Source organism: Lutjanus erythropterus, chromosome 11 (assembly GCF_056507025.1).
Source record: "Lutjanus erythropterus isolate fLutEry1 chromosome 11, fLutEry1.hap2, whole genome shotgun sequence".
Taxonomy (NCBI): Eukaryota; Metazoa; Chordata; class Actinopteri; order Lutjaniformes; family Lutjanidae; genus Lutjanus; species Lutjanus erythropterus.
Window position 1 is genome coordinate 23,705,316 of NC_139327.1, and position 72,089 is coordinate 23,777,404.

Here is a 72,089-nt window from a genome sequence, read left to right on the forward strand (position 1 = left end):
GGTGTCCGTGTGCATGTTGGTCACCGTAGCTGGAAATATCTGCCTCAAAGTGTGCCGAGTGGGTGTGGTTGTGTGTGTATGTGTGTGAAGAGCCCCCGTGTGTGCCATGTCAGTGTCAGTGATCATAAAGTGGGGAGGTCAGGAGTACTCCATCAGTTCTCTGTCTGAGGAGGACACAGTGATGGACCTGAAACAGTCCATTAAGACCTTGACTGGGGTGCTGCCAGAGAGACAGAAACTACTGGGACTCAAGGTCAAAGGTGAGAGGGCGTCAGCGATCACAACTGTGTTATACCTGGAAGACATAGTGTTAATAATGCCATGTTATATCCAGACTGTGATACTTACTGTGATATGAGACTAGATATTATCTTAGATTTTGGATATCCTTTTATCATTAAGTGTTGTCTTTCTGGTTTTAAAGGCTGCTTTACAGTAAAAGGCTGTGAATTTCTCAACTTACCAGACTGTTCTAACAGTTCAGTTATTTGCCATTACCTACTTAGTGATTATATCCACTAGGGCTGCAACTAATGATTAGTTTCATTCAGTCATTTTCTCAATTGATCAGTTAGTTGTTTAATCCATAAAATGTGTGAAAACGGTGAAAAATGTTGATCACTGTTTCCCAAAGCCCAAGATTATGTCCTCAAATGTCTTGTTTTGTCCACAACCTCACTTTTATAGAGGAGTAAAGAAACCATAAAATATTCACATTTGAGAAACTGAAATCAGATTTTTTTTTTCTTAAAAATGATTAATTGATTGAAGAGATTGAATTTGTTATTGTCCGCATTATCCCTATTTATGACTTACCATTACTGTTAATAATATGTATGAAACCTCTCTTGAAAATGAAATCAAAAATTCCACATCTTTGTTTTCCGAGGCTTTAGCTGTGTTAATCCACATTCATAATTAGTTGATGTTTTGTCTTTTCTCAGCCTGTTACCTGCTACCTGTTTCTCCACCTGTCTGGATTTCTGTTTCATGTCATTTTTAATTTGTTTGTTTTTAAACTGTAAATTAATCTCCCTCTTCTCCTTCTGTCCCTTCTGTCTTTCTTTCCCTCGTCCAGGTAAACCTGCTGAGGATGAGGTGAAGCTGGGCTCGTTGAAGCTGAAGCCAAACACTAAGATCATGATGATGGGCACCAGAGAGGAGAGCCTGGTAGGTGACAGGGTGATAGAGAAATTAACTGACTCCTGACTCCTCTGCTGTTGTGATGCATGTTGATGGTGCAAGACACCTGTTAAGTGATTAGCCGTTTCTTCACTCTTTGTATCCTCCATTATCAAAGGATATGAGAGGCTCTTTATGAGCCAGGGCATATTTGTTATTTGCTTTCACTCTATTGAAGAATTTTCTTCTTGCTCTTGATGGAGTGTCTATTATCAATACATATCACTAATGTGTTATTGTCTAGGCCTATGCTCCTTCAAGCTGTTGACTACAGTGTTGTCATTTTTGTGGGATCACATGTTGCCTAATTAGCTTTATTTACTGTGTTGTGTTAAAGGTTCCAGTTGGCTGACTGATACGCTTTAAACTGCGCGTGTGTTTTGTTTTTTGAAGGAAGAGGTTTTAGCCCCTCCCCCAGAAAATGATGACGTTGTCAACGATTTTGACATCGAGGAGGAGGTCATTGAAGTGGAGAACAGGTTAGATGTTTTTTTAATGGGATTTTTGTGTGTCTGTGCTTCTATAAAAGTAAAATGTATCTGTGCGTCTGAGAAATAAATGTTGTTCTTCTGTATGTCTCTAGAGAGGAGAACCTGGCTAAAATAGCCCGCAGAGTAAAAGACTACAAGGTGGAGGAGTTGAACCCTCCCAGAGAAGGAAAGAGGCTTCTGGTACTGGATGTGGATTATACACTGTTTGGTGAGTTACAGTGACAACAACATTTGTCTCTTTAAGAACATGACTGTGAAACTGCTGGAAAATGATAAGATTTTATTGATGCCAATGCCATTATTGATTCTGCTTTTCTGTCAGATTCTTTATCAATTTTCTTATTGATACCTGTTTAATTTTGTGTTGGGGAAAAAAGTAGGCATGCACAGTAGAAACCAGTAGAAAAAGGCATGCAAAAGCTTTGATGTCTGTCTAGAAGAATATTTTTAAAGCATTAGTTTTCATTTAGGTTTGTCTTAGTCAAAGAATACATTTGTAAAGCTTGCCTGTATTGCTTTATAACAGGACAGTTACCCTTGGTAACAGATGTGCTGCTCAGTTGAGAAGTAGTGGCAGTCATGTATAGAGTGTCAAATACAGGGCTTTCATGGAATAAAAGTCCATGTTGTGTAGAAACATGCATCATCAATATTGCTGCTGTTTCCATCCTTACTTTAAATGGTCATTTACAGATATTACAACAAGGCCGTTGTTATCGTCTTCATTAAATGAAGTCATTCTTGAGAGCAGTTCTCCCTCTCAGCCACCTCTTGTTGCAAATATTTCAGCAGTGTAGATGCAGTGTTGCAGTGCGCAACTGCCAGACAGCTCTGAGGCATATGATTCTGACGGACAATTTGGAACTGGTTCTCAACTGGAACGGTTCTTGATTCCCATCCCTAGTCTTGTAATGGTATTCAGTAGTACAGGACGATTTGTTAAACACTATGAATTGATGTCTGAATCCTATGTGTGTTTAGATCACAAGTCGTGTGCAGAAACGGGTCAGGAGCTGATGAGACCATATCTTCACGAGTTTCTGACATCAGCATATGAGGACTATGACATTGTCATCTGGTGTATGTATCTTCTCTTCTCTTCTCTTCTCTTCTCTTCTCTTCTCTTCTCTTCTCTTCTCTTCTCTTCTCTTCTCTTCTCTTCTCCTTCAGGTCTAAATTGGACTAACTTGCATGCATTACTGTAGATAACAAGGGGAATGCAGCTGTTAAAATATTTATGGCTGCAGTTCTTTGAAAATGCAACACTTACTGTACAGTGTTTGTAAATGGTCAGTTTATAGTGCACAGTGTTTCTGCACTGCTGGGCTACTGGACAGCCTCACTACAACCTTATTTTAATATCCAGTAATATACTGACGTATTTTACGGCCATTTGTTGTTCTTGATTTCCTCTCCATTCTGGTACCGAGTAATCTCATGGAGTATACATCTTACACATGTGCTTTCTCTCCTCAGCTGCTACAAGTATGAAGTGGATTGATGCCAAAATGAAAGTAAGTATTCCACTTTTTGTATTATCTTCAAAAATCTGATTGTCACCTGGCCATCTGACTGTTACTATGACTGTACTGTACCCTTTTCTCACCAGAAGGTGGCAGTGTTATTAAATTTAACCCACAGTGCTTGGGTATAGAAGGGACCAGAAGATAACACTGCTGTCCATGTGTGTTTGTGTGTGTAGGAGCTGGGAGTGACGGACAACCCAAACTACAAGGTTACGTTCATGCTGGACAGTGCAGCAATGATCACAGTACATACCCCTAAGAGAGGGGTTGTGGAGGTTGGTATAATCTGCACCATTTCTTATAATATAGATAGTTCTATTTGAATTAAGAAAAAAATAAAATGTTGCTCCCAAACAATAATATGTAATATATAAACATATACATATATATAATGCAATATATAAAATAAAAAAACACCACCAATTATAGACAAATGTAGTTGTGATAGGCCATTATTGGCCAATCGATATATCAGTCTGATCGGTCTGGCACTAATATTATTACACTATATTTTGGAGAGCCCTCCACAGCTGAAGGTCTGAACTTGTGTGTGGAGTGACACTGGAGTGCTTGGGATGAGGGATCGGTTTGAGAAAGGGCCATGCACAGAAATAACTTGTCTCTACATGGAGTTTTTGGCTGAGGTTTGTTGCTTTGTCAGAGGATGATAGGAGTGATGTAGTGTGTTTGATGACACATATCCAGGTGAAGCCGCTGGGTGTGATATGGGGGAAGTACGGAGAATTTTACAACAGGAAGAACACCATCATGTTTGACGACATCGGAAGAAACTTCCTCATGAACCCACAGAACGGATTAAAGGTAGGAAGCCAACATCATCATCATTCTTTTTATCCTGTTCCTCATCATTGTCATAGTGTTTTTCTAAAGCATATTGTGTGTGTATGTGTGTGTGTTCGTGTGTTAGATCCGACCCTTCATGAAGGCCCATCTGAACAGGGAGAAGGACAGGGAGCTGTATAAACTGGCTCAGTACCTTAAAGAAATCGCCAAGCTCGATGACTTCAGTGGACTCAACCACAAACACTGGGAAAGGTAGACACACACACACACACACACACACACACACACACACACACACACACACACACACACACACACACACACACACACACACAAAACAGCAATAAGTGCAATTGCATAGCAGTAGCACCTGTTAGACCTTTTTTATACAAGAAATGTTAAAAAAAAAAACATGATAAATGCCACCTGCACTTATTTAAGGACATCCTCATGAGACTTGTAAATTAACATAATTACCACCTCAGTAATACCTTATTAGGTTACGTTTCCTGCCCCATATGTCAAGAAGTGCTTATTCATGAAAGGGGTATCTAAGAATACAAAGAAGAACTTCACAAGTTGGGAGATTAAAACCCTGTTTTTAGAGATTCATTCAAAGGACAGTGTAATTTTTATAGTGTCAGCAGTGGAAATAAGTGATCTGCTCAAGCAGAGGAACTGGAAAGACAAGTGCTGTTAAATGCTGTTAAGTGCTGTTATATTTGTCTGTGTGTGTGTGTGTGTGTGTGTGTGTGTGTGTGTGTAGGTACTTATCTAAGAGGCAGCAGCACCACTGAGGAGGGACCACATCCATGGCCAAGACTTGTGCTGGACGCTGCCACCCCAACATCCAGTTCTCACACACACACGCACAAAAACTTGGCCGTTACTTTATTTCAAACCTTAAGACAGATCCTACACTAACCCTGCAGCTGCCAACACTCAAAGCTCAGGACTGAGATGGGCTTCCCAATTTCTATATTTGCATGTTCTCTGTCTCTCCGGAATCTCGCACATTGTTTTTCTTATTTTTTTTTAAATATTGTTTGCATTTATTACAGTAATAATGACGGTTACAACCAGTCGGTACTGTAATCTTAAAATCTATCTGGGTTGAAAAAAACTACTCATAGGTTTGAAGCTGTGAGCCACCATGACCCACAAAGTCCACAGTTAAATATCACCTGAAAACATCTGTGAACTTTTAAACCTGCTGGGTCTTTCAGGTGGATGGAGTTTACACTAGTTTCACATTAGTAAATGTGAAAACACTACTAAAAAATACTTTGTTTTGATTATCATGCATCTCTGCCATACCACGTGAGTAAAAACAGATGTTATATAATTTCACTGTGGATAAAAGGATAGTTCGGATTATCTGAAGTGGAGTTGTGTGAGGAACTTATTGATTGTCAGTGTACCTACAGTGGATGGTGATGGACATGCCCCCAGTTTGGAGACACAGAGAGATGTATCAGTGAAGAAGCTAAGCACTCTGCTGTGGACAGGGACAGCAGCAAAACATGTTTTGGTAATAAAATAATAATTAGCAATTATCGCCAACTATTTTGATAATCAATTTGAATATTTTTTAAAGAAAAAAGTCAGAATGTGAAGCTTTTCTGGTTCTTAAATCCTACATTACAGTAAACCGAGTATTTTTGGGTTGTGGACAAAACAAGACATTTGAAAACGTCATCTCGGGCTTTGGGAAACACTGATCAACATTTTTCACAATTTTCTGACAATTTATAGGCAAACAACTATTGATCAAATAATCAAGAAAATAATCAACCAGTTAATCGACTATGAAAATAATTATTAGTTGCAGCCCTCATGTTATATTTTGAATATTTTTGCCTCTTTACTTTGCAGTTAGGCAGCTTTTTCAAACAGGAAAATGCAGTCATTTTATCTCATAGAACATAGGAGTTGCTGGTCTACTGCTGCCTCGATCAGTTAGTCAGTTATTGTGTCATTTTGGTGTTATAAAGGGTTATCTTGGAATAAACAGAGTCACACAATAACACAAACAAACCAAATGATAGAGGCTGCAGTAGATCAACTCGTGTTCTGTGAGGAAAGATAAATTGTTTTTGTCAAAGGAATCTGGTTGCTTTGGGGCTGTTTTTTTAGGTGATTAAAATATATTTGTCCACAGCAGTACATCGTTTAGCTTCTTACACCAAGTGTCCTGCTGCTTCTTCAAATCGGGGACATGTCGACCACCATCTACTGTAGGTAACACACTGACTATTGATAAGTACCTCATACAAATAATCTGAACAGTTCCTTTTAGGTCAGTAATCACATCCTGAACCGCTGTATGAGGCTTAATGTTACATCTTTGAGAAAGGAGGATTGAAATGTGTAATTCAACAGGAAATATTTAGTGAGAACGAGTTATATAACCTGTATCTTAAAATGTGTTAAAGAACCGAGGACACCCGGCAAGTCTATTCTGTGCAAATTGTTATGAAGAATTAAAGTGAAAAATTGGAACAGCAAAATGCGTTGAGAGCAGTAGTCCAAAACAAACATAAATCAAAGTCCTTGAGCATCAAACAGACACCTGTAACCCCAGTAATTTGCTAACAATATGCAATAATCCTCAAAGCTACTGTGATATTAAATGCTGTTGAGGTCAAGGCTGGTTGTAGCGAAAACATTTTCATCAAAACAGTTGACTCTCCTGTGTATGTTTTGATGGAAATCGTGCTGTTGCTTGTATGCAGGGGTCACTGCTCACAGGCCTGTGGGTTCTGAGGATGTAGTACATGTATTCTATATACATGCATAGTACTGTAGGTACATAGAAGACCAGGTTTTCATGGGTGTGTGTATTGTTACGTGCCAGCTCTCTTGCATTGCTGAACGCACACACTCAGAGGCACACAGAGGATCAGCTCTAGTTTTTGTTTTCATTAGTCTGTGTTTTGTTTAGAGCTTTTATTGAACTATCGAATTGTTAATGAACAAAGTGAGGATGAGGGATGTTGATGGGGATGCAAGAAACTGACAGCACAAAATGTGCACTTCACAGTTTGTCTTTTTGTAGCTTCACATGTGTCAGCACTTATTGTTAGCGTTTATTTTAAGTTATGGATGAGGAAGGGGAAGTGTCGGGAGAAGGTGTTTCCCCACCTTATGAACAAGTAGCACCCAGAGCTCTTGGAAACATCAGGGATGCGATTGTTGCTTTTTTTCAGATGTTGTCAGGTTTACAGCTCTCTTGGATATTTAACTCCTTTACATTTCTCGAGATGATTTCTTGAAATCTGCCTTTTTGTGTCTTCCTCATCACATCCCTGACATCCTGGCTGTAAATATGACAATAAACGTTTTTTTTGTACCTTAGTTGCCTGCACTCTTCATTGTCCTTTAAGTCATTTAATATGAGTGGTCTCAGAATATTGACATCTTTTACAGCCTAAATTCTGTAACTACGGCACAAGCACCACTGGAGGTACACGAGGTCCCTGTTCCTGTATTATTTGTAGTCATGATCATGCATGTTGCGTGTGCATATGTCATCGATGACTACAATATTTTCAGAGGTGGTACACGGTGTAAAAAGTTTATGAAACACTTTTACGGTATTCAAATGCTTCGTTGTATTTAAAGGACCAGTGTGTAGGATTTAGTGGGATCTAGCGGTGAGAGAAACCAACTGACTGTAGCTCACCTCAACTTCCCCTTCCAAGTGTGTCGGAGAAATCAAAGTGGACATGACATTTGCAAAAAGCATAAAAGGCCAATGTTTGGTTTGTCCATTCTTGGCTGCTGTAGAAAAGGGTTGTCATGATTCTCAAAATTCATGATTAGATGTAACGTTCAGTTATAAGGTCATGATTTGATTCATGATTTTGATGTAAATATAAGTTTTATATGTTTATTAGCACATTAAAATCAACATATTTGTTTTATGCCCTGAGAACTGTCATCTAAATTCTTAAATTCTTAAAAATGTGGCTATATATAAGCTACACTGAGTTATTTTTGAAGTGTTGTTTTGTTTTCTCTGCACACAAGCCAGATATGCACAAGAAGGTAGGATAGAGAAAATGGAAAGAAACATATTACCTGTTTTTCATTTTGAACCATTTTTGATTGATGACTGATAGAAATTAAACTGTAACACCTTACTACAGAAACATGGCCGCCTCCATTGAAGAGGACCAAGCACCCTCTGTAGCTATAAATGGCCCGTACTTTTTTCTTTTTTATATATATTCTGCCGATATATCCCCCTACAGATTACATACAAGAGCTTTAATTACCCAAATGAAAAAAAGCACAGCAAATGAATATGTTCGTCAATTTATTTTGAAAAGATAAACATTTTGACAACATTTTTGCAAGAATAAGGGCATAAAAGTTATGGAAAGAGTAACTTATTTAAATTATATTAAAAATAATAGTTTTAACAATATACTTTATACTACTTATAGTTCCAGAGAAACAACAAAGTGATCAATAAATACTGTACAGGTATACATTCACATCACTTTTGGTGCATTGTTGAAAAAAATGTTTGAGATATTAAAAAAAATAGTGGAAAATGTTTCCTTCCATCTGTGAGTTCTTTGTGGATTTATGGCAGAAAGTCCAGTGAGAGAAGTCAGCAGCTCACGTGATTTTTGTTCACTCTGGAGACAGAACAGGTTGGATCAGATCAATGCTGGTGGCATGACTTGATATTATATTACTCACACGTAAATTATATCTTTGATCGCAAACCCAGTCAAAACAGTTCTTACACTGAATAGTCTGAGTAATACACTTACGTGCAGTGGCTCCAGTGGCTGAATGGCCCGCTGGTGTGTTTGTCCTGAGCTCGCACACAGAAAACATACTTCTTGGCTCTGACATTGACCTCAAACTTAGTTTCCTCAGTAGTGTCAGACTGCACAAGAGAAGAGACGGCATATTGAAAACAAATAAAAGTGGTTAAAGGAACAGTTCACCTCTGGAATCAAAAAGACATATTAGATTTTTTTGTGTAAATAGTTCTGGTGTCAGTTGCCGTAAAGATGTCTGCCTTCTCGAACTAGATCACACTAACCACCAAAAAGGACATTTCAAAAATTCAACAGGAATGTCTCTTTTCAGAAATCACAGTGTTCATTTTTCAAGATAATCCACAGACCTTGTTGTGAGCAGTTATGTGTAAGAATTTTTTTTCTTTCTACCAAACTAAATGGTAAGAGATTGCAGCTCAGCAAAGGAGGACGCCATTACTGCAATGTTTACATCCAGCGCTGTCACAAGCACAAGCCTCTCGTCAATGAGTAGATGCACAATTCCTTCTATTTGGTGATATATCTGATGTGTGTGGCTTGGTATAGAAAATCAATAATTCCTTCATGAAGCTGCTCACAACAGGTTCTGTGGATTCTCTTCAGTAAGCAGGTCAGGATTTTTCTTATTTTTTGGTGCCGAGTGCCATCTAGTTCCATTATATTGGAGAGAAGACAGACACCTCTATGGCCACTGCCTCCAAAACTCTGCAACCCACACCAAAACTATTTAGATGGGTGAATAGCACCACAGGTTAGAGGGAAAACACATATTTTGGATTTTGGGGATGAACTGTCCCTTTAAACTGCTGGTCAGCAAATGCATTTTTACAGTAGCTAAGTGTAACTGGAGTCTGATCTCCATCATGCCTGTATTGATTTACCAGTATGGGCTCGGTGCCGTGACACGATTGTTCGTGGGGGAACACCTTGACCTGGAACCTCAGGCCAAAGAAGGAGCAGGGCTCCTCCCAGGAGTTGGGGTAGCTCCAGCTGAACACCCTCCCGTCACTGACATGCAGGTTAGGGAGTTTCGCCGGCCTCACTAAATAGGGTGAAGGAGGGGAGAAATGATGTGGAGAGGGGTGAACAGGGGAGGGAAACAGTACAGTGAGGAGGATGTGGCAGGACTGCAACTATACATGAGACAAGACAGAAAGGAATGAATAGAAACACTTTGAAAATATTAAAATATTTGGTTTAGGGTTATGGCTATAATGCATTAAAAGCACAGTCCTGCATTCATAAAGATTTATAACACTTTTTATTGATGTTTATTGTATGACTTTGTTAAATACTCAATTCTAATCAATTACAGCATTTTGTTTCAGAATAGCAGGCCGTTGCTATGAATAACCGACTGTTGCTATGGATGCAGTTCTGATCGTAGACTCCTGAGGAGAAATGAAATCATTTTTCCTCCACACCATAATGACAGCAGTGTGTGAAAGAAGAATCTGAGTCCTGGGTTACACAGCACATTAAAACTACCATAACTTTAACCAATTATAAAGACACATAAAAAACTGTTCTAACGAATCATAACAGATTATAAATTCTAAGATTCTGAAATGGAATAACGTCTTATAAACATCACACAACTGCTAATAACCTTATACAGTGCTTCCACTTTACTTAAAGCTCACAAAGTCATGCTATAGTATATTATTACAGATACAGATGCAGATGCAGTTCTCTGTGTTTGTAACCCTTTCAAACGCTGCTCTCACTTTGGCATGGAGGCATAAAGCATTATGAATGCTGCCCTTAAAATACATTATGCCCACCATTTATAATACTTTATGAACTTTGCTGTAACTTGACATGCATGATTATAAACTTTTATAAAGAGTTATGAAGCTTTATAAATGCATTCTAATGTTTTATGAATGTACTTGTAATTCATCATAGGCATGACCTTCAGGGAAAGTGTTAGTCAATATTTTTTTTGTTTTTTTTGCTGTTTATTGTTCTATAAATAAAACAGTTTGACACAGATGTTAAAATTCAGTCACTTACCAATCTCTCTCAGGTAGAACTCCTTTGTGTAGGCCTCGAGGCGAGAGAAGCTGTGTATGTAAACGGTGAGGGAGATGCGGTGCTGCTCCTCGTTGTACGGACAGCTGGCGTCCTGGCAGTGAATCCCTGAGCTGTCCGCGTCCAGCACACAGGGAATCTCCTCCATATTACTAGATTGAAGACAAACTGGTTGGTACAGATACTGTCTACAACGGATTGACTCTATAGGAGCAGGATGAGTGGTTTTAGTGTTCAGAAGTTCTGTCCTCACCGTTCGGCCTTCACCAGGAGCACAGCAGCGTTGGATCTGGACTCTGTTCTCGTCCAGGTGCAGTGGAAGGAGCCTGAGTAGTTTGGTGCTGAACAGTAGATGTGACCTGGAGGAACAGAAGCACTGTCAGCGCTCTGCCTCTCTTTGTGTTTCATCAGGTTCTTGTGAACAATTTATCTACTCTCTACACATTATTTATCTTTAATTATCCATATAGATTGGAGAGATCAGTGGTAGAAACATCTGCCTTCTCTCAAATATGTTCTTTCTATAGTAGACAGAAAGTAGTCCCTATGTCAAACTGCTCACAACAGGATCTGTGGATTATCTGGAGTTTTTCAGATTTATTTTTTTGGCATTTTTTACTGTTATAGTCAAGAGCAGGCAGGCATGTCTACAGCTGATACAGTAAAGATGGATAAACCGTGCTACAGACCAGAGGAAAATATATCTTCGATTTTGGTGTGAAATGTCCATCGAAACATTGATAAATCATCGTAAGATTAATTTCAGGACTCTGATATAATTACTGTGAACAAGCCAGACAACTGAAAAGATCGCCAGCCTGTTCAACAAATTAAACATTTTGTTCCATCAAACGAGGCACAAAAAACACTGCCTTATGGCACAAAACAGGATAAAAGATGAAGTCTTTTCAGTACAAATGGTGCCGAAGCTTTCAGAGCTTTCACAGGTTCTTGCAAGGTGGCAAAAGGAGGAGAAAAGAAGAGAAAAAAAACTTTTCAAAAAATGTTTAATGTCTTCAGCAAAAGACTAGAAACAACAAGTTTGGTGTCTGTTTTTGAGAACCACTTGCACTAACAAACTGATGATGAACATAAAGCCTGCACATTGTGTCAACCACAAACCACACCAGGTTTATTTATGCTACAGCAAATACACCAAGCATCACTATGACTTTAACAAAGACACTGTGCTGAAATTGTGTTTTAACTTTAAATTATGTTGCACTAAACTTTACAACTAGCTGAAAATAAGGAGCTTTTTTTACTCTAAACTTAGAATAAATTGTTTCACTAAAACACAGATTTAAATTGTGATCCAACATTAACTTTAAATTTACTCCTGAGGAGGTTTAACTTTTTAAATGGCTGCCTTTTTGAGATGGACTGAGCAAAACTATTAAGTTTAAGGGACAGGCAGGATGCCTTTTTTGCTGTTTCTCCTCTTCCTTTAACTTCAGCTGATGTGTTTAAACAGTCTGCCAGCTGCTGCCTGCGGCTGTCTCTTTTTTTCCCTTACTGTTTTTTAGTCTTTTATTATTTGGTCATATTGCTCCAGTGATTCGGCCTCTGAGTTTTTCTTAGAGGAGGAGAAATTAGAGCCATTGTGAGAAGGCTAACAAGGCTAATTAACGTTTTGGCTAGTTAGCAAACATAAAATTTTGTGGACTTTTTAGCTGGCTAGCAAACAATCTAACATGTTAACTTTTTATTTAGCTAGCAAACAATGTAATGTATTGTAACAGAATACAGAGCAGCTGAAAGTTAACAGTTATACTTACTAGGTCCCATCAGCATGAAATAACTTCAATATTTATGGAGATGCTTGCTTGCTAAACCAAAATTAATTTTTTTTTTATTTTAACTAAAACAATAAACTTGGATTTTAATTTTACAACAGAGCTCTGCTTGATTTTAAACCTTGATTTACTTAACTGTGATTACAACTAAACAAGGATCAAATTAATATTTGTTGGTGCAACTAACTCTTCTTGCTTTCTTTCCACTTTTAATGTTCTATTTTTCCTTTTTCCTGTTCAATTCCATCTTCCTTTCCCATCATTACTCTACCTCTGATCCTCCTTTTATTGAATTACTTTTTACATGTGCCCCACCATCCATCTTAGCTTTTGAATCTGTCTGCTCTTGGGCCACAGCCCTCTACATCTGTCTATTTTTTTCCCATCTTATCTCCCTCTCCCACCATCTTTCTTATCTCAGCTATTCGGTGACATCTCTCCTCCACTCAGTGAAATACCTCCTGCAAGGTCCAATAACACAACAAATCTTTATCTCCCCCTGTTTGTCTTTCCTCTTGCTGTGTACTGTCTTTGTTCTTTCTCTCCCTCCCTCCTCACTTCGTCCTTTGTCTTATCTTACCTTCTTCGGGGGATTTTTCCTCCAGTATGACAGTCCTGTTGTCTGAGGCTAGTTGGATCAGGATCACAGTGTGGTTGAGGTATTCTCCGCCTGGGCTGAGGTGACAAGTGTAGTTTCCTCCGTTCATCTCCTCCACCAGGACCCTGACCTGGTTCCCCTGCAGAGCTGGATTAAGCTCCTTGCCTGAAACAAGGACATGGGCCAATATAACAATGATGTCAATGATCCAAAATGTCAAAAAAAAAGAAGAAAAATTACATACACAAACTTTTAGAAGTACTAGTGGCAATAGAAATAGTATCAATAGTTGTAGCATTAGAAACAATAGTAGTATTACCATTTTTCTTCCAAACTATAGGCTGGTCTTGATAAGCATTTCCACAGGTCAGAGGGACATAAACACTGGTGCCCACACCGTAAGGAACCCTCAGGACCAGAACTAGTGTAATCAAAGACAAGAAACACACACACAAACTGACTTGAATCAAGAGGCAAATGAAAACACAGAGGAATATTCAGTGGAGAAAGAAGGAGTTACCAACCATTATCCATCAGAGTCTCTATTTTGTCTTGGTTGCTGTCAGAGCTGGCACCGCACAGCGCAGCGTACAGGACCAAGAGGAACAACGTGCGCATCTGAAACACAGGACAATAAGTTAGTACAGTTCAGGGACTGGAGCCTTTTTTATTGGTTTTAATAACATAAAAGGCTGAGATTATTCAACATGCATAAATGCGGTTGCTAAATAACTGAAATCCAGTGAGCTTGACTTCATATCAATGAATGTATGAAGTAACTGTGAATTAACATTCCTTAACTGATGATCTATTAATTGGACTAACCGCCTAAAGCCATAGTGACTTGATCATTTCTGCATTGATTTATGAATTAAATCATTATAAGCCCAGAAATAGTTTAGATTTACTTTAGTATATGATTTGTACCCTTATAATAAAGTGTTACCCAATTAATATCTACTGAACTGAAAGTGCTGGATAAAATAAATAATAAAATTAAACATTTTTTCAACATGGTTGATTGGAATTAGACTTGTTGGGCTCATTCAAAGACAGAAAAAGACAAAAAATAAATAGTAAAACCACTTGCCCATAGAGCACAGATACATTAAATAAAGTATCAAAGAAGATACTATTCAATCCATTCAGTGATCATAAACCCATACAATCTCACAAAAAATAATAATAAAAACATAAAAAATAAAATCCAACACATAGAAATGCACCTGTAGTGAATGAGTGATCATATCTTACCTTGACAAGCAGATTAGATCTTTCACAGCTGAGAACTTCCTAATGAGTTTACCAGAGAGGTGAGGTGGCTGTGCTGATTGTTTTCACTTTGCACGCTGTCGCTGTATTTATATACATGCCAGAAGCAGAAGATTGAAAAAGCCAAAACCCCCTTCACACGAAGAGGAACTTACCTCGTGTTTGTGTTTGCCTGTGTGTCTGTGTGTGTGTGTGTGTGTGTGTGTTTGTGTATTACCTGAGAATGTGATGACATAAAACAATAATCAGCCGGAAAAACCAAAGGCATCTGAATTGAAGAAGAAGAACAGATTATTTCTTCATTCATCACAGAGTCTTCCACCTGACTCTTTTGTCACAGTTTAATTCACATCGTCACGAGGAATTTAACCACAGCAGAAGACAAACGACTCAATTCATATTGTACCTTATTCCATTGTGAAATTGTGTGTATGTGCAGGCGCGCTGGGGAAGGAAGTTGGGACAACAATAGTGACAGAAACCTGGGAAAGGGAACTGGAAGAGTTCAGACATTCACTCATGACAGCGTGTGATGCTGTGTGGTAATCCTGGTGGTGTATCACTAAAAACTGAACAGGTACTCTGGAAAATGGTCATATATTCTCAGGAACAAGAAAGTGTCAGTGATAATGACACCTCCATTGAAGTGAAAAAGAGAATAGAGTAACTGCGATGAAATAAAACTGAAATAAAAAATGTGTCTGAGGTATCTACAGAAGCCTCTTCCCACCAGTATGAGAAAAAAAATGTTCCCATGGTAAGTCATAAGTTTGAAATAAAATCTAATTATGAAATTTAAAAAAGCTTAAATTTTGAAATAAACTGTCATTATTATGAGATAGAAGTCAAAATTATGAGATAATAGTCATAATTATAGGAAATAGGATTTTTTTTTTTTAATCAGGAAAAAAGTATCATAATTTTGATTTTTTTTAAAGCTGCTACAACAAACTTTCATATTTTGTTGATTTTGGAGGCCCCTGTGGCCATAAGTTGTAGTGTTTCTACTGTAATTACTACAAAATTTAACGTAAGAAAATAAAATTATCTAAATGAAAATCTACCCACCGTAACTGGCTGAGAAAATGTAAACACAGGCTCGTTTCATCTGATTTTTACCTGGGGGCGAGTGTTAAGAGTAACTACAGCCGATCTTCCCTCCGAGGGCCTTGTTTGTGTTTATTCTTGTTTATGCTCATGTAAGCGCAACACGTTCTCATACCAAGTGTCTAATACTGAAGCACAAACCCTTCAGCCGCTGTGGCTGACATGTCCAGAACGCCGTTTTTAACACGATTAACGCTGTGAAAGGGTTTAAGATTTAAGCACAAAAACTACTTAGTTAGGTTTACAATTTACACTTTACAAGTTTACAATTTACAGTTTGACAGTAGCTTTTATTCTTAGCGACGTACATCTGAGAGCTAATAAGACACAAAAATTACTTATTTAGGTTTAGGCACAAAAAACTACTTGGTCAAGTTTAGGCACAAAGTAACAGCTAGATTTAGGCATGAAAACTTTTTGATTATGTTTAGGCACAATAAATTGCTTGGCCAACTTTAGGCACAAAACAACTCGGTTAGTTTAGGGACAAAAAAAGACATAGTTAGGTTTAGACACAAAGAACTAGGTCTAGACAAAAAAAAAACATGGTTAGGATTAGGCACAAAGGCTGCTTGGTTAAACTTAGATACAAAAAACTACTTCGGTCAGTCTAAACACAAAAAATTACTTGGTTAGTTTTAGGCACAAAAAAGCTATTTGGTTAGAATAGAACAAGACCATGTTCGGGGTTACCAGGACTACTTGACGTTAGGTGTGTCACGTGATGTTGCTGAAGTAACTTCTAAAACAAAAGTCACAAGCTCTGTCTGTGTCTATGATTTGCCGTGAGGTGACAGACTGTCGATATCTCAAAATTCTGACTTTTTGTGGCAGAAATGAGCTTCCATAAACACAATATAGGCTTGAATTAGCTTTCTGAACACAATATTCTTGTGAATGTGAATGTGTGATAACACAGTTGGGAAGTTACCTGCACAATGATTTATGGAGGAATTTCCATTATTTGTTTTGCTCCCATTATGACCACTGACCTTTCATCATGCCACTGTAGGTCTATGTATTCTCTATGGGTGATAGATAATAGATCATTTCCTATAAGTGCAACTCCAACTTAATTATAGTTATAGAAGTTTCATTTGATTCAACCTCGCTGTGTGCTCTGGTGATAGATGACTATTGTTCAACGTTGGCGTGCTTTGTGGTTTCAAATAAAAATACCTTTGGGGTGAATCATATTTTTACCAACATGTTGCTCAGAAAGGAAGTGCTATATTTAATTATGTCTTTGCACCTCCTTTAATGCCGCACACACTCCCAAACCACAAACTTAACAAAAAATTTGAGCACGCTTTTCACATTGTTCCATCAGTTATATTCAAGAGTAACACATTGTCTCTCTTTTGGGATGGTGTGCATGTCAATAAAAAGGAAAAAAAATAATTTAGAGACAATGACCTCAGGCAGGTGTGATCACGCACAAAGGTATTTCCAGAAAAAAGCCACTAACCTGTTTCAGACTGCAGGGCATTTATGACGAGCAGGGACTTAATGCCACACTGACAGTATATCATATCCATTTCCCCTCTGCCTGTCGCTCATGCACAACGTGACCTTTAACATTTAATATCAAGGGTGGGTCATTAACATTCCAGAGCAAATTTTTGCACAGGTTTAGTAATGCATAGATAGATAGCATGTTAACAGAGAGGTTAGCTCCTTCCTCATTTCATCACTGGCTGAATGACGTTGTTTATTTGCTCTACAGCTGGGAATAACAGTCAGCAGCACAATGTTTATAGTGGCTTCTTCTCTCTAGAAGGCCTCTTCACATCATAGTGTTTTTTAGGGAATTTTCCATGTTCTGTCTGTCTGGAATGACTAGCATTAAAAGAAGGAAGTAAAAATAAGGAAAGGAAAGGAGGAAATCGAAGGAAAAGGGAAGCTATTAAGTGCTATCAAGTATTATTGCTTTGAGATAAAAGCTGAAGTTCTAAAGAAACTATGTCAATATTTACCTACAGTACCAGCATTTATGTCAGTAACTTCTGATTTTTGGAGGAAGAGTTTATTTGCTACAGTGACAGAAGTATGATGCCACTTTTAATTGATTAACTTGGCGTAGTTTAAAGATTGGAAGCAGGGGGAAACCGCTGGCCTGGATCTGTCAAAAGGTAAAAAAAAAAAACACCTAGTAGTAGCTTTAAAGCTAACTGTTATGTGTTGGAACCACTGCTGCCTTCAAACGGCTTGTGATTACAACATGAAAAGCCACGCACATGACTCATTAACCTGGAGCTTTAAAGAGAATTTCCACTTCCGATGTTGTGAATACCACAACAGACATGCGTTCATATGGAGTCTTCTCAGGAACATGGCGAATACAACCACATTTGACAGCAACGTATTTATTTGTTAGACCAGCAGCTGGTTGCCTGGCGACAAGACTCCAACGTCCATATTTCAGAAATGTCCTAACTTGCAACTTCTATCTTACTTGGTATTGGTAATTAAGGAACTGATGGAGGAAAAAGACCATTACAGATAAAGTCAATTCTCCTATCATAAGACAGGCATTGTGTTTTACACAAGTGTCCTAACTTGTCAAAATCCTCGTATCATGGTCATGACATCATGAACTGGAAGCTTTGTTAGCTTCATGTTCACAATGTTCTCTTCAAGATTTCCTTGTTATAACCACGAGTTTATAACTTCCACTTGAACTAAGCTAAGCTAAGCTAGCTAAGCAATTAAGGATAGACTATTTAGAATATCCTAACCTGAAATTAGATAGGATTCCTGAAGGCAGTTAGGATTTGCTCAAATTCTTTTGGCTCAAAAAATCACACTCTAAGATAACATCTTGTCTCTTCTCTCCCGAGATTGAAATAGTATCATGAAAAAGGAGTGCAATGTGTGCTACAGTGTAACGCATTCCTTAAATACATTCTGATATTTGTAAGTGAAAAATTACACGTCCTGCAATAGAAATCCCATTTATGCACTTTTCCTTTGAAAATCTTATGTAAAATGGGCAAGAAACTGCATAGTTTTTAAAAAGTTTTAAAAAACAGTGATTAGCCAAAAACAGACACTGATAAACCACAAGAGAATGTGAATCGCCTATTGTAACGCAACCCTCAAACATCAAAACATGAAAATTTTCAAAGCAAACAATGAGACGGAGACAGAGGAATAGAAACAATGATCAATTTTAATTAAAAACATTCTATTTTTAATCAAAATATGCAACTGTGTTTCTGATGTCCCATCCTTTTGCCACATGAATAAGTGTGGTTGTGTCTTGAACATTTATGAACATTCACTCACACACACACTCGCGCACACACACGCACACAGGCTGACTACTTAATGTTTATTACATGATTGCTCTGATTGTTCTGTGATGCAGAGTGAAATAAAGCGTCTAATCCAGCGGCAGCTTGGTAAAACAACGTCATGCCTCCTGACTGCAAACTCTCGACAAGAGAGAGGACACGTTTACTAGCTAGCAATACCAACCTTTCTTTACGACTGACTTGATCCCCAGGAGAGGAAGTGCTCTTGATTTGATTCGCATCAAATGCCTGAATAACATGACCGTTAACCTGTCTGAACTCCTCCTAACCTGCCTGTGTTGAAAATGTCTGTAATGAAAGTATATGTATAACCCTGTAGCCTCATTAACAGAATTCTGCTGAGTTCTGAGAGCAGAACTTGAATGGAAACTGAAACACAGAAACATTCGAACATCAGTGTTGCTAGGAAAACCCTTTAAGCCGTCTGACAAAGTTCTCTTTTTGTTTGGTTTCCATAGGAACAGTTAAAAAGATTTCAAAAAGGTCAAAATTTTCAACGTGTAAAACCGAAAGGAAGAGTCTTTTCTCAATTTCAAGAGTCCTTTTGCTTCGGCAGACAGCCTACCTCTGCCCAAACAAAGCCCTTCTCAGCAAAAACAATAGAAGAGAAGAGAAGAGTGCAAATCAAAAGAGAAAAGTCAGAATTAACTTTCATTCTTTTTTCTCCCTTGTTATCCTCCTCCTTTTATGCTGCCACCTCCAGGCTGCCAGCGTCGGGGGAGTTAATTCTCCACCGGCGTGGGCTCCTGCTGCAGTGCAGCCACTCCTTCCCCTGGCCCAGCGGCTTCTGGTGTGTGTCCTGGTGTCGATACCGGCTCTGGCGGTGGCGGCTGGCTGAGGATGACCTGCACTACATAGTCCCTGGAGATGTTGAGTTGGTCCAAGCGCAGCCTGTCTGTCAGTGGCCGACCTGAGAAAAACCAGCGCTGGGTCGCGGCAGGCACGCCCTCGTGACTTTGTAGACGACGCTTCATCATACCCACTGTGTCCGTGGAACGGACTGCCAGCCGGAGGTCGCGACCCGTGGAGAGCCGGAGCCGAAGCTGGCACTCCCCTCCTGAAGCGGGGTCGCTGGCGCTGCCCGTAGACGGGTCTGCGGCTCCAGAATCTGGATCTGAACCGTCAAGCTCTTCAGAGCGCTCCTCAATCATGTTGACAGGAGGAGAGAGGCAGTAGACTGGCAGCTGGTATCGATTCCCCAGTTCATCGTAACATTCAGTCAGAGCTCCTGGGAAAAAGGAAAAAAGTACATTTTAACTTTTTTTTTTTAACTTTTATTATTATTACAGTTTTGTCCATCATTCCTATCAGTTATGGGGCTGGGCAATATATCTGTTTCGCAATTTGAGACTATATCAATATCTTAGATTTTGGACCTCATCATATCATTATACGGCATAAGTGTTGTCTTTTCCTGGTTTTAAAGGCTGCATTACAGTGCCGTCACTGTGCACAAAGATGGCTAAATTGTAGTTTACCTTTCTTGTTTCCCCTCACGTGAAATAGATGAGTAAACTCCCACCTCATTTTAAGTGGGTAAACGGTTGATTTTGTCCGAATCACTCAGCCCTAGTTATGATAACATTATCATCTTTCTTTTTATTTGGGGCATAAGAAAATATTGTTACACTTGGGTATATTGCGATATTACGGTTTATAACACCGAATCGACTCTCAAAAACATTGCGATATCATGATACATGTAAATATTTGTGGCAGTGGATCAGTTTGTGTTTAAACCTTCAATCGCTAGATAACAGTGTTGTTCACTCTTTTGACTGCATAAAAAAGTAAACATTTTAAATATGGATTTTATACACATGGTGTGTTCAGTTTGTTCTCAAATGAGGCTATAAAAAGCAATATATCTCCTTGCTTATGGTATCACAATCTCTGACGATACACTGACTCGTAACCCCTGCATTGTGGTATGTACTGTCTTGCCAGATTCTTGCAGATACATCGCCTCACTTTTTATGCACGCCAAGTGATATTACAAGAGTCACATGTACATACTGAAAGCTGTAAAACCTCTCCAGCAGGCTACGGCTTACTGTAACCCACAAACCAGCGTAAACAAGACAGTGTGCATGCATACATATGTCTGCTACACTTGGTAAATATTTAACTGGGAAGTTCCAGTATAAACCAATTCAAAAGTGAAAAGTTTTCAAAAGTTAACATTTTGGGTAATCCCTCAACTTATCCCTTTCCAATGAATGGTCAGGATAAGTCATGGTTTTGGTCAGAAAGTGCTTTGCTACTCCTGAGCTTGACAACTTTTTGGCACACTTCTCATTATATTTGCATAAACGTTTTCTTTTGTACATTTTCATTATTGCATTCATTAACTTACAAGTTGAAGGCTGACATCATTTTTCTGACTAACACAGCCAAGCCTGACATCCAATAACATTTCGCTTCAGTAAAATGAAATAGAGAAATGAGAGTCCAGGTCAAGACTCAAGAGGAAAAAGATCACAGAGTGAAAGTAGGAGAAAAGGGAATGTCATGTGTGTGTGTTGGAGTGGCTCATTACACATTGTGTCACCACTGTGATTCAGATCCAGAGTGAAGAGTTGGTGGACAGAGGGGGAAACAAGATGTAGTGTAGAGGTCATACTATTCCACAAACAGAAACTAAAAACAGTGGTATTCACAGGGGCGACCCCTCAGGGTCCTCAAGGGGATTTCAGGCAGACAGGTCCCCCATCTACAGGAGTTTAATGTCACTCCCCACTTTTCAAATCTGAAAGTAATTTTATTGAGGTAATTTTGTGATAGCAAAATACGCTTGCCTTTTAATCCCTATGATTAAAAACACAAACCAGCCAATTCATCCTTATGGAAATAATGAGCTAGTATCTCAAATTAGGATTAGTGTTAAACACTAACTCCTTATTTTGTTAAAAGTAAGTGATTAAATTGAGAAATGTTCTCATTATTTTGGGAGTACGCATTATTTTGAGGTGTTAAGTCATTATTTTACGATCAATCAATATTTAAAATACTAAATCATGATTTTTTTAAAGTTTCTAAAATACTAGGTTGTTATTTTAAGATACTAACTCAATATTTAAAATACATTATTGTTTAATTCATACACTAAGTAATTACTTCAAGATATTTAGTCATTATTTTTATATACTAACTCAATATTGTGAGATAGCAAGTCTTTAAGATACACACTATATTATTTTTATTTTGATATATGAAGTGAATATTTTGAAATATTAATTAATTTATGATAGTAACTCAGTATTTTGAGGTACTAAGTCATTTTTTAATCTCTCATTATTCAGAAATACTAAGTTAATATTTTTTAAAGTTTCTGACATACTGAGTCATTTTAAGATACTAACTCAACATTTTGAGATACTAAGTCATTATTCTGAGAAAGTTTCTCATTCTCATAATTTACTTGATCACAGTGGCAGAAATGGGCTTCTGCACGTCCCCAACACATCGTCTTTTTAACAGTTTTGAAAAGATGGTAATGACGTTGACATTTTAAAAGCTAGAACCAAATATATCAAGCTGAGGGTGAAAGGTCTCCGCACTTCGGCAAGAACGTCTCTCCACAGCGTTCTTTTTGTAAACAGCATTCAAAAGGTCACTGCACGGCGTTATGACTTCAATTGAGGCACGAGCCATTTGCGAGAGACAATAAGTTTTGTGGTAAGTGAGACAGAGACGAGTCAGCAGACGCCCACAGGACGTTGCTCTCTGCTCTTTATGTGACGGCTGCTGTGGTCAAGGTGAGGACCTTAGGCGACCCTTTGTCTTGGGTCAAGGCCGACCAGAGTGAATGTGAGAGTGAGAGTGAAACAGAGCTCGACCCACGTTGGGTTTCTAATGCGGATAACATGTGGAGAACACCTTTTCACAACAGCACTAACCAAAAACTTGGTGGTAAAGAAGTACAGAAGTTATTTTAATCCCATAACCACATCCTTCATGCTGTACAGTGAACAAGCTTTTAACAATATATTTGTACACTCTTTTGGCTCATGTTCAAATGATACAGTGTTATAGTAATAACTACATAACATAACATAACAAAAACATTTCAAGACATTTTTACTGGGCTGTAGAACTTTTTAAACACAGAAGCAAAATACAGCTGGGATCATGAAATGTAACGGCCACATGAATTTTGGAATTTAAAACGGCAAACTCACTGACACAGACTTATCTGTCCAGGTAGGATGGGAGATGTGGGTCAACCCAACAACATTTTAGTATGAAGCCTTGTTCTGATCCACTCCCTTTTACACACGTACATGTTTTGGCAGTTGGTTTAGTATATTTGTGTAGGTTTGGGTCCCAGGGAGACACCGAATTTCTCTTTTGTGTCTTGTCCTGAAAAGGTTTGGGAAGGCTTGTTTTAAATTATTGAAATGCTTCATTTTGTCGGTAACATGACAAAAATATCAACAAGTGCAAATAAATCCAAGGATTCAGATTTGCCATCTTCTGATTAAGAAATATCACACGAGACAGAGTGCTGTTGTTGTGAATATCAGCACGGCTGTGATTCGGTTGTAGGCAAAAAGCCCCAGTGTCACAAGCACCATCCATAAGTCAACAGTAATAAGTAACAAGAGATTATAATCTCTTTGTTTATCACTTTGAGTTATTTTTTTAAGAAAAAGAAAACAATTCTCTGATTTCAGCTTTTATATATGAATATTTTCTTTACTCCTGTGTCACAGCAACTGAATATCTTTGAGCTGTGAGTAAAACAAGACACTTGAGGACGTGATCTTAGGTTTTGGGAAACACTGATCAACAGTCTCACCATTTTCTGACATTTGAAAACAAAATAATAGACAACTAAATCATTGTTAGTTGCAGCCCTCATTTATTTACTCAGAATTATGCAAAATAAATACCGTAAGGGTGATCGCCAGGCCGCTAGTGTTAGATCGATAAGTTCAGATCACTCTTTTTTTTTTTTTTTTTTGGTTTTAAATTTACTTTCATCATTTCCCCGTTGTTCAATCTGCTGCTTCAATCTCTCTTATCAGCTACTGTCAAATTGAACAGGTGACAGGAATAAGTTACATAATAATAAATACTCTCGAACTGCTTATCCAGTCAAATTATTTGTTTGGAACTAATTGCTGTATAATACAGTAAAGCTGACCTCAGATTAGAATAAAAAAAATAGCTTATTGTGATTATTTTGACTGATATTGCAGCTGCGATATGGTTTACAATATTAGAGGCAATATTAATTTTTACATCGTTATTCATGTACATGTTAAAATGACTGTGGTGTCATTTTTTTGCAAGGGTCTGTAATAAATGAAGATATTTTTTGAAGTCTGTAGAATCTGATTTGTAGGACAGGACACCTCTGCCTCACGACATTTATTAACCTTGGCCTTAAACAAATACTGCACCTCCTGCGATTTGAAAATCGCAGAAAGCCATATTGCGATTTCAATAAAATTTCGATTAATAGTGCAGCCTTACCTCAGATATTTCAGCACACTTAACTGTATTCAAGAGTCTGAGTAGTTCTTTAGACCAGGTCAATGACAAATGTATTAAAGTCCAACTGAAGTATTTAGTCCTCCCTTTCTGTCTGTTTTATTATTTAAATGAAAAAAAAAAAGATCTTTGAAAAAGTATCAGCAATGGTCCTTTTAGTCTCAACTGACTGGAGGGGCATGTCTGTGTCTGGACTTTCAATTCCTTCCACAGAACGGTGAGGTATTGGCAGAGACAGCTAAATATATGGAAACAGTCAAAGCCAGTGTAAGAAGAGGTTAATATACTGTAAACACAGGATAAATGTTAAACATGATTCACTGACTAGGCACAAACATGATCTGGATACAAATCTCTGTGTCTGTACATCTCACTAGCTTTTTTCTCCTCCAGTTGGCTCCACCTTAGTGTTTATCCTTCAGCTGCAGAATGCTAATAGTTTCCAGGTGGTGCTAATGCCTCCGGTTGTGGGATTTCATTAAAAAACAGGAGAACAGATTGAAGGAGGAGAATCAGCCTTGCACCAAATTAAAGAGATTACATTTTTATGATCAAAGTGAGAAAACATTTGTTTACATGAAAAATGCCTTGTTTCGCACGGCCACCCAAAAACGAAGTTTTCAGTTATGGCTGGAAACATACGGCGGATAATGATGTGAATCAGTGAACACGACTGCAGGTAGGATGTAAGCCAACATGTTGACCAACAGCTGCTGCAAATGGCTCACATTTTCTGCTTCACAGACTCACTTCTGATGATCAAGTTGGTCTCCAATCTAATTATACAAGCTCATCCATAGATGCATCTTTAATGAGTGATTTAAGTCTCCATTATGATTGCAGTTAGACTTTTAAGAACTCTTAAATACTCCTCTCCATTTCCTGAACGGCACAAGTTAAGTCTGGACTATATAGTATGTTTTAGTATTATAATGGAGGTAATTTAAGCTTTTAAAAGGCTTCACTGACTGCTTCTAAAACCCTGCTGTTACACCAACTAGTCCCACAGTGACCTGACATTTTTCACACCTAACTGTGTGTCTCTAGAGATGGCAATGTCAACTGGTACCTGTTGGATACACTGCCATGAAACTCTATAGGGACATTTCCTCGAGTCCCTAGAAGACAACTCCACTGACTTTGGTGATCACTTGACTTTCATCCAGTGCCACTATAAGGCCACCATATTTGTGGTTTTGAGACAAATGTCTGAACTGGATGGACTGCCATGAAATTTGGATGCTTTGTATATTCATGTTCCTGTAAGGATGTCTTGCTAAGAATTTGTTGATACTGTGACTTTTCCCCTCAGACAGTGGTTCTCAAACGTCGTCTGGCATTTCCCTCTTCAGAAGCTGAAAAAAGGTTTACTCCCTCCCCCCCGGGTTCTATCATAATCACTTAGCATAGTTTCACTCCATGTTTTAGCAGCGACACAAGCATTTTCATTTCAGAGCAAGAAGGTCCTGGGTTCAAATCCAAATACAAGAATGGGTTAAAGGCTTAGATTCAATATGACAGTAAAGTTGACCTTTGTTTCACCTTTATTTTGTGTTTGGTGCTTTTTAGCAAAAGAATGCCAACATGCTACAGTAAAGGGACATCAACACAAAGAACAGTAACTATAATAATAATGATGACTATAAATGTCACTTTAAAAACAGTTATGCCCCAAGTAAATGGTGGAATCCACACCACAACTTTAACGACAATGACACTGGCGAACGAAAGCATTGGGATCATTTTCAGAGCCATTTAATGTGTGACAGAAGCACTGACAGCCAATCAAAATCCACACATATTTACAGGGTATCGCCAACAACTTATTAAAAGCTGATGTAACGTAATGTAAGGGTGCAAAAAAATTCTCTTTACCTCTGACATACAGCCAAACAGTCCTTGGTGCAGATACAGTTTTCTGAAGTTACTGATGTTATCACCAGGATACCATCAAATTCATGTTGACTCATACAAAAGTATGAATAAAATTTGTCTTCAAAAGACGACAACTCTCAATCTCTCAGAGCCCATATAATTATAAGTTTTTCTGTTTCTCTCTGTAATGTAGGCCAACAGCAGTAACTGTTCATCCATACGCATTTTCCTGAGCTGCTGACATTGTTGGTGTTAATGTAACCGTTTCTGTTGGGGACTGCCCTTAAGTCTTGTCACTGTGAGTATGTTAGCATATTGACGTTAACTTTTAACTCAAAGCACAACTGTGCCTAAGCACAGCCTCACAGAGCCACTAGCATGGCTGCAGACTGCATAGTAAGCTTCCTGTGCTGCAGACCAAGATGAGTGGCAGGACGTTCTAGATAAGCTCTGGCCACTAGATTTAAACCATTTCCTCCATTTACTGTACAAACCTGGAGGTCGACCACACACACAGAATGAAATGTGATGAAAACATCTTCAATTTCTGTGCAGCTGGTGACTGATTAATCTGACAGTTACTGTGAGTTGCTGACTCGGGATCTTTTTCTCTGCTGGATAAGGTGGTGGAACAAGGCCAAGAATGTACTGTCAAACAATCAACTGAACCTGGAACGGTGAACGCAAAAACAGAGGGCAAACAGAAAGGCATAAAGTTGTGAGTGGTAAAATTATTGAAGCGATCTGACTGCTCTTTGTACCAGAGTGCTGGATGAGTGAAACGGTGATGTCAGGCCTGGGGAATCCACAGCTGCAGCCCAGCGGGAGCTGATCTGACCTGGACAAACTAATAGAAAGAACGGAGCAAGACAAGACACCAGCTACGTTTTACATTCATGAAAAGCCCGTTGTCTGTTGGCAACTACAGTACCAGGGGCTCTCAAAGCATTGATGACTGAGTGCCAATTTAAGGAGCCAGCGTATGATTGAGGGATGCACAGGGAAACTCATGAACTTGTTGTGGGATTTGTGACTGGTCTCATGATGGTGTTTAACATAAAATTCCCTGAGCACCAAATTCACCTATTTATAGATAAGTCGTATAACTTTATCTGTCCCCCAAGGTCAACGAAGTAAGAGTTGATCCATTTTTCTTGAAACCTCAATTTCTCCTCAACCATGCATTTTTCCGTGGTGCCTTTCTACCTCACTTACACATTTACCTGCAGAGTTCTCCACAAAAATGGCTTACTTTACAGGCTTCAACATTAACCTATGGCCTGATGGCCTGTGGCCACCAAATACTCCATGTAGGAGGCTCCCTGTAGCCACCAAGTTTTTTCTCTGCACTGCAAGCCTTTGCCAAATCAATGTTACAGTGCCAGAAACATCTCAGTTCCTTCAGGCCTTTTAGTTACATTCTAAGAAAACGGCGAACAGCATTTGTTGGCAGCTATCTACCAATATGTCAGGGCTACTGAAGAATAGGTTTACCAAACCTACTCAAACTGCTAATGATATCCATACAGCAGATCAAGAAACACGTGAAAAAAACAAAAAGCCGTGTGTCTAGAAGTGTGTCTAGAATATGACACATCTACAGATGTCATGTACTGCAGTGTGTGGTACCAGTTTCCTCAACTAGCTGAGAAGTCTAGTGCATTTTCCATCAGAAACAACGCCTTCAGGTGTTTCCTGAATCACAATTAATGGGCAAAAGGGACAACACAAGTGTAACAGTTAAGGAAGGAAGTGTTAAGTTGTGTCAATTAACCTTTTCTGGATTGTTTTTACATTAGTTTAAGTTTGGGCAACCAAAAATGTAATCTAGCCATCAAATTTCAGGGCTTTAAACGCTTAAAAATGTTAGCATCTCTCCCAGCTTTAGATAACAGCACTAGCGTTGATGACAAAACATAATTCCTATGACACTCGCAAGGTGCCACTAGTCTTCATAAATCCAGTAGCTATCTCCAAGTTGTCTTGAAGGATACGTGGGGGTGCAGTCTGACACAGTAGCCAAGTGGTGTATTAAATGTGAGCTACTGAAAGTTAAAGTATTAAAATGGACAGATGATCACACAATGGAACACTGGCTGGTGGGCCACACTTTGAGAATCCCTGCATCATACCAAAAATTATATTCAGGTAGAGCTGGTTTTCGATCTTTGAAACCTTGATGCCTCCAACATGTTTCACCACTGTGATACGTCGTCGTTTTCTTTTACCGACACACAGTAAGTGTTTAGGAACTGGACACTAACTGACGCTAATATAACTTCAGGTGCTCAACAGTCCGGGGTCTCTGTTGTTGTATTTTGCACTTCATAATGCACCATGCATTTTCAATAAGAGACAGGTCGGAACTGCAGGAGGCCAAGACGAGTACCTGAATTCTTGTACTATAAAGCCATGCTGTTGTAGCATGTGCAGAATGTGTCTTGGCATTGTCTTGCTGAAATAAGCAAGGACATCCTTGAAAAAGACGCCATCTGGATGGCAGCACATGTTGCTCAAAAACCTGCATGTACCTTTCAGCATAAATGGGGCCTTCACAGATGTGACAGTTACCCATCCAAGAGTAATGTTCTGCTAACCATCATTATATTATTGCCTTGAAAAATGCACTACGCATAATACTGTGCCACTGTGAGATAATGGATATGAAGTCCTTACATGGACATGACACAACAGGTTTCAAAACAGAACTAGCCAGTCATCTCAGCTTGCTTTGGTATAATGAGAATTAGTAGTCAATCAGCTTTTTTACTTTCACTGCTATGAAAAAAACACACTTCTGGACTCAGATATGAAAGTGGGTGACAGGTGAAACCAAGAACACCACCATCGGGGCAGCACCGACCAAAAACTCACCACGACGACATTTTAACGAGAAAAATACGATCTTTCCTTTCCCACATGGAGCTCATGACTCTGAGGTTGATATGAGTTCGGAATAAAGAAAATGACACACATCCACAAATAGAAAGTCTGCTCAAGCAGCTGATAATTACTATATGGAGTTCCTGTCAATTTTATTAATATGTTGTTCTCTGTAGATGCTCTCCAGTGTGTTTTAGACGATGCAACATCTTTGGTATACTTACGTGAGTTATAGCCCCATTAAATCCTACTTTCACAAGACCAATGCCACGCCCCTTTTCATTTATTATTCATTGATTCCTTCTGCTGTATATGCCTCCTAATAGCTAAAGCCTAAAATGTGGTCACTGAGATACACTAAGAGGTTCAGCTTCTTCAATAACTCCTTTAAACTGCAGGCTGAATAATGTAAATGCTTGTAATTCCTTGGACTCAAGTCTATACTCACAAAACACGCAATCATTGCATATGCTTGCAAAAAAGACAGAACAGAGGTCGCTCATCAGAAATGAACAGTCATGTGTGGTTAATTTTACTTCCTGTTTATGAAACTTCAACAGTAGATGACACTTGACATTGCAGAGAATGCATAAGAGACTTCCTGAGGAAGCTTTACTGCATTCTTTGGTTTCTCAACTTTAATGTTACCCATTATTAATATCCCAGAACGGCTGTCTGGTGACTGAATGTATGTCAGGGCCCAGCAAGGCCATGTCACAATTTTTGCTCATCTTAGATGATCTTGTAGGACCAGAGATGCATTTTCTTGAGATGAATGTTCTCTCAAGTTGTCTGTACATTAAATGATTGACAGCTCTCTTCTCTTCATCTGCTTGAACTTGCTGCTTTCATGTCATGGGGTTAATAATAGTTTTGTCTATAAAATCACAGACAAAAACGAAATTCTTGCGACGAACAGTCCAAACCTCAAATATATTAATGCAATTGATAATAAAATGTAAATGTAAAAAAATGTATAAGAAGCAAGAAGGAGCAAACATTTGGCACATTTACTTTAAAAAAAATTACTATAACAGTTATCCGATCAAAATAGTTGCTGATCAATTTTGGGCCAGTTCTACATTAAAGCATACAAGAGTTTTTTGTATGCATACTGGCCTTTGCCAGTGTGAACACATGATATACTTAATCTGCTTAGCAGCATGGCAATGATTAGTCGATTGGTTGTCAACTATTAAATTAATCTACAGCTACATTAATAATCAATTATTCATTTTGAGTCCATTTTTAAGAAAAAAAAAGTCCAAATGCAGCTTCTCAATGTGAATGTCAGTAAACTGAATATCTGGCAGACATCTTGTAATCAGCTTGGGCTTTTAGAGACACTGATCAACATTTTTCACCATTTTCTGACATTAAATGGACCACACAACTTATCGCTTGATCATGAAAATGATTGACAGATGAATCGATAATGAAAATACTGGCTAGTTGCAGCCCTACTGGTTAGGATAGTTTCAGCCTCTTGTTTGATCTCTTTTAAAATGCATTCTTGTCTCTTCCTGTATTTTCAGTAACTTGCAAAATTAAAAAGAAAAACAAACGCTCATTCACAAAACACATGATGTGCAGCCTTTAGTTGAGCCTCAAACTGTAAAGAAATTCTCCACTGCTGAGTTCCTGAGTTTTAGTTGCTCTAGAGAACTTGTGAAGAGGGAGTTGAAATTCATGAGGTGGTAGTCATCAACTGCACCATCCCAGATAAACTCCATGCAGCGTGAATTCATGAAGGGTAAAACAAACACTGCGAGGTATCAGCTATGTCTACCAATGTGGAGATGTGTGTTACCGTGCGGCAGTGTGATGCTGGCCCCATCAAGGATGGCCTGAGCCAGCAGGTGGTCATTGCTCTCAAAGGCGCTGGCCGCAGCCCGCAGCGCATCCCAGATCTCCTTCCGGCCCTCGAATGCTGGCGCCGTATCCCAGAACTCATCTCTCTTGCTGCGCAGCTGGCCTTCAGTCATCGGGTAGTCACTTTTCCATTTAGGCCGCTCTCTCTTCAGGGGCTGGTTACGCCCTAGAGCCACTGGAAGGGAGGAAAGGAGAGACGGAGAGAAAGATGTAGGCAGACAGGAGGGTGGGAGGGGAAATGAGGGGGAGGAAGACACACAGAGAATGAGGTAAATAGAGGGATGTGAGGAAAGATAGATTAAAGGAACCAACAGTCAGAAGAGGTGAGAGAGAGGAGAGGGAAGAAGAACCAAGATAAAGAAAAGAAAAAACAGAAATAAATGGGGAAGGATTGGAAGATGACAGAGAAGGTGGGGGACAAATAAAGGAGAAAGAGGGAATAAGTTAGGATATATCTGTGAAGCATCAGTCTTAAGATTGTTCCAAGTACACAACGAAGCTTGAATGACAGATTAAACATGAGATATATGCATGGAGCGCACACACTGAGCACAACTGAAGCCAGACGTGTGATGTTACTAAACCCAGTTAAAATGTTTGGGTTACAGCATCTAACTGTGCTCCATCTGCAGCAGGATGGCTGATGAATAACACCATCTGGATCACCACCGATGAGCACGACAGGTACAGGACAGGTGTACGTGTGTGTGTGTGTGTGTGTGTGTGTGTGTGTGTGTGTGTGTGTGTGTATGTGTGTGTATGCCCGTGCAACACACCGACAGAGGTGTGGAGAGAGGAGGATGACGGATCAAGGTGTTGAATTACACCTGCTGCTGGTACACATGTACTGATGATCACATGGCACACTCTGATAACACCAACCTTCAACTGACTCTTTGTAGTAAATAAGACCTCTAACTGACAGACTGTTTCGCAATGTTAAAAAGAGTACTTTCTTTTAAAATCATATCTTTAAAAGTGCCTTACAGCCCTTTTTAATCATTTTATATTGTTTACCATTTGTAAAAAGCTACATTTGCTTAATGCTGGATACCTTTTATATTGTTTATAAATCACTTTTTATCAGTCGATCATTTTTATTTCTGTCATGTAAAGCGCTTGGCACTGAAAAGGGATATATATAAATATAAGATTTATTATTATCATTATTATCATAGTAAAATGGCTCATAAACCCACCAGATTATGGTACTTGCTTCGTTGTGGGACGGAGGGTAAATGAGGTATTTGACTGACAAAACAAGATAGGATACAGCTTTAGTGGTGCCTGGTGGGAAATTAAGATGTTTGGGATGCTACAGGAACCGATGCTTCGGTACCAAACTGAGGCCAAAACATTGACAGTACTCATTTTCCTTCAGTACCATGGGTACTGGAGATGTACTTCCGTGCTGGTATGTGCTACTGACAACATGTTGAAGACAGCAAAAAGTGCCACTGCAGTGACAGTCCTGCCTAAATTTATCAAAAAGAAAAACAGTAAGAGTTGTGTCTGGAAGTCCTTTGCATTTGAGACACATCATCAGGGATTAATAACAAATTTGTCTAAGAAAGTATGCAAACAGTGCCATTGAACTTTCAGATGAAAGGAAGAAACACTTCCCGTTGACAGACTCCTCACCACAGCACTCAGCACTGGAAAAAAGTCTGGATCCACACATGATCACTTTCTTCTGGGGGAAAAAAAACCCTCTGCCTTGTTTGCACTTTTCTAAACCAATTGCAATTGTCTTGGGCACCGCAAAGTCCACGATGCAGTGACAGTGCCCCTGCAAAATAATGTTTGGGGGGTAATTTGTTTGAGTGGAACATTTGCAGGTGATAGGTGAGCTCTGACATTAAAATATCTAAATCCCCGCCAAAGAAAACGATAACAGCTGCTAGTTTGTTTATGTTTATACCGTTAGCAACACAGGTGCTAATCTGCCATTTCAGCGTGTATATTGCTGTTGTTGTTTCTTGTAGCGATGGGGCCTTTGAAAATGCAGATAGCGGATATGGTGTCTGCCGCCTGCAGCAGGCATCCAATGACAGTGAAGCAGACTATAGGGGTGTATCATATCATATTGTTCACAATATATCATTGTAATAATTTCATGATAAAAAAAAGTAATATTGTGATAATGGAAATATTATAGTTTCAAAAAGCGAAGAAACATCAGTGGTGTGGAAGAGGTTTGGCTAAAAAAGAAAAAAAAAAAAGGTCAGATCTACAACAAACCAAAGTAATGACTAAGAAATGGAAGAATATCCTGAAATATCATATTATTTTAGGCTACCATCTTGACTCCTTAACATTCAGTCGGAGTCATCTGTCATCAAAACATGCACATGGGATTTATTATTTGTGTTTTTTCCCCATGTCATCAAACTGTGTCTACAAAAATCTAGAATTGTGGAATTTTACTGGTATTGGTAACAATTACTAAATTTCTGGTATTGTGTCATCCCTTGTTACAGGAATAAACACAACAAATAATAAAATATATAAACATTAATGCATGGGTTTTGGTTGCGATTGTGTCAAAATGTCAGCAGCAGCTCATTCTGATTCAAATTAAAATAGAATATATGTATTAGATATATTCTGAAATTTGATTAATATACATTTTTATTATATTTTTTTTTATATTTTAACATGTTCATCATATATCATATATATATACAACATATTATAATAATTTTTTTTTAGGTTTTTGTTTGTTTGGGTGCATTTTTTCTTTTTGTTCTCATTTAAAAAGATTGATATCTGACCTATATAAGATGCCTATGTTATTGTATGTTTCTTTTCTATATAACTGACACTGCACAGTGAACAAAGTACTTGCATGGATGAAATATGTCAATAAATAAAATTTCTAGAAAAAAAAGAAATATTCGGAAAAATGCAAGCATTTTCATGCTGAATACAGCATCCAGTTTAGTAACAGTGACTTCCTGTATATGTGCTTGCATGTTGTAGCCAACTTGACTGCTCGGCCGTGTGTTTGCACTCCTGCATTAGCCCACTTTCCAGCTCATCAGTCTGCCCACATTTTACTAATTTACCTTCTGACACTACTAGCCTACTTGCCTGTCTGTCTTTCAGTAATTCCCAGAAATCCTTAGGGCCTGAGGGATGTACGTATGTAGGCCAGTATGTGCAAAAGATGTTTTCATACAAAAACAGACACGTTTGAACTCGGTAAACCTAGTTATGACACCTGCCTTGGAGAAAACAGATAAATTTACATGTGTTCAGGTCTAATTGCCTTGTCTCTGTCGTCAAGCGAGGTGTCAAGTAACAGCTGTTTGTTAGCATCCATTTTAACACCGCATGGCTTCTTGTTACTACACACTCCTTCACAGATAAAGGGATCTGAAACCTGTTTTTGTGATATCTAGACAGGTAGGAAGTTGAAGGTAGTCAAACAAGTCATCAAGACAGATGTAGCAGTAAAACGAGGAAGAAGACATTAAGGAAACCAGGCTATATCTCAGCATCTCTAAGTGCTCAGTCCCCTCCCCCCAACCCAGCTCTATCTTCCAATCTGTGATTAAAATAACTCACTGGCCAGTAGTGGGACCCTTTCTCAGACCAGACAAACAGGAAACTACAGTAGGAACCCATCCACAGTAACTCTGCATGATAAAAATCTTTACAGAAAGGGTTAAAGTTAAGCTGCCGTTAAGATTCATATTATCTAAACATCACATCCCCGGTTCAACTCCAGTCGGGAACGCTTTTGCATGTCACAGCCATCTGTAAACTGTCAGTTTTTGTACCAGCCTACACCCAACAGATTTAGTGCCACATGTCCTGATGCTTTACCCAGTCATGCAAGTTATAGTATCACCAGAAAATAATTGATATGCAACTAAAAATAATCTTTCTATCATAATTTCATCCACAAAGCACCATGTAGTTAGAGTAGAAACACACTATAGAAGACAGCAACACATTACTTTTGTTGTATTTACTCAGCAGTAAACAGAAGTGCATCAAATGCTGATCATTACGGGACATGACAACTCAAGCAGTGACATTTTGAAGGGACATTTCACCCCAAATCCATCTGAATAGTTTTGGTATGAGTTGGTTTGAGTTGGGGGATCCCTAGAGATGGTACTCAACTCATGGTGCTCAAAGAGCCAAAAACAAAACAAAACACAACAAAAAAAAATCATTTGAAAAACTCAACAAGTCTGGGCATCATTTAGAAAATCACACCACCAGTACCGATATCGATATCAGTACCCTCAAAGTAATACGGATACCTTTTTGTACATGGTGCTGCTTCCCACCGCTGAGGTTTTCTCCATGCTTGCTGACATACTCTTCCAGCCCTACTGATTACTTGTGGTGAGCAGTTTCATGGAGGAATCTTTCAACCAAACTACACCCACCAAATGTATTACCATCCAGAAGGAAGTGTGCATCTACTCATGGATGAGAGGCTCACGCTTGTAACAGCATCCTCCTCGGCTAAATTGTAATGTTAGCACCACTGAGCTAACTAGCACGGTGATACCGTAGTACAATGGATCTGTTGCTGGTTCACACGGTGTTCACACCAGAAATGAACCGCCACCAGCAGCCCGAGACCACCTCTTTGAGGCGGACCAGAGAGCGGTTGTTTGGTCTGCACCGGTTCAAGTGCGGCATTCACACGAACCCAAATAAACTGCGCCACAGTGGTAAACACTCCAGGGATCTAAACAAGGCTGGTGTGCTGTCGCCATGAACTTCAAACTGTTCAGTACAGGCCTGACTAAAAACAAGCTTTTTATTATATTTTCATCCACACAGCCTAATTTAAAATGACACTGCTTGAGCCTATCATGCCGCATAACCTAAGGCACAGCATGCACTTCTGTTTAAAGTTCAGTTAGTACAATAAGCCTAATATGTTGCAGTCTTTTAGTCAGATTCTACTCTGATTACATGGTGCTTACTACTCTCAGGCCTTCTTCACCACAGTGAAATTATTTTGACATACATTACAATTGCTATATTATTAATGGGAATGATCACTTTTGCATCACAATTTTAATTTTCACTGAAAAGTTACAGTGCCCCAAACCTCCTGCGTGCTTTCTGCCTTTGAATTGAACATTCCCTGCAGAAACAGGGAATACTGAGCGAACAGTTATCGAAAATGGAAATTTAGTGAATGAAAGCAGGAGTTTCAGTGGCTAGAATATGACACATTTAAAGTTGAAATGTGCACCGGTGTCTGCCGCCAGTTTCCTCATCAAGCCAAGAAGTGTACCTTGTTTTTCATTGTAAGCAGTGCCTTCAGGAGCCACCACATCAGATGTCACGGGAAAGGGGATCACACAAATGTATATAGTTAAAGGGACAATTCACCCAAAAATAAAAATTAAGTCATTATCTATTCACTGGAGGTCTGATTTAGTCTTTTGGTCCAGAAAGCACTGCTGGAGTTTCATGGGAGATTAGAGTTGCAGAATCACCCAAACAGTTTTCAAATGTAATAAACAACCTTAAAAAAAAAAAAAGGAACATAAAATGCCTCCATACTGCTTGTTTGGCATAATCTGCATAATCACTTGCACACACACTGTCACACCACACACACCCAGTCCAGATGATGTGCAAGTGCACAAGAACGTGGCTCCAATCTATGGATCTACAGTGAAGATTTAGTCTAAAAACATGGTGCAAATGACGTCTTTCAAGTCAGCCTGGGATGTCGGGGCTTTAGGAGACTTGGATTACACCATACGAGCTGTATGGAGGCATTTTGCTTTTCATGTCTGAAAACTGGTCACCGCTCACCTAAGTTGGAGATTCTGCAAAGCCGTTTTCCTGTGAAACCCCTGCAGTGTTTAGTGGACTAAAAAACTAAATCCAACCTTCAGCTGGCACGAGGGTGAGTAGATAATGACTGAATTTTCATTTTTGGGTGAACTATCACTTTAAGGAAAGCTGTGTTAAGTTGCATTAAATGGCCTTTTCTGTATTGTTTTTACATTAGCTTTCATTTGGGCCACGAAAAATGCACTTTGGCCACCAAATTTAGGGGCTTAATAGCAAGTGGGGCCAAAGCTTAAAGATGAAAGCATCTACCCTGTATCGGTATCGACCCTGAAAAAAGCATATCAGTCGACTCCTGGTTATCATGCACCATGGCACTTAGGCATAACATGCTCTTCTGTTTATAGTTCAGTAAACACAACAAACCTAATGAGCTGCAGTCTGATAGTCTACACGGTGCTTGGGCCTTTTTCACCAAATAACTGCACTTACACTGTTTAAAAACACACACACACACACACACCTTCTTCATCATCATAAAGCAAACGCAGCCTTTAAGTTTTGACACCTCCTCTTCTTTCCTGCCCCTGCACTTCACCAACACCTCGCTTATGCGAAACAGTCAATAAAAACAAAAGCCTGACAGTAATCACGAGTAGAGCAGCTTCTGAAAAGCTAACGGAGAGTGAGGACATAATTCAAATCAGATTGTATCACTCCAGTGCGTTTCATTGCATGCCATTGCCGTCTGTGACCCATATTTGTTATGCAGAAAAGCTAGCAGGCTAACTGTGCTACATTGTAGCCGGCTAGCTCAGTCAACAGCAAAAGAACAAAGGGAGGCAGCGTCGCACAGTCAATATTTCACAGTTTATAAAGTAGAGACGAGGCGGCTTTTCTCGCGTCAAGGCCCGCCGTGTGGAGCCAGACACCCGGGGAGCGCTGCTGCTCCGTCTCCGGCGGCTGTGTCTGGCTCGGGTATAAAGGAAAACGAAGGAGACCTCCAGCCAGGACAGCATGCAGAAAGCCTGGAGGAAGCCCACCTCTGAAAGCCCAGCGCACAGGCACCAAAACCCGTCGATAAGTTACCTCCAGTGCCGTCCGAGTTCTCGTTCAAGCTGCCCGAGGAGTCGTGGTGGCTCCCGACACAGCCACCCATGGATGTTTCGGCGGAGCAGCCCGGGCTAGGTAGCTCACCCCCCGGCCCACAGCTAGAGCTACATCCACTAGCCCCCCCCTCTCCACCTCTCTCTCTCTCTCTCTCTCTCGTTTTTCTCTCTTCCCCCCTCCCTCCCTTGCCTTTCTTTCCTTCCCTCCAGTCCTTTCCTTTCTCCTCGTTTCCTCCCGTCCTCCCTTCCTCCCCTCTTCCTCTCAGCGGTGGCGGAGGGGCGCAGCAGGCATCATCTTCCTCATCTGAGGGGAAGAAGGCGGAGAAAAGAAAGAAAGAAAGAAACACAAGAGAGGCTCACATCTTTACAAGGTGACCGAGAGAGGAATGAAGGAGAGAACAAAGGAAAAAAAGAAAGAAAGGATGTAGTTTTTCTCTCTCTGGAGCAGTATATGTTTACTTTATTCTCTGATGATGATGATGATGATGATGATGATGAAGTATATAGACACGTGCTGTTTTATTTTGTGGTCAGAGAGGCTGTTTGCTGCCCTGAAGAACACACATCACTTTACTTATCTTGAGCCTAGAACCCAACACATATATCAGCCAACCAATATTATTGGTCCGATATTGGCCTATCACAGCCTATATCAGTCTATATTGATATTGGCATGCAGTTGTTAAATAGAACTGCAATGATTGATTGATTACTAATCAATTATTAAATTAATTGCCAACTATTCTGACAATCGAGTAATCAGTTTGAGTAATTTTTTTAAAGAAAAAAAGTCAAAACTCTCTGATTTTAGCTCCTTAAGTGTGAATATATTTTGGTTTCTTTACTTCTTTATGACAGTAAACTGAATATCTTTGGGCTGTGAGTTAAATCAGACATTTGAAGATGTCACCTTAGTTTTTGGGAAACACTAATTGACATTTTTCACAATTTTCTGACATTTTAAAACAAATACTAACCAGTTAATCAACTATGAAAACAATGGTTAGCTGCAGTCCTTTTATTAAATGTGCGCCAATATCAAAACTTTAAAAAAAAATAAACATAATGAATATTGGTTCAGTTTTTAGTTTTATAGGCAGCATTACATGTAGTTGATCCTTTTTCTTACTTCAATTTTAAAATGTAAGGGATAATGTAGAGTCAAGGTCAACCCCTTAATAACAGAGTAATGTCCTGCTCACTGCGTTATCATCTTATTGCAAAAAAATGGCACAAAATATTAATTTAAAAATGATTATTATTGATTTAAAAATGGTTCCTTCAGATTCACAGCCCTCCGCTTTGCATCAAGATCAGGGTCCTGCTCACTATACATTATTCCACTAATCACACCCCTACTTACTTAAGAAAAGAAGAAAAAAAAAATCAATAATTTGACACAAAATACAAAAAGAATGTATTGCTCCTCCACAGTTTATGATCAGAACTGCATCTATAGCAGTGGCAATAGCAGTGGTGTGTTATTCATAGCAATGGGCTTTTCAGAAATAACAGACCTTAAAATGCTGCCATAAACAGTCATGTAATAAACATATATTTTGTTCTTTTTTTGTTATAGTTGTAATTATTAAAACCATCTGTGAAGGTTTACTGCTTCAGTGCCCTGATATCATTGTGTTCAGGTGTTTGATAATTGCATTTGAGAAATCGCTGGAAAAATATATTCTCTATCTCTTTATTGTACTCTGTTTAAAGATTATTGGCCGATATACTAATAAAGCCACTTTTTTATTCCCTATATATATTTGTATCAGCCCCCAAAAATACACTGTCTAGTATGTGGCCCTATGCTCTTCCCTTCTCTATTCTATTCTATTCTATTGCAGTGGGCAGTCTTCAGAGGGTAGACCATTGGTAGTTTTCAAAATTGGCTTTATTGGCCAAGTACGTTTACACATACAATGATGATGACTCTGGTTTTCCATCCACAATCCAGGTAAAGACCTGATCTATTAGGATGATGGAAATAAAGATACAGCTAAAAGCAAGGACTAAAAACAGTGTAAAACATTAATATTTAAATATGGTAGATAAGATCTATATATAAGTTAAACTGTAAACAACAATGCAATAGTGCAAATGTGCAGTGTGCTGGAATAAATACTGAATGATTAAGGTAATGAGTTACTTTATATAGCCTACATGAAGTAGGTGGAAGTGTGCAGTATATGCATGTGTACATGGCTATATACAATGTACAATGAGAAGTCTATGAATGTTTATAACTGTTGTCATTAAGTGTTATTTGGGTACTTATGTAATTTCTAATGCAAGCTGACATTGTTTGAAATGCCCTTGTTGGCATTGTCAAACTTAAAAAAACAAACAAACAAAAAAAATAGTTTTATGTTTTAACATTACACTAAAATGTCATATGTGGTTGGTTCAGACATTCACTATCATGAGAGCATTATAAGTTTGTCATGAACATTTTCTCTGACCTCAAGTAAAGTGGTACAGTTTGGACCTGTCTTTAAGATGTCATTCATTTTAATTACACAGTTAAATGCTTTTATAACAATGTCATGAATAATTTCCTTAACTTCAACTACAGTTGAACCATTTTCACTTGTCATAATGGTGTCATTAAACGTTATAAAGCTGGTTTGATGACAGACTACAGCACTGAGGTGTTTTAGTTACCTGATGGACAAATATCATTTAGCTAGTTTACTTATTGCCTAAGTTGCCTTGATTAATGTCAAGCTGTCATAATGAAGACATTATTTGCTTGATTAATGTCAAGTTATCATAACAAAGATATCTCAAACAATGTCTGCTTTGCATTAAAAATTACACAATTGACCGAATGACACTAAAGTGTTAAAGTGTTTTTAGGGTTTCACAGCATAGGCTACTTTTTGAAAATGACCAAAAAAGAAATTTCTATCGATACTGATGTGTTTGACACCGACTCACCTGGATCCCCTGACTGTAAATCATTTATAAATGTTTATTCACTGAAACAAATCATTTATTATTCGCTGAAAAATAGCTTGATCATAATTTCTTTTGTGTGCTTTCAATGGGCAACTCGAAGTTATAAATGGTGCATCAGTAAATTATATATTGATCATAAACTAATGATTAACCAGTGTGTATAGAGATCAAACTTACATGCCATTTGTGAAATATCAAATCTTCAAGTGATTCTTAATATATTAACAAATTATTTATTAATTAATTATTATCAATGATGATTTCATAATTTATTTATAGATGACTAACAGCACATTAGTATGTTAACATCAGTTATTAATTGTCTTAATTAATATAATTCATTATTACAAATATATATCAATGTTTTATAAATTATTAGTTCATCATATATTACATGACTTAGAACCAGTCTGTGAAATAACAGATCTTCACGTGATTCATAACATATAAACAAATTACTGAATAATTATTTACTAATGGTTTGTTAATGATAATTTAATGATTTTACATTACAGTACAGTACATTACTGATATGTTAATACATCACATATTAAACATCCACAAATGTACAGTACAGTATATTCTTCTCTTCTCTTCTCTTCTCTTCTCTTCTCTTCTCTTCTCTTCTCTTCTCTTCTCTTCTCTTCTCTTCTCTCTATTTCTACATCCAAATGCTGCAATGTTACACCACATGAGCACACTCTTGCCTGGTCACTATCTTTAGGACTGTCCTAAAGAGACTTGAGTGTAATCTGACACACATTCACACACACACACACACACACACACACACACACACACACACACACACACACACACACACACACACATACACACACACACACACGCTCACATAGTCACTCATGTGTTCATGTGCACACACACACATAGACACACAATGTGGCAACAGGATAGCGAGGGTAATTTTACAACAAAGCTGTCTGGAATTACAAGTATTTCCCATTGCATGGAAGTGAAAGAAGACATGTCAATGCAGGAGAGAGAGGTTACTTGGAAACCCTCCTCTGATTGTCTGCATGACGTAATATGATGTAACAGGTTACAGATAATACACTTGACATGTTGCTGCATACTTTGTGATCAAGGTCACAGCAGGAGATTCAGCAGATCTTCTGTGCTGTCCTCTATGCGTGGATTCCTGTTCATGACGCAAATGACTGAACATCACTTTTATTTTTATCAGGATGTTTTGTTCACGAGGTGCTACTGTGTGCGTCGCCCGAGGAAAGCGATTTAGTCAGGAATGTTGCTCTCTCGGAGACGAAGGAGCGAGTTTATAGAGATTACTGAGGTTTTTATACTTCACAGAATCTTAAACCCACATTGCTATGTCCTAAAAAGGTTGAAAGGAAACTGTAAACATGTAAAAACTGCACACCATGTGGTTTTATGGTTCCAATTAAAATCCTAGACTTAGGGCTGTTTGTTCACTGCGGCATTGTTAGATGCCACAAAAACTGTGAAATATTACCCACAGTGTTTGAGGCAAGAATAGGCTGTTGACTAAACGGTGTGACAAATATCTGAAAACTGCAGTGTCCTCTAGTGGTTGTAGTGGACATTGTTTAATGTCCATAACACAAAAAAATGTGATTAAAGCATTTTAAAGTCAAGTCATCAAGTTTAATGGCATTTACGGTAAGACATACTGGAGATATATGTAGTTAGGAAAATACATTTAAATTCAATTCAACTTTATTGAAATTATACTAATGCTCACATATACAGCATAATGACAAGCTTATGCTGGTCCCTTGGTGTCAGTGCAACATACATGAAATACAACACATACAATAGTGCAACATACCAGTACAGGACACCAACACAATGCCGGAAAACACTACAGTGAACAACAACAGTCCTTAAAGAAAGAACACATGAATTTGCCATGTTTTCCACATGTAGGAACACGTTACCACAGGTGGCATGTTCCTCAAATGGGAATATACATACCATGAAAATGTTCCAAAATCACATTTCCCATGTGCAAAACAGGTCCTTATCACAAATGAATTCCCCTCAGCTTCACATCATGGTCATGCACCAGGGCTTTATTTTGCAATAATGACCAGCTCATTGTACATGACATGTACACATCTTAAGCCGATATTTTAATTTAAGTGAGATAATAAAAGCAAATTTAAGTTTCACTTTGTCATTTTTACAGTGTTGTATTGAGGTAGCAAGGCATCATTAATGAGGTAGTTTTAAATACCTGATGAGAACCAGTAATGTTCAATGACTAATGAAATACTGTGACAATGCAATGTAATATGATAAAACACAATAATATAATAATGTAATATGGATTTGTGTTACACTTTAAAATGCAGTATTAATTAGTTTTGACACATATTGTTTCAGCTTAGACCAACAAACTGCTTGGGAAACTCCAGCTCCATCTGTATGTGAGCGTGCAACCTGCCACAATAAATATTCTCTTTAATTAAGCATTCGCAAAAGGTGTGCATTTTCAAATTGGATGGATTCAGATTACCTTTTTATAAGCAAGAATATGACCAGTTTGCCTGCCATATGTATCAGTTAAAACTGTATTTGTGTAATGCAGCTTTTACTTTCAAAATGTGATCTGCATGAAATATATTTTTTGAAAAGGTTGTGATTTTCCCAGTCCAAAAGTAAACATTTATCTGGATTCGGACAAGACCAGTTGACCGAGTACGTTAAACAGATCAAAGTTTAGCTGACTTCATAGAATAAATGAATGAGAATTATAATGTGATTATATTTATCAACAGCCAGCTCTTCATTAACTCCCGACCACTGATATTATCTATGGAGAAAGCTGCATGCATAGTGCAATATGAGAATGCACTTGCAGTAACATTGATTCTATGTTAAGTGTTTTCCAAAATAAAAGTGAAAGTTAAAGTTTGATCCACCAGTCACTGATATTTGCAACAATACAAATGAGCAGATGTACAATCTCCTGCTTGTACATGGTTCAGTCAGTAGATGGAGCTGGAGAGTTTGAACTGCAAACTGATGTCCCATGTCTTTTGTCATGCAGTTTTTGAAAGCGAATAAAACATATTACACCTGTAATAGTACTGTAGTGCATTTAGGAATACGGTGCCATCAGCACCTCTTTGTTTTAGTCGCCATGTACAGCAAAATTTCCGTTGATGCATTTGGTAGCACTTTAGCTAAACAAAAACAACACCTGGATAAGATGCACCTGTGGAAAATCATGGCATGTGGGCTGAAAATGAGAAAGCAGAAAATTGCGGACGGCCACACTGGTTGTTATCTCTACAGCCGCAGAGGCAGTAAATTCTCAGATGTCCGTCTCCTCTGCAGGGCAACCATACACCACCTTTCTCTTTTCAGATTGGGAAGAAAAAAAAAACAAAAGAGCCAAATCTTTGCAGACATCACACACCGATCATTGCTTTTCACAGACTTTTGAAGTACTTTATCTGACATTTCTCTCTAATCTCTGCTGTATCTCACACTGTCTACCCTCTTTCTTCTCCTATTCTCCTTCTTCCTTCCACCTCTTTCATCTCGCCGACAGAGCAGCTGACACAGAGGTTAATAGGCTTGTCATTGATTTATTCTCAACTGCCCGACACTTACGCCGGCCCAAAGTCTTCAGCCTTATTATCTATCTGATGCTGCGGTTCCATTTGTCTGGCCTTTTGAAGATGTTCAACTGCCCCATCTGTGTTGAAGATAAACCTGCTATGGATCCATTGATTTATCTGTCAACCACAACCCCCTCCCTATAACCACTGAGTGCATCTGGAGAGACTGGACTGTTTGGAGCTTTTAAAATAATTCACATCCAGCTGTGTATGAAGGAGGCTGGCAGACGGCACACGGTTGATTGTCCTTTCATTGATTTACAATTACCTGCTTTGTCTGAACCGACTGCAACCCCCCACTGGTTCTCCAGTGTGTCACACCTCCCTGATTGCAAGAAGAGAGATGGAGAAAGGATGGAGGGAAAAAGAAGATGAAAGGGATGAGGACTCAAAATCAGAATGAGCAAGTGAATACTTGAATACTAAGATTTAACCATATAAATCTGTAGTTGTTGTGCTACCTATCAAGGCAAGGCAGTATTCATAAAGCAGGTTTCATAGACAGGTAAAACAAGTTGAGACAACACAATTAAAAGAGCAAGATAAAAGAAAGATCTATTAAAAAATGAGATAAGCGAGTAAAAGGAAATAATAAAGGAGATAATACAATATATAATATAATAACAGTTCTAACCATTTTTAGTTAAAAGCACTACAAGTCTTTTAGTCTAGATTTAAGAGGTGTATTTGTAGCTGAGTTTCGAATTACTTTTCCGTGCCTGATGATCTTTTTAGGAAGTCCTGTGAGAAGTCTAATACATTTAGCTGGTGATAAAAGCATGAATCAGTTTTTCAAGATCTTGTTTTGTCATAAAGTCCCAGCTGTGGATCTTTTCTGCCAAAATGTAACCTTGATTTTGTGGCATTCAGTTATTTATTTGCACAACACATTTGTACGACTCAGTAGGACCATTGTCCTGAATGATGTGGCCAAGTGGGAGCGTATACAGGCTAAACAGGAACGGGCTGAGAATTGACCCTTGAGGGACACCACAGGTCAAGGGCATGTTTTGTAAATTATGGTTCTCAAAGTAATCCCTTCTCTCCAAGTTTGATTACAGTCATTTAAAGTTTGTTCCATTACAACCAACACATTTTCAAGTCTATGTGAAAGAATACTGATGTTGATCGGCAGTATCAAATGCTGCACTAAGGTCTACCCTACAAACACAGTATGTCCCTACAATGTCACGATCATGACAGATCATCTGTGATGTTATAACAACATTACTGCAACATCACAGCTACAATGTTATTAGTAACTTTGCTGCTACATTGTTGAAAAATTACAAGAAGCATTCTACGGTGTTTTTGCAGCGTCTGTTCAATGTTGCAACAGTGTTACGTGTTTCTGCAATAACTTTGCCTGAATCATTATTAAAACCAAGATCATTCCATCAAACAAACAAAAATCATGTTAAGTCCTGCTCAACTGAGACCCTCAATTCAGTATTTTATATTACTTATTATACTACTTTCACTGACAATATTAAACGATTTATTGTTTTGAAAAACAAAAAATGTGAAATATTAAAAATATATGAAAGCAAGATGATAAAAAAACTGTCTTTGACCAAACTTACAATAGGTTTTATAATCATGTTAGCCAGTGTTTTCTGCAAATCTGAGTGTTCCACATTTGTTTCCACAAATTGTCATTTTGTATCCTCTTTTTTGGTGTAGCTGGAGATGAATTATCAAATTTATCTTCATTAGTGTACTTTAAATACACTATTATTTCACATAATTATAATTATTGCATTATTTTATAGACCTACTGAGTTGTACATGCTCTGAGTTTGAAACAAACAGAACATGGAGAAAATTCTCTTGCTTTTTCTAGATCAAACAACATCAGTTTTATTCCCCTCTGTGAAACACTGGTAACAGTGTGAGGCAAACAGGGTAGAGCCACAGTTGAGTCCAACGTGCTCGATTTTATGGCGATAATGACGCTGTGCAGGCTGGTCTCACTGCACCTCCTGTGCACAGGGCCCACTCCAAGCTAATTCCTACATCTGTGTGCAGACTCATTAAGTCCTCTGGTTTATTTTCTGGTACATGCTGTTTTGAGGGAAAATAACAATATGAACTGTCGGGGCTTAACAAGAACACAGATGGCTGCATCATTACAAGAAAAAGAGGAACTACCCAGATTTAAAGCTGGTTTGGGTAAGAATGACCTTGGCTAGAAAGGAGACTAATAACCTGAGGCCTAGTCTCACTTAATTACAGTTGGATGGCTGCAATGAGAGATGATGATGGAAAGTTCTGTGGTATTAAAGGGATAATTGTGATTATTTGAAGTGGTGTTTTTTACCCACAGTCAGTTTATTACCTACAGTAGATGCGATGGATACAGAGGAGAACCAGCACAGAAGCTAAGCAGTTAACTGTCAGCAGCAAAACGAATTTTAGCCACGTAAAAAAAAAAAAATCCCATAATCAATATCTGTTTGAGTGTTACCTGTATTTGAATAGTTTCACGACTTCACTTTGCCAACAGACAGTCTTTCTTGATCAGAAACTGATGTTATTTAATAAAAAAAAAAAAAACTCTTAGAAATAAGGGTAACTCGAACCATAAAGGTTTCTTCAGATTGTCTAATAGGAGAACCCTTTTTGGTTCCTGATAGAACCTTTTATGAAGGTCCCACTTGTAATCATTTTAATTAAGAGAGTTTGACCTAAAACCTTGGGTAAATGGTTATTCCTAGAACCATCTGTGAAAAGTTTCACCCAGAACCCCTTATAAGAGGTTCTACAGAGAACCCTTCAGTGATGTAATGACTCCACCCAGAACTCTCTCTGGAGGTTGTATCCAGAATCATTCCCATCTCGTAAGGGTGATGACAAGAACCTACCCGGGGGCTCTACTGAGAACTCTCTACCGAGAAGGTTTCTACCCGGAACCTTTAATATTTTGGTACCAAGAACCCTTGATGACCCCATCATGCAGTTGGGGCAATTCTTGAAAAACAATTTCTTCCGAAAAGGGTTCATTGGATGAAAAGGATTCTTAATGGAACCCTCAGTCTTACAAAAAAAAAAAAAAAAAAAAAATTTGGAACCGTTTCTTTAAAAAGGGTTCTTTAAAAGCAAATGGTTCTAGCTAGATCGCTACCACCACTATCATGGTAGTACTGCTATCATGCTCAACCAAACCAAACCATTGGCAACAGCAGTAATTTTTGCTAACTAAAGGTAATACACTAGTACCTCATACAACTCCATTTCAAATAATCTGAACTGTCCCTTTAAATGCTGAAAACCTTGGTAAGACAAAGCGCTACAGAATGTGTGGCTGACACGACCACCTAACACCATCCTTTTTGTGAAGAATAGGAGCAGCGTCGTGTCGTGGGGGTTTGCTTTTCAGCTGCAGAGACAAGGGGAATTTTAAACTTGCAGGAGGACAACGACTGAAGCCAGACACATGACACTTCTTGAGGATAACCTGCTTGTGAATGCTGAAGACTTTACACAACAGCAAAAATTTATGTCCTAACAGAACAGTGACCGTAGCATCTAACAAATTCCACACTGGTTGGCTTTTGAACAAGAATGTTTAGGTCCTTGAGTCCAGACCCAGACTTGAATTCCTTTAAAAATCTATGGACTGTTTATATTCACTGACATGATGAGCTGTTCACGGACACTCCTCTTTGAATTCTGACAAAGCCAGGAGAAATCTGCGAGGACTAATGGGAGTATCCAAAAATCCAGATGTGCTAATCTGACACAGATGAATCACAGATGTGACCATAGCTAAAGCACATGAGGTTTCTAAAAGCTAAGTTATTTATTTACCAGAGATTTATGAGAAGATTCTTTGGTCACACTTTATTTTACAGTACATGAATAAAACATAGCAAGCTCTACTTATCAAAATAAACAACAACTATAAATATGTTCTTTATTAGCCAGTATTAGACCTTTTATTTTATTTTCTAAGAGGGTAATTTGAGACACATTACAGCAGAACTGTACTGTAAACTAAGTGAAATCACAGATTTTATCTTACTTGTTGTAACACTGAAGGCAGATAATGTGATTTCATCAGAAAAAGAAAGAGGCTTGGCTTCCAATTGGCTGCCAGTTGCGTGGGGCCAGCCTATGAAGGCATGTCTCAAGTAGCAGATATAGAATTTCACTTTAGTTTACAATACAGTTCTGTTGTAATGTGTCCCTATTTTTCCTCTAAGAAAGTTTAATAAGGGTCTGATACTGTCAAATAAAGGACATATTATGCTTGTCTAGCCCTATCCCTGATCTTAATCTATACTAATCCATCAATAATCAATTTGACATAAATCCACTCTCCTCCCCATCATCAATCCTGCAATTGCACTACCATACTTCTTAATACCTGAGCAACATTACCCCACATATAAAAAATACAAAATCTTAGTGTGCTTAACGTTACTTTTAATCATTTCTGTACCTTTCAAAAACTGTTTCTTTGTACATCTTTTTAAACTGTCTGATATTTTTCTTTGTTTGATTTCTTCACCCAGTGAGTTCTACAAAATCACTTCACAAACTGATATGCACATGCTTTAAAGAGTGGTGCAAAAACAAGGTTGTTTCATATTTAATTCATCTCTTAAGTCCCCGCCCCCTTCCTGTCCAAAAACATTTTTTTTGTATGTTGCCAGGAAATAACTTATTTCTTGATTTGAACATGACTTGAGCAGTTTTAAGTGGACTGTTTCTTTGTGTGAAGTGCTACTAAATCTAACTCAAGAGTTCACTGTACTCTTTCTGTAGGTGGTGTAATATAATGTGATGGATGGTTTATTAAACTCCATACATTAACAGCTGTAATATCAACAAGGACAGTAAGCCTCAGTCATGAGATCATAAAGGACATCCAACCTCAGTATTAGTATGTCAACACAACCATGATTAAACTGCAAAATGAAAAGGGGCGCGTCTGGTTCTTTTTTATGAGAGACGGAGGAGTGGTGGCACACAGCAGAGCTGACCTCTTCCTCTTACTAATTTTGGGCATGACCGCTGCGGTACAGGTGGCTTCGTATATCTTATCATTCCAGAGTCTGTCTCGCCATCTCTCATTGTCTGAGTGTGTGTGTGTGTGTGCGCGCGTCACACAAAAGCCCACACACAGACCTGACTTGTTATGGTAAAGCTCGGTTATATGGAGATTTGTCTGTCCGCTGGATGTATCTATATACAGTTCCTCACACCACTTAGTGCATATGCTCCATAAACACAGCTTTAATCCCTCCTGATGTAAACCTTTAAACTCAATACATTACACCACATGTGCATATTCACAACCAGAGTATCATTGATGTCCAAGAGACAAATCTTATTACATAACTTCATTGTTTTGGCTTGTGATTTAGGACAGTGGAGAACTTAAAGGAGTAAACTCAACAGTGAAATACTGAACTACGCTGTTATAAATTCAGGTGTATGTTTGATCCGTGTTTCTTCCACAATGTTTATGACCAGGGAGGGACATAAACATCTCAAACCTGAGCAAAACTATCTGTAAATAAAAAGTCAGACAAAGATCGAAAACAGACCGTCGGACTCTTTTTTTTAAAATCCAATTTTGGTGACACCAACAAATACTACATTACTTTTAGACATGCTTGTATAGATGACCATGAGTGTCTGGTCCACCACTTTGGCCTCGACTGTATCTCAACAATTATATGATGAATTGAAAGACTGTCCAGACATAGATGGACAAAGTCCCTCCACTTGCAGACCATACTTTGGGAAAAATACAAGTGGTGGTCAGTGTGAGAGACATAATTTAAAAAATAATTCTTTTTTCTGTTCAAATTGTGCCAAAAATTACAAATTTGTTTGTCAATAGAGTTGGGGGGGGGGGGTTACTTTAAAAATGTATTCACATACAGTTACTAATTACCTGTTAAAAAAAAAGATAGTAACCTACAAGTATCACAAAACTTAAGTACTATAACTTGATTACCTTCGTTACTTTTGGATTACTCCTGATGTTAGTCGTGTATCTGTGTAGCTAACATTAACAGTTCGTCTTACCTGTAAATGTTTCTTTAAATTAGAGGTTGACACAAGTTAATGATGAAATTTCTACCAAGTGAAAGCATTGCAAAGCATTTAATTCAGGAGATGATGAATTGGCGACTGTGAGATTAGCTGGTTTCACTGAGACGAGTGTTGTAATGTGTGCGCACGTGGCATTTTATCATTCCTAATTTTAGAATGTATTTGAAAATTGAACAAAGAAATCCCCATTGTGTCTAAACGTATCTGTAATCTGATTACATATAAGTTTTTAGGACCATAAGGGAATACAGTTACCTTTTTTTGTAACCTAATTATGTAATCCTGTTACATGTAATCCATTACTCCCCAAGGCTGTTTGTCAATTTAAAGGGTAATTTTACGAGTCAAGAAAGTCTCTACTATATCCCTTATTTTGGGTAAAATACATCACCCAGACAAACATCTTTGTCTTTTCTAATGTTATCTTACCTAAAGTGTTTTATTCAGTGACTTCTGGTCCTTTTATTAGCTGATGAGTGAAAGAATGAGCAACACCTGTTGCTTTTGCGACAACACAGCAGGTATTGTAGGATTAGCAACTTCTGGGTGTGTAGTCTTTCTAATTATGTATCTTCACAAACCAGAATTAGACCTCTATACAGGCTCAATGTAAACTGCACCATCCATTTTTGTTTTTGTGTTTGCAAGTATTAAGCATGTCACTACCACTGCCATCTTTTGAAAGTTCAGTTTCCATGATAGCAAAACATCCCTTTGAAGAAACATTGCACAGCATCAGTCAACAACAGTAAGAAAATATAAACCTGATTATGAAATTCAAATTAAATTGATCATGGTTTACTGCTTTAGGCTGTTTATGTTCTTTCAGTTTGTCAGAGAAAAGTCCATGTTGCAGAGACATGTATCCTTTGAGGGTAATAAGGTTTACAAGGACACAGCGGTAAACATAGTTTGGCTTTTACAGTCATAAACGGACATTTACTTTAGTCATTTGTTTGTGTGGTTTATCATCTTTTACAGTAAATACCCTGATGATCAGAGGAGGTTTTATCATGATCTACAGAGCTTCAGGCACTAACAGCAGAGAGCAGCTTTGAATGTTTTCATGTAGTATTAAAATGAACATAAAGATATTATTACATATCATGATGACTTCAGAGCCGCGTCGAACATTTCATAAATTTTGTTCTGCAGGATGATGAAATGAAAAGGCAGGAAATTATATTGGAAGGAGTGGAGATGACACTCAGTGCATTTGTGAATACCGTGTAGGCCATTAATAACAAATGAAGAAAGCAGTGAAAAGTGTTTTTTTTTATAAAAAGACAGAGGTGAAAATGAATTTGTCATCCTACAGTTTCCTTCCTTGAGAACAACATCACAACACTTCTGCTGATGTGTTTGTACTCTGTCTTCAACTGTGTCCACTGTAATAAGCATGGCAGTTTGGAAAAATCCAGCAGGCTTTGGCAGAGCTTAAAGGGAAATTAGCGACGTAATGAAATAAACCAGCAGAGTCTCCTGTTTGACAAGGGAAGGATTAAATAGGTATTATACCAACTGGTAGCTTGGTACAGAACTTCTGAGGAGATCTAATTCACTTGACTGTGTATTTACATAAGGCCTGAAAGTGATAGCAATGTAAACACACATGGTGAGAGAAATAATGCTGACACATACCACGTGTCCTTATGTATCAGGGGCTGAATTACAGAAAATCCCTCACATGCAGATCCTATTTTAACTCGCTGGTAACCATGGTGATTAGGGTTCGGACCTGATTTTGTAAAAAAAAAAAAAAAACGTGACAGATGAATACTTTCTCAATCAATGTTCCTATCCTAACTTAAAATAGGAAATGTGTATTACAAAAGCATCCCAACTTCCCAAGATCTTAAATTAACTCTCCTAACTTAACTTTTAAGCTAATTTCCATTATTCCACCTGTAGTAGTAGCTAACTCAATAACTAATGCTAACTAATGGATGTCTTAGCTAACAGTGGCTAATGATAATGCTAATGATAATATCCAGTTACAGTAGCTCACAGTAGTTTTCACTTACAGCAGCTAACAGAAGTGTTAGCTAACAGTAGTGTTTGTTTAATGCATTTAGTGTTACAGTTAGTTAGGGTAACCCCACACTAAAGGATAACTGTGCCGAATCGTGGGCACATTCTCAATTCAAGGCTGGTCTGACCAGATTATCTGTCTAAATGATCCTGTAGTGCGAGGCATTTACAGACATAATCTGGATGGTTACATCTGTACTGAAGTGAAAAAGGGGCATGGTGGCACAGTGGTTAGAACTGATGCTTCACATCTAGAAGATCCTGAGTTCGAATCCCCCAGCTGGGGTGCTGGGGAGTTTTTGGCTGGGGCAGGGCTTTCTGTGCAGAGTCTGCATGTTCTCCTCGTGTCCATGTTGGTACACGAATACTCTAGCTTCCTCCCACAGTCCAAAGACATGCAGCATGATAGGTGAAGTTGTAACTCTAAATTGTCCATAGGTGTGAATGTGAGCATGAATGGTTGTCGGTCTCTGTGTCAGCCCTGCGATTAACTGGTGACTTGTCCAGAGTGTACCCTGCCTCTTGCCCAATGTTAGCTGGGATAAGCTCCAGCCCCCCACGACCTTTCAAGGATAAGCGGTTACAGACAATGAATGAATGAAGTGAAATGAAAAAGAGGTGTTGCCGAGCAACAGTAAACTCTATCAAAATCTCATCCCCAGTTCTCGTTGAAAAACAGACAGCCTGCGCTGAGTGTGTCTCCCCTTACATTTCTTATCCAGACTTGTTTAACTTCTGCTTTTATTTTTTTCCTCACTGCAAAGCACTAATGTTACCACAGCGAATTGTTCCGCTATGTCCATTTCCATTGTTTACATCTGCTTCACCATCACGCCAGATCATGTTCCCTACGAAATCATTCAAGATCACGTTCTTCATGAATTTTCTCCTAATGTGTGTGATGCAAACGGGTTTTGAAATCTGTCAGGGTTTTAAAACTCCTGGGGGGTATTCCATCATGGCCGATAAAGAAATAAGCACTTGAGTGAAAAAGCCCCACTTGAACTGACTTACACTCTGTTTCACTAATACAATTCAACCGGGTCTAATTGGCATTAACTCAGGACTGACCTGAACAAGCCAGCACTGGGCACAGTCATGGTGGAACACGAGCAGCCAGAAAGCTGATACAGTGTCGCACAAGGAGCTGAAAGCACTAGCGGTTTTCTTTACCCAGGCAGAGCAGACAATCATATTGGAGTTTTATGAAGAATGTGAGCCAGTGATTACCAAAAAAGGAAACACTATGAAGCTCAACAAAGCGAGGGAGATGATGTGGCAAAAGACTGCGGGAAAATTAAATACATAAGCTGCCATTTCACTGTTTTATTTGTACTTCTTTCAAAAAAAGTAAGTGTGGTTACATCATCAAAATATGTTATGTTGTAGGCTTACTTAGAACTGAAATAACTGAAGTGTATTTACTTTCATTTAGCCTAACCGTGTTTGTGTGTGAAGCCTCTCTGATCTAGTAGTCCTTACCCTATATTCTTTCTTCTGTTACATCTCAACAGGAGCAAGTGGTAAGTAGCCTATAATGAAACATTAAATGTTAAATGTATGTGGTCAAATGTGAATATGTGCCATTTTAGCTAAAAAAAAGGGGTGATGTCACAGCCACTGGTAGTGGACCTCCGCTTGATGATGTGATACCTGCAGGGAAGCTGGCACTGAGCGCTAATTGGGGGCGCCAACTAATTGAGGGAACAGAGGGAGGGGCTGCATCATCAGACATTCCCACTTGTGCTCGAGAGCAATACATACAAGATATTGTTTACCACTACTTACTCAGTAGCTATTATTCTCTCAGTGGTCATAACTAATGATAAGCTCTGAAATCAAAATTTCATGCAAAACAAAGGTTACTGTGACTAAAAGAGATTAACTAAAGTAGGTAGTTCGGTAAAGGTCACTCACGGTTATAACATCTATAGGTTCCAGCATGGCTGGGTCAGTGTCCTCCCACTGTTCCTCCTCCGCAACGTTCTGGGGACTCTCTCCTGGTGCAGGGTAGCAATATTGTGCAGGACTGCACAGGGAACAGGCTCTATCAGGAGAAACCCTGAGGCTCTTTGGGGATTGGAACCAAGATTTTCTTTAGCCAGATGTCGTCTACGTCCTTGCTCTGGTTCTTGTGTGAGTAGTTAAAGCCCCTCTCTGCATCTGTGGCTGGCTCTGGATCGAGTGAGTTAGCAGGTAGGTCAGACCTTGCAGCTTGAAGATCCTTTCCATGTTTAATAAGACTTACACACTGTGAAAATGTGCCTGACCTGACTTTCCTGTAGAATATTACTTTTGTCTTTTGGGATTGTGCCTCTGCCCGCCAGACATTCTCTGACACACAGCTAAATAAAGTTTGAGAGTTAGTGTGCCACAGAGCAGGCGATTTCAGCAGTGTTAGTTACCATGGTTATTGAGCAGGGACTCCTATAGGACACAGTCATGGAACGGATCTCTTGCTCAAATAAGCCAGGCTCTTCCTTTATTAACATTGATGGAATACACCTCTGTAGTGGGGCCAGCCTTTGTGAACCCAAATGCAAGACACAGACATGGAAGCAAGGTGAGACAAGAAGGTTTATTACTTAAATGCAGGGTGATGAATGGAGTGGATGAAGTACATGAGGGTAACATGTGGGCGGGCAGGCTGATGAGGTAGATCCTGAAGCAAAAGCAACTGGCATAGAATTCACAGAAAAACAAACACAAAATCAGAAAACTCTGAAAATAGACTTAAGGTTTACTACCACACTAGTGAGGACAGGCTGTTGTAGCAGAGGTGATGAGTGATGCCGGACAGGTGAGCTGATTGCTGATTATGAGCAGGTGTGGAGCTGGAGAGGGAGGAGGGAAGACAATGCCCACAACACAGACACACACAAAGACAGACGGGAGACACAGACTGGAAAACACACAGAAACACAAAACAACGCAGAGACACATCTGACTTTTGCAGGGGTGGCCTGCGTGTATCTTACATTCATGTGTTTGAAATTTTTATTTCAACAATAAATGGTCCTACAAAATTACAACACATCAGAGTGGGGCCATAAAAACATTCTATAAAGCTATACTGTATTCTTGAAGTCCTCAAAAAGAAATCGTACCTTGATTGTACCGCTTTCATCAGGCTGTAAGACTCCTAAATTCATCCTCCACACTCCATCATGAAAACTACTTTTAAAAGTGGTTAACTATTTAAGAAAATTAGCCTTGTAAAAAAAAAAAAAAAATAGGCTACAGAGAAAAGAAAATAATGCACATTTAAAAAATACTCATCAAATAGTTGCTTCAAGCCCAAGTCCCACCTCTCACTGAACAAACAACCAATCATACTTAAAGATAATGTGTTGGCTCTCGGGGAGGCCAATCAGACTTCAGGGTGGTCAGTGCCCTTCCTTATCCCCCCCCTCTTGAAATGCCCCTGTATCTTAGCCCGCTCTCTCTCATCTCTTGGTTAGCTTTGTTGGAAATTTCCCAAAAAGAACATTTCTCTACAGATATTACCAACATCTGTAACTCATCTGTCTCAAAGTTAAATGCTCTTTGTTGTTTTTGAACGTTTTAAATGTATTTTAATGTATGCATGTACAGTATATATATTTCTAAGATCTGAAGATAAAAAGCAAGAATAACAAAGTTGTTATACTGAGTGAGATGAGAAAAGTAGTGTTGGTTGCTAAGTATCAGACATAAAAGTTGATAAATGATGTTGGATTGAGTATTTAGGATTTCCTAACATAAGGAAGAAAGATAAGATGGGAGGAAGTTAGTTAGGATTTACTTCTGTAATACCAACTTGGAAAAAAAATCCTGTCCTATCTGGGACTCTTCCTGTCTTAACATAAAACTTAAATAGGAAGTTTTATGTAATACAGCATTATTTCACTTCCCTGGTTTGTTTACATTACCATTGTGTGTGTGTCACCGCTGGATCGCCTGCAGGAAACACAGAATTGTGATCACAAAATGAGTTTGAGAAACCTCCATGTCTCGTGTGGGTTATTCGGTAGCAGTGTGGGTCAAATTAGATTTTAGTATCCGAGCTGTCTGCTAATGCGTCCTGGCGTGATTGGATAATAAAAGTCACAATGAAACGACAGGAGCAACGACAGCCCCAGACTGCCAGCGCGAATTAAGGCAGCTGGGTCTCTCCCCTCTTTTACGGCATGGCGCTCTGTCCGCCTGGCTAAGAAGGTGTCTAAGTGATGAGCTAATCCTAATCTAATTAGATCTAATCGAGCTTGATGTGATGTAATCCGATGCTGCTAACGTGCAGTGATTGGATTTCTTAGAATGCCAAATAGGAGACTTCTGACTTGTAGACACCAGGGCCACTTTAGTTATGTTGACATTAGACAAGAATATTGTGAAGTGGAAGTGAAGTCTGGTAAATTTGCAGTTTATTTCCTCAGCGTGAGAAATCTGTTGGAAATGAGAACAAAAACATTGGTTGTTAACATTTTGTTGACCTTATTTTTGTTGCACATGTCAAGCAGGGTAAAAAGGAGAAAGAAGAGAATGGACCAAAACACAGAGCTGGTGCCAAACAAATGTTTTATTGAGGACAATCAAAGTACAAAAAGTGTTTAAGTGATGAAACACTGTGTAATATATAAAACACGTTTTTTAATAGATATTCAAGATTTTCAGGAACAAAGTCCTTTTTGTTTATGTTCTTGGTCCATGTCTGGTGAACATCTTGGTGCTCTTCACACATCATGAAATAAAGGTTTGTGTATTTTCAATTCTATTTATTTCCAAAGTCAAAGTTTGACACAACTTTTGAGCATCCTGGTTCTTCTCAGTTTCCTCAACATGACTGTCAAAAGTAATCTTACTTAAAAACTAAAGGTAAAAGTAGAAGAATTGTACAGTTCTTATGACAGCTCACATTCAATTGCATTCATACTGTACGGAGATGCCACTGTGGCAATGGTGGCTTGTTAACTTCCAGTACTTTGCATCCAACAGAAAGTACAAATCCACTGGAAGAAATCCACTCATACAGAAAAACACTGGGAAAAGACTAGGACCCTTGACGAAAAGGACTAAGATGAACTGGCAACAAAAGGGGGGAAACACAGGATAAATGCAGGGAGACTAATCAGGGACAAGTGCAACTAATCAGTAGTCAAACAGCTAGAAAAAAGACAAAGATAGGAAACTGAGCAACAGAAACAAGAGAGAAGGCAAGAACTTCAAAATGAAACAAGAAACAACTTGGCTAAAACGCCAATACATGACAACTGTCTTGTCAAAGTGAGCCTCTCTTGAGTGGAATCCATAAATTGATTGTAAACATTGTGCATTTCATTTAGTTTGTATTGGGAGCACTTAAGTGAAACTTGTATGATCAATATAAACAAAATAGAACCACATTTAAACTCTGCATGAAGTTGATCCTTTGCTTGCAGGTCAGATCTCTGTTGGATATCGGATGATACACATGGCCAACAGTGCTTGCCAAATGGGATGCAGACCGACAGCAGGACAATCAGGAATATTTAACTTCCTGTGCTCCCTGGAACTGTACCATAGACACACACACAAACACACACACACAAACACACACACATATACACTAGCTACATGGGTCACATAGTCACAGTCTTAGTCACAGGCGACAAATATGCACACACACATACACACACACAGAATGGTTGCACACATGAGTATGCATACGTATACATGGACTCACACATACACACACACAGCCTGTTGCCAAGGCTGCTCTGTCAGCCGGTGTGACGCCATATGTTGTAGCCTTGGCAGCACCACAAGTGCTACAAACCTGGTAGAAGCTACAGACACTCAGGAAATACCCAGGTGTCGTCTCATCAACAGGGAAGTACAAATGACTTTACTCACAGGTAGGGCTGTCGTGGGGAGGGAGCTTCCCCTGTGGCTATTAGGGCTGGCTCGACAATACGGCTTTCTTTTTTCTGTTTTTTTTTCCAAATTACTTCTTTTATGATCAATGAACTACAGGTGTAATGTTATCAGTGAATCTCAGGTTAACCTACAAGATAAAATAACATGAAACATGGCAAAACTTACAGCTTCCAAGTTTGAAGTCAGGTCACGGCATACCTGTCAACACTGCTCTGGTTTGTAATTCCACAGACCCTCCCTTCACTGTATCCAGCAGCTGGGAAGCAAAATATGGGAACTTCTTGAACTTCTTCTGCAGTGTCTTCTGCATAGGAGTTGTTGTCTTAAGTACAGTTAATGTATAGGAGTCCTAAAAGCTGATATGGGATGATTATGATAATATGAAACATATCTCAAATGCAAAATGTATCCCAGCAGACCTTGGACATTCTGGGCTTTGTTCCATGTAACTCAGACTGTGCTGTTCATCACAGTTGTTGCAGCTCCAGTGGGACTTTCCTGCGGCTCAACAGGCAATGTGTAAATCAATCTGATGAGGTAATATATAAAAGTTTTATTCATGCTACATTTAATCATGTTCCCTAATTTCCTTCCTCACTTTCTGACATATCATCCAACATGTACTCATACCTAAATGACAGAACAAGATTTCCAACACAACAAATATGGCTGGTGGAGAGAACCAGCAGCAACAGACACACCAGACCGTAAGTATGTTACATAATGTGACATAATTCACGTCACATTAAGCACGTGGACAATATTGTGTTTATTTAGGTTTGGGCAACAAATCTACTTATTTAAGCTTTTGAAAAGATCATGGTTTGAGTTAAAATGTCAGAAGTAAGTCACAGATGGATTTGATGTGATTGAAATGGACGAAACGTTGACATTTTGTTTTGCACAGGTCATGAACCCTAGTCTCTTGGGTGAACTGAACTGTCCATCCAACCCGCTGGGATTGTGCAAATACATAACTCAGCCATTGTATATCATCCAGGGTCTAGTCATTTCAATGCAGAAATTTTATATATTATACCTTTAAGCTTTTCCAATCTGAACTTATATCAACAGGTGCAAAATGCATTTGTACAGGCGCCTCCTGAAAAATGATTGTGTGCATATGGCGTTTGAATATAAAATAAAATAAAAATCAAAATACTGTCACTAGGTGTTGTTTAAAAATCTGCTCACTGAGCCGGTAAAGCTGCTGCTCGCCTCAGTGACATATGGATCTGTCAGGTACATCTATACAGACGGTATAGGAAGTTCAGCACCATGAGCTGAGGATTGTTTGACTCTCAAATCCCAGAATACCATCAAGTGGGGCTCCTCTTACTTTGATGGTGGGGTACACAGACTTCTTGGGATTTCGTCTTTACTTCTGAGCAGCGTCTGAAGGTTCTGTCAGTGTTTGTTCGGTATGTGACAGCTGCAGTGCTTCACATCCTGGAAAAGCACCAAACTCGCTGCTGAGGCAACATATTCTGTGTAAGGTTCGGTGCAGCCCAGCAGAGGTGTCACCTGACATGCTTCACCTTTAATGTTCTCCATGTTTATCATCTGTCCCATCTATCTTACGACGTGGTAAAAATAAACCTTGTTTTAACTTTAAAAAAGTTGGCATCCAGGCTGCCTTAAAATGTAAAGTTACCTGAATTTGAAAGAAGAATTTGAAGTAAATAAACTTGATATTAATTCAGTTGTACATGAGATAACATGTTCAGTAAGCGGAAGGTATTTAAATTGAACTCTTCAGCCACACTGACAAATATTTATAACATTAAGCATTGATTAATTTACTTTTAATTAACTAGTTCAGTACTAACATCATGGTAGTACTGCAGAATTTTCATCTTAACATGTAATACTTCAAATAAAAAAGAAAAAAAAAGAAAAAGATGTTGTGAAAACTCATAATTTCAAGTCAATGTTGTTTGAAACTCACAGTCTTAACATTTGTTAATATAGTTTTGCCAAGTTATATTCTGCTGTTGAGATAATTTACTTTTCTTCTTTAAGTTAACTTGATAATATAATAGCAATATAATAGCATTTTTTTTAAAAACTGAAATATTAAAGTTTATCTAAAGGAAAGTAAATTATCTCAACAAAAGAGTTTGTAAATCTTCTTCAAAACAGAGTTTGAGTTGGGCTCAGAACTCCAAAATCAAAGTTTTTGAGTCTTCTCAACATTTTTGTTTTTACAGTGTGGAGACACACAGCAAAACCTCATCATATATGTTTTCTTAGACTATTAAAAAGGAAGGGTCTCAGGAGAGGTTTGAATCTCAAACAATGCATGCTGGGAAGTCTAAGCCTATCATGTTTCTTTAGAAATCAACCATAATGAGTTGATTGAACTCTGTACAGTTCATTCATTCAGCTCATTTCAAGTGAAAAGATTTCAAATTGGTTTTATGTTTTATGAAAATAATTCTGAGACATTTTAAGTCTAAATAACTTGAATAAATAAAACTTTATGTTACCTTAACAAGAAAATATTAGTTTCACTAAATTCCTGTATGATTTTTTTTATATATGTATATATATAGTGAATTAATCAACATTTACGCACTCTCTTGCTCTGAGTTAGATAAGAAGTTACAGCCAAGTGAAAACACTTGGTCGGCTCTCCAGAGGTACAAAATCCACTGACCAGCTCCTCTAAAAATCATTCATTAACATGTTATATCTTGTTTCTTAAATCTGCAAAGGTTGTACATAAATCTTTCAAGGAAAAAAGGAGAATTGACGTGCCCTCCCACCTCCATAAAACCCCTGCACAAGTGGTCAGAGCTGTGATCCAAAACCAGATCAAGGGTCTCATTTACAGTCAGTCGCTTGGCCCCTGCACCATCACAGAATGACGTGTGAGCGAGATAGAGAGGTCTTATTTATAGACCAAAGCTAACAGAACTGATCAGTGCAGTGTTGAGTCATGTTGTGATTGGACACACTTTTGTGTGTGTTCCCAAAAGTAACGCGTGTAGTTTCTTGTAACCTCTGGTGTTAAAGGGTGAAAGATGGGAATTCATCTCAGGTTGTTACTGGATGTGAGAACTTTGTTCCAGTTTCAGTTTCCTGCTAAGGATCTCACGTATGAGCCTGACAGCAGCAGCTATAACAAGGGAAGAACCTGCAGCGCGTTTGTTCACAGGGTGGGATCAGAAAAAATATATTACTATAAATTATATGTGGGTGCATTAGAGGCTGAGACAATCAGGGTCAATATCATGCACGTTTGAATCCTCATTGAGTTTCCCTCAAAGAAATTTTTTTTTTGTTACATGCAGAGGTTCAAATATGAAAACAGCAGCTCAACTATCCCTCGTGGCTCTTCGATGAATTTATCTTTCTGGACATGTTGAAGATTTTCGTCATTATTCAAGATGGTATTTCTCATCAAAATGAAACATACGATGTGCAGTTAAAAGACAGTAAAATCAAAAAGTGATCTTGTTTAATTGCAAGGCCATAATGCATCCACAAGCACTTGAACAGAAACTGCGTGAGTTATTTTTATCAGAGATTATTTAAAAAGGTAAGGGGATATTTCCACTATGGTTCTTTTGGCCAGCGGGTCAGAGAGGGCTGCAGCGCCCCTCTTCCCATGCTGATGGCCACGGTCGTATAGTATGGCCATGCTTTACAACATTTTGGTGGCATCTTGGCACGTTAAACTGCTAACTCTATTAAATATACTGTGCTCAACTTCATCACACTACTTGGTACTGGGTTATTTCAGTTGTCCAGTGTGATGGATGTCATGAAACCTACTCTGATCAAAACACATTTATTACAGAGAAAACTGTAAATCAAAAAGCTTTGACTTGATGTTCAGTTTGTTTGATGCTTGCTAACTGCTTCTCTAATACTTTGTGTGTCTCTATCTGTGTGCATTGTACATATTCATTTAGAAACTGATGCACATCTGAGAGCTGATTCAGCATAAGCAAGGATCCAGTCAGGAGAGAACAACACGACTATGTGTCTTCCCCTTTCTTTCAGTTTATGAGAGGACACTTGCATCGAGTGACTCTCAGATGCCTCCACCCGAGCACTCAAGGACAGACAAACATTATGTAATAACTCTGTGCAAACACTACGCCACTGTTGAAAAGCAGTCGCCAGGGCCACACATTACACACAAACACATAGTGTAGGCCTTAATCTTTAAAAAGCAGGAAATTGGAAGAAAACTGCCTTTAGAAATATTCATACATTTCTATATTCAGTGTTGCTGAAACTCAAGTGCTGTGTTTGACACATGATCTTAAACTACATTCTCTTTGGCTGCTCCGTTCTCATCTATCTGCTGCTTCGTAGTAAAACGTAAAAAACTGACCCTTCAGTTGAGAAAAAAAGATTCATGTTTAGACACGTATATGTTCCATCTAGAGATGCTATGAAGGCTGTCGATATTTAAAAAAGAAGGATCGCTGTGTTTAGATTTTGCAAATCCCCACATCACATGCTTCACCTTTAGATATATGGTGCAGCACAGCTTTTTGGGTTTCACAACCCTTCTGGATAAATGTGGTGTGTTTGTACGTGTGTGACACCAACAGACGGACAGAATATCTGTCTGTTCTCACTGTCTTTCCTGCTTTTTGGCAGGAGATGTTGGGTCGGCTTCAGTTCAGGCAGCAACACAAGCTCACATCTATAAACTCTCTGTGATCATAAGATACACTTGGCCCATCTTTCCCCCTGTGACACGCGCGCGCACACACACATTCAGGACATTGTGTATCTGTGTATGTATATCCTGCATATTCTGCATAGTGAGTGTGTGTGGCAATGTGTGCTTTACATGTGTGTTTGCACATATGACACGAGTGAGCATCTGTGCATGCATACACGTGTGAGTATGCATGCATTTGGTAAGGGTACATAGTATGTATGTGTTTGAGAGTAGAGAGATATTGTGTGTGTGTGTGTGTGTGTGTGTGTGTGTGTGTGTGTGTTTATCCAGAGGGCATACCTCCAGCACTGTGTACTGTGTACAAAGGCCTGAGGCACAGCTCAGAGGGTCTCTGTTTTGATCTACAGGGATTAAAGTGCATCTGCCTGTCAACAGGGGTGTGTGCGCGTCTGTTTGTACTCTTGCATGTGTGTGTGTCTGTGAATGCTCTTGTATCTGTGCGTGAGTGATCACACAGGATATATGTGATTGCCCATTGTCAGCTCTATAATGCAAGTTAACACCTCGTAACAAGATAAAACACAGACACGCCCAGGCAAATGTTTGATGGGGAAGCGAGGTTAGATACTCGCATGTAGAGTAGGAAGGCGAGAGGATGTAAAACATTAAAGCTTGAGACAGAGTAATAAACATGTGAGAGACAACAAAAAATAAACAGATGGTAAAATCCATGTGTTTAACAATTTCGGAAAACTTAGAGCATTACAAATGGGATTCAATTAAAGGTTTAATCCATTTTCAAAGAAATGTTCCTTCAAATTAAATACTAAACACTATCAATAATCTGTTTTATGTGCTCAAATAGCGAGAGATTTTTTTTAAAATCACAAGATCCTCTCCAAAGCTGAGGTCAGAGCAATGTGATTTGGGATTTTTTGGGGTTTTTTTTTAGATTTTCTTAAACCTTCAGCACAAATTTAAATAGCAACAGCAGACAAAAATAAGGTTCCATTGCATGTGTCAGGACTACAGTACCGCACATCACTGGCCACTGGTGACTCATATAGACGCACCCGTTAGACCAAGTTGGTGAAGTCAATATGTTCTCACTCCCAGCTCGTCACATACTGGTCAAACTGGGTCAGTGGCCCTATGGCGCTCTATGTATCACCCCTCACTTTTGCACATCAAGTTAGCAATTATAAATGTGCAACATTTGAGTAGACTTTCAAAATAAAGGCACAAAAACTAGTTGCTTAGGTTTAGGCAACATAACAGCTCTTGGTTAGGGTTTAGGTAAAGACTGAAATAAGTGTGTTAGTTAAAGTTAAGTACATGATGTAACTTACGTAAAGGAAACATAAGTAACTTAACATTCATACATTAGATCAGACTTGGTTCACACTGAACATAAATCCTGTTCTCATGGGTTTATTTGATCCATTCATCCTCCATCCACAAACTTCCCTGCTCTTTATACCGCACCTGTTAAACTCAAGGCCGCGAGCAGAATCCAGCCGGGAAGCTCATTTTGTGCGGCCCACAAGAGTTCGCAAAGAATATGATTTGCACAGTGCAAGAAGTCTATGCTTCTTTACAGAAGTATGGTGTCCATAAACTACATGTCTAAGAATACATCCCGATTTTGTTATCTGTGCACTAAAGGCCTCTAGCTGCTAAATGTCGGCATACACTAGCGTCTCAACATTATATACCTGGGTCTAGAGGTGGTACTCTAGTTGTAGCTGGTATAACAATAATAGTGTTGCAAAATGTCTAAGAATAGAAAGAGAGATCAATTTAATTAATGAGAGATGGGAAAGTGAATACATGCTGTGCTTAATGGAGATAAGCTAGTATGTCCTCTTTGCCTCATACTCCTTTATATATTTCATTTTTCAGTTGATTCTATATCAGTTGTACACTTGAATGTCTGTTTGTCATTATTTATCTCAGACTTATGCTTTCAGAGCTACTGATTTTCGTATTCTTATCTTAAATTTCTTACTTTTTTCCTGCATAGGGCTCATAAGAACATGTCTCGTCACATTCAGCAAACGCTTGTAACTACAAGTAAGTATGTAAATGATCCACTTGTGTGTATTTGAATGCATGTGCATGAGACTCGTAAATTAGCATAAGTAACACCTCTATAATTAACACCCCAATATTACCATATACGACTGTGCTTCCTGCTCCATACGAATTGTTTATTCATGAAAATGGCTTCAAAAAGTCAAAGATGACTCTGAGGAGGAGGAGGTCAAGGAGAAATTTCCATCGCGAAGGCAGAGGCCAGAAAGTGAGGACCCCATCCCCCAGAAGTGAGGATGCTCCCATGGACAGCAACTTCATAAACCTGCATGTGAAGATGTACGACCAATTCACCTGACAGAAGGTAATAATAGATTATTAAATGAATGATGACAGGGTTTATGTGTAATTTTACAGATAGAATTTGAAATTTCAGGCATGTCGACATAATTATGAAGTGTAATTCATTTTTCAAACTCAGAATATCTTCAAACTAATGAACTATACACTAGCAGACTTGCTGCACATGACTGAGGTCTGGAACACTCATAAATTGTGTTTGTATCTGAAAGATGATACAAAAATACTAGAAAAGAAGAGAATGTGACAGGTTCTCCTAAATCACTCGTACACACCGCTTAAGAACAAATGTGTTCATAAGAGTTGCTCTTGCATGAGGCCGATTCAGAGAACAATCAGATTACAGGTTTTAATACCAGAAATACCAGTGGACAGAGACTGTAACCAAGACACTCATATAGACAGCTAACTTATAGGACACACAACAGAAAGGCATGCATGTTAACTACATCAATCTTAACGTGCCTAAATTGGAAACCTGTTCCATGGAAACAGGTCACATTCTCACACAGACACATGCGCACACACACACATGCACACTCATACGCACACGTGCATGCACACACACAGGAACACACACATGCACAGACACGCACGTGTGTGTTTTCATGCTGAACTGTTCAGCTGTGTGTGTGTGTGTATGTGTGTGTATTGAGGCAGTATAGCTGATTGTATTTCCTCTGCAGCAGCTGATACTGTAGCTGCTGTGACCGCCTGCACCTGTCACTGTACGTCATGCCACACACACAAACACACACACGCACACACACGTTCACTTTAACTTCAATGCAAACAGGAAACTTTTCATGACGCACTCGGATGACTGCATAAGCACAAGAAGCCTCTGTCTCGTGGACTTTAAAAGGTCATATTGCGAGGAGAATCGCATTTCGACGTGTCCACAAAGAGCCTTTTGAGGCAAAGTTTGTCCAAATTGTCCGAGTTATAGACATTTCTTATGTACTTAATGAGAAACTAAGGCTGGCTTTAAAATTAGATTTTTTTTTGATGAATGTTCTGCTTGGCCAACAGCATGCAGCTCACATCAGACTGATTCTTTTTAAATCACTGTTTCCATCGTGAATGGTCAGTTGATGCCAGTGCTGAGATGAAAACGGTGGAAAGTAACTTAGCACAAATACTTAGTTACTGTTCTTAAAATTGTTAAAAAATGTTACTTAAAATTTAATGTATTTTTTGGGGTGAATTAATGATTATTTTTATTTTTCATCATTTTGCGCCACGTTCCCAACATCAAGACTGATTTCAACGAAAATGGATGTGACAGTAATACATAGAAAAGATGTAACAAGATGTAACAAGACGTAACAAGACGACAACAAAGTAAAAAGTATAACAAGGTTAAAATGATGCGAAACACGTAACATGACGAAAACAAAAGACATAACAAAATGGCACAAAAGACGTAATGAGACAAAAAGATGTTACAAGGTGTAACAAGTTGAATATGACATAACAAGACAAAAAGTATGTAAAAAGTGTAAGAAGACAAAAAAGGTATAATGGCACAAAGAGGACAAAAACAGCATAAAAGATAGAATCAGATGAAAATGACATAAAAGACATAACAAGACAAAAACATCTTAAAAAACATAACAGACATAAAAGACAAAATTCTGTAAAAGAGGTAGCAAGATGAAAACAATGTAAAAGACATGTGTGTACTTTAGTTTTCTAATAAACTGTGTCAGCACTGCTGCTTTTTTATTTCACAAAAAGGACTTCTGTATCAAAAGCACTTGGATTCACTCATAATTTGACCAAATAACCCTTAATTTCCCCAGGTTGTTAGTTAGAGAACCTAATTTTAACCTTATCTACTCTTATTCTCATCTTTCTCTCTTCCTGACTGTTTGTGATCACATAACACACACACACACACACACACACACACACACACACACACACACACACACACAAGTAACAGATTCAAACAACTGAATTTCAAACTTCATTCTTCTACTCACAAAAATATACAACAGCTCATGAATAAATATTTACAGAGATGACATTCATGTGAGTCTGATGGAGGTAGAAAATCCGTTCCTCTAGTGAAGAGCTACACTGCTGAAAACTAACTTTTAGTTTCAACAAAGATTCAGATTTGTCTCAGTATCCCAAGACAGACACACACATAAAATGACATGACATAAAATTATATTTTTTGAATGTAGACTTGTGTTTCAGTGCTACTTAAACTCTGTGATCCGATGTCCACATGATACAAAAGGTACATTTAAACAACTCTTTTCCATTTGTTCCTTTTAGAGAACCACGTAATTAATTGAATTTAAAACAGAAAACGAAGCACAGTATTTTCCAACTTGTAGTAAATCCAAGTCCCATACACATTACAGTAAATTACAAGTTTTCAGTGGCATGTTTCAAGCTTCAAAATGCACAAGTAGCTAATAATCACCTCACAAGTACACAAAACATACAGACAGACGTGCAGATTATATTTACAGTACACAATTGCCACTTATTGACCCTCAATACCTTGTTCAGGTGTAATAACACACACAAAATTGTACACGTATAAAAGCAGACAGGGGAGATTATTTTCAGAGTGTAATTGGTTGATTTAGACTGGATTTCACCAAGAAAGATTAAGATTAATTCTAATAATAGTTTGACGAAACTAGTTTTAAAATAAATACATTCATTTAAAACTCATTAAAATTTAAAACTAACTAATCTCTGTTTGTAAATCCAAGTTTATCGAAGTAAACTAAAATTAAACACACTGTAAAAAGTGTATTTCAGTAGTGTTGAAAATCTCTCTGCTTCAGTGATGTAAGTCTATTTTTTTTTTTTTTTTTTACAGTTATAACAGTTTGAAAGTCCAACCTGTACCTTTTCTTTTCCAGACTTGCCCCCCTTAAGATGAGCCGCCATTTTATCTTGGTGAGTCAGAAGGCAGATTAAATATAATGCAAGACAAAATTATATTTTGTTATCAAATAAATTCTAAAGGTTAAATGTTAAATAGATTCTTTAGATTTTCATAAACTCACTGAACCAAACCAGCTAGAAAGCTAAGGTTAAGTCATGCTAACATTAGCAGTTCTATTAATTATATTTAAAAACTAAAATAACACACTACTACTACTTTTTTCTTTTTTTTCCCTGAAACAATACTATTAGGCTGTTAACGTACGTTATTTTACTTTAGAGTAAAGCAAAAATTGAGTTGTAAAACAAGAAACTTTGAAATTGACTTTGCTTAAATTTAAGTTACATTAACTGTTGAAAGCAATCAGATTATTTCGTGCATCTGACTTAAAGCTGTTGTATTCAACAAACTTCTTAACAAAACTCATTTGTGTTTTACCAACTGAAGTATTTTTTAAAAGTTGGTCCAACAATTTTCAGTGAACAGTCTTATCAATATGGAGATGATTGCTTACCCAAATTAAAAACAAAATAAATAAATTAAAAATTGATTACAGTTCTATTGGGACCTAATAAATATAAAAGAGGGTGGGGGTTAACTTTCAGCCACTGTATATATCTTAAATTCTCCCTTCAGTCATATTTTAAACGATATAAAATGCTCTGCAAGAAGTAATATATATCTGATAGGTTTTTTTTCCAAACAAGTTAAAATACCTTGTTAAAATAGAGCTCTGCACCTTGTTTTAATTTAGCATTCAAGGATTCATGACTATGCTAATAGTCCCCACCCTCTCCACAAGCCCCCAGTCCCCCACCCCGACCTCTGAGTAGCTGCACTGGCTTCTCCTGTGGGCTCACCACTAATTATATGTATAGTGCAAACCACACGATTAACAGGATTGGTTCCTTAGGTTTGTGATGCCATATACACAACCTGACTGATTTTTTTCCCCCCCTTTTTTTTTGAGACTGCCTGCTGCTCACTGCAGTTTCAACTATTTTAAATTGTAGTTTAAGTTCTTGGTGCAACAGATTTACAGCAAACAGTAATGATTTAATTGGGTTCAACAGTTAATCCTCGTTGGTGCGACCCAGCCTTTAGTCTGTATGTGGCCACTTTATCATTATCAGTTTAAATTAGGAAAATAACTAATCCAAACACACTTTCCCATCATCCAAGTTTCTGTGTAATGTCAAAAAAACACATAAAATATGTATAATCTGATTGGTATGTTTTTACAGTGACTGTAACAGACAACAGATCCCACTGCATGAAAATGATCGCCCCAGCGCTGTCTGACAGACTGCAGTGTTCCTATTATAACAGAGCTAAAGCAGACATGATGAAAGGAGAGAGTGGGTAGATGCTGTTGATGTTTGGAGAGAGACAGAGAGGGAAAATAGTTCCAGCGAGTACAAGATGAAAGAGAGCAAACAGGGAAAAGAAAGAGCAGTTATGATAGTCACAAGTCTGGGCCTCAGATGTTTATCTGATATACAAATATACAACAGTAAATGATTTTTGGACCAGAGGTTTATCAGGAAGGAATGAAAAACAGGCGGACTGCTGATAATCACAGAAGGTTATTATCATCATTATTATGAGACCCGCTGTTTCAAATAAGACTCTTAGCCAACGGGCAAAGAAAATGTTTTTTTTTTTTTTTTTAATCTCCACTTCTTAGAGGTTTTATCTGGATGTGCGGCTTTTGTTCTTAGCACTGCAAATGAGGCGCTAATTTCCTGCTCGTGCTTCCTGCCATGTTGGTTTAGGTAATAATAATGTCCGTCAGCCAAATTTAATCTCAATGTTCAGAAAATGTTACATTTTGGTCATTTCACATGAGAGATGTTTGTGTTTGTGTCTATTTTTTCTCTGTTCTTCTCTTTGGTTTGAAGTGGGCAGGGTTCAGCTGAAACAATGTGATGTCATTGTGACACACAAATCAGGATTGAGCAGTGTTTGAATCAGAATCTGATGACAGTCGGCAGGTTGTTACCGTCTCTGATCTAAACTACAGCCACACAGTTCTGTTGCTTATTTTGTCATAAATATTTTATATTATATATTACTATTATATTTGTGTGTAATGTAAGAAAATGCAGCAGAAAAGTTTGGTCATCCAAACTGATCAATCAGGGTCTGTTATAAATACGCAAAATTGTTTTAATCTTTACTGTTCCACCCGAACCTTCTGAGGTCCCTCCCCCTTTTGCTCTGTGCTCCAATAGCAGTTGAGCAAACTTGGTACATCAGACAACTTCCTCATTTTCCTTTAAAAGCAACATATAGGGTCACATCTTAAGTTAGCTAATGTTAGCAAAATTCACTTTTGCATGTCCACCAGCAACAAATTTGTTTTTGTTTTCAACATGGATGAGACTGGCACAAATACCATATTCAAGTACAGGAAAAACAAAAGGAAAAAGTTGACTGAGGTACAAAAAGGGGTGAGACATAGGAAAGGTAAATTGTAAAATAGTCTCAGTACACTGCTACACATTCACAACTGCTCAGATACCTGCAGTCCAATAGATACATTCTTAATCTCCTACCACTGGTGGTAAACAATCGGTGCTACGACATTCTTGCATAACGGCACTTTAACTGTAGCTGTGAGGAGACGAGGTGCCTGATTTTTCTCCTCAAAGCCTGATAATGTGAAGGAATCTGAAGCAGCATCCTTCATGTCAGTATCTAAGTCTAACTTTCTGATTTTCCTATTTGACTGCTTTTAACAAAGGACCATGTTGGAATGCATGAGCATGCATGACATTTCATTATCAAGCAGTCATTAAAACCTTTTCACACATTTTCTGTCATACTTCTCATCGCAGTATTGTCCTTAAATAATTCACGCCTATTTGTCCTGTGTTTCAGTTGCAGGTAATTCATATGCAGTCCATTATAACATCACCTTTCTGTTATCCATTGTCCAATAATAGTCTTGTTTTAAGTTTGCACAGTTTGGTGAAGCTCCATGTTTGTTCCACTTTGCTTTTGCAGTTTTTTTTATGTGCTTGTTGTCTGATTACCATTATTTTAGGCTGTATAGTTTGTACACTTTTTCATTGTGTTGTTGTCAGTGGAAAATTTAGGTTTAAGTCAGACCTCTATTAAAGGGATAGTTTGGATTATAAGTGGAGTTGTATGGGTACCCTGCCAGTTTCTGAGAGGTAGAGAGCACTAAGAGAATGGAATCTAAGAAATGTACTATCATGGTCGAGGGCAACAACAATTTAAGCATCAGCTCAAGTGTATGATCTATTTAGAATACGTTCACCACTTTATCTTGCTATCAGATGCCCTTGTCTGACTGTAAACCACCGCAATATAAGCCGAAGCCACCAGACTCCTTTGGCACAACTCACAGAACATGGGAGTTTCTGGATTACCACTTCCTCAATCTGTTAGTTAGTTTGTGTTATTGCGCATTTAAAAGTGTTAGTTTGGGTTACTGAAATGACAGAATGACTCAAACTAACTGATCCCATGTTCTGCAAATCAATAAGAGTCTGGTGGCTTTGGACAGAGCAATATTTGGCTTATATAATGACAGTTTCCCCTCAGAAAAGGCTGTCTGATGGCAAGCTA

At 38.4% G+C, this 72,089-nt stretch overlaps 4 protein-coding genes and 1 long non-coding RNA gene across 5 annotated transcripts in view; 1 reads left to right on the forward strand and 4 right to left on the reverse strand.

The window, feature by feature from the left end:
- Window positions 1-5,421, forward strand: part of ublcp1 (ubiquitin-like domain containing CTD phosphatase 1) — a 5,987-nt gene extending 566 nt beyond the window's left edge. The window contains exons 2-11 of the mRNA XM_084729726.1: window positions 2-260; window positions 1,079-1,170; window positions 1,576-1,661; window positions 1,766-1,881; window positions 2,655-2,753; window positions 3,150-3,187; window positions 3,376-3,474; window positions 3,905-4,021; window positions 4,128-4,255; window positions 4,770-5,421. Coding sequence (XP_084585852.1) covers window positions 107-260; window positions 1,079-1,170; window positions 1,576-1,661; window positions 1,766-1,881; window positions 2,655-2,753; window positions 3,150-3,187; window positions 3,376-3,474; window positions 3,905-4,021; window positions 4,128-4,255; window positions 4,770-4,800 — 960 coding nt within the window. The 5' untranslated portion in view covers window positions 2-106 and the 3' untranslated portion in view covers window positions 4,801-5,421. The remainder of the gene's footprint in view (window position 1; window positions 261-1,078; window positions 1,171-1,575; window positions 1,662-1,765; window positions 1,882-2,654; window positions 2,754-3,149; window positions 3,188-3,375; window positions 3,475-3,904; window positions 4,022-4,127; window positions 4,256-4,769) is intronic.
- On the reverse strand, window positions 5,032-7,793 carry LOC146319127 (uncharacterized). The gene is made up of 2 exons (XR_014771528.1): window positions 6,233-7,793; window positions 5,032-5,424 (listed from the first exon to the last, which is right to left on the reverse strand). It is a non-coding gene; the product is annotated as an uncharacterized LOC146319127 (long non-coding RNA).
- A 541-nt stretch (window positions 7,794-8,334) lies between these two features.
- On the reverse strand, window positions 8,335-14,595 carry il12bb (interleukin 12B, b). The gene is made up of 9 exons (XM_084730325.1): window positions 14,488-14,595; window positions 13,758-13,851; window positions 13,553-13,654; window positions 13,216-13,398; window positions 11,093-11,198; window positions 10,822-10,991; window positions 9,687-9,847; window positions 8,791-8,909; window positions 8,335-8,652 (listed from the first exon to the last, which is right to left on the reverse strand). Exons 2-9 carry the CDS (start codon window positions 13,849-13,851, stop codon window positions 8,625-8,627), a joined length of 963 nt encoding a protein of 320 aa, XP_084586451.1. The 5' UTR covers window positions 14,488-14,595; the 3' UTR covers window positions 8,335-8,624.
- A 4,171-nt stretch (window positions 14,596-18,766) lies between these two features.
- ubtd2 (ubiquitin domain containing 2) lies at window positions 18,767-38,088 on the reverse strand. The gene is made up of 3 exons (XM_084729727.1): window positions 37,929-38,088; window positions 30,997-31,233; window positions 18,767-20,157 (listed from the first exon to the last, which is right to left on the reverse strand). The coding sequence occupies exons 1-3, from the start codon at window positions 37,996-37,998 to the stop codon at window positions 19,652-19,654; spliced, it is 813 nt and encodes a 270-aa protein (XP_084585853.1). The 5' UTR covers window positions 37,999-38,088; the 3' UTR covers window positions 18,767-19,651.
- A 33,922-nt stretch (window positions 38,089-72,010) lies between these two features.
- Window positions 72,011-72,089, reverse strand: part of adrb2b (adrenoceptor beta 2, surface b) — a 14,344-nt gene continuing 14,265 nt past the window's right edge. The window contains exon 4 of the mRNA XM_084730328.1: window positions 72,011-72,089. This exon is cut by the window's right edge and continues 2,006 nt beyond it. The gene's annotated coding sequence lies outside the window, so the exon portion shown is untranslated.

What these genes read in the sequence shown, in the direction of transcription:
- il12bb (XM_084730325.1), bottom strand. Translation starts at nt 13,851, where the DNA reads ATGCGCACGTTGTTCCTCTTGGTCCTGTACGCTGCGCTGTGCGGTGCC. An exon ending in TATAGTTTGGAAGAAAAATG is followed by an intron (nt 13,399 to 13,552) that starts GTAATACTACTA and finishes TCCTTGTTTCAG; the next exon opens with GCAAGGAGCTTAATCCAGCT. An exon ending in GTTCTACCTGAGAGAGATTG is followed by an intron (nt 9,848 to 10,821) that starts GTAAGTGACTGA and finishes CACCCTATTTAG; the next exon opens with TGAGGCCGGCGAAACTCCCT.
- ubtd2 (XM_084729727.1), bottom strand. Translation starts at nt 37,998, where the DNA reads ATGGGTGGCTGTGTCGGGAGCCACCACGACTCCTCGGGCAGCTTGAAC. An exon ending in GAACTCGGACGGCACTGGAG is followed by an intron (nt 31,234 to 37,928) that starts GTAACTTATCGA and finishes CCTCCCTTCCAG; the next exon opens with TGGCTCTAGGGCGTAACCAG. An exon ending in CAGCATCACACTGCCGCACG is followed by an intron (nt 20,158 to 30,996) that starts GTAACACACATC and finishes CCTTTTTCCCAG; the next exon opens with GAGCTCTGACTGAATGTTAC.